The sequence below is a fragment of the Hyla sarda genome, chromosome 6, assembly GCF_029499605.1.
Source record: "Hyla sarda isolate aHylSar1 chromosome 6, aHylSar1.hap1, whole genome shotgun sequence".
NCBI classification, from domain to species: Eukaryota; Metazoa; Chordata; class Amphibia; order Anura; family Hylidae; genus Hyla; species Hyla sarda.
In genome coordinates, this window is record NC_079194.1 from 15,987,381 (window position 1) to 16,059,469 (window position 72,089).

At 44.8% G+C, this 72,089-nt stretch overlaps 1 long non-coding RNA gene across 1 annotated transcript; it reads left to right on the forward strand.

Moving 5' to 3' along the window:
- Positions 1–14,622: 14,622 nt before the first annotated feature.
- On the forward strand, positions 14,623–47,643 carry LOC130275356 (uncharacterized). The gene is made up of 4 exons (XR_008844741.1): positions 14,623–14,753; positions 17,262–17,363; positions 22,457–22,594; positions 47,525–47,643. It is a non-coding gene; the product is annotated as an uncharacterized LOC130275356 (long non-coding RNA).
- Positions 47,644–72,089: the final 24,446 nt, after the last annotated feature.

Genomic DNA, 72,089 nt, shown 5'->3' on the forward strand with positions numbered 1-72,089 from the left:
ATTACACCACAAAGCGACTAGTAACTGGATAATTCCACTATACTGTTATTAAATAAAATCCACTATATACAAACCAAGATTCCCCAACTCCCCCCCGCCCAATACAGTGACCATATAGAGGTATATACCAGCTGTATAAAGGGTCTGTATACCATGTAAGTGATTATATACAGGGCCATATATTAGATGCACATACCAGCTGTATACAGATATGTATACCACATAAGTGATTACCGTATAATTTTTAGCCTAAAGTCTGTGTGCGTGTTATACGCCGATACACCCCCAGGAAAGGCAGGGGGAGAGAGGCCGTCGCTGCCCGCTTCTCTCCCCCTGCCTTTCCTGGGGTCTAGAGCGCTGCTGTCGGCCCTTTTCACCCCCTGGTTATCGGCGCCGCTGCCCGTTCTGTCCCCCTGACTATCGGTGCCGGCGCCGATAGCCAGGGGGAGAGAAGCAGCGCCGACAGCCAGGGGGAGAGAAGGGGCAGCGGCACCCATTGCCGGCGCCGCTGCCCCGTTGCCTCCCCCCATCCCCGGTGGCATAATTACCTGAGTCCGGTCCGCGCTGCTCCAGGCCTCCGTCGTGCGTCCCCGGCGTCATTGCTATGCGCTGAACGGCGCGGCGCATGACGTCAGAGCGCCGCGCCGTGCATAGCAACGATGCTGGGGATGCACGACGGAGGCCTGGAGCAGCGCGGACCGGACTCAGGTAATTATGCCACCGGGGATGGGGGGAGGCAACGGGGCAGCGGCGCCGATAACCAGGGGGTGAAAAGGGCCGACAGCAGCGCTCTAGACCCCAGGAAAGGCAGGGGGAGAGAAGCGGGCAGCGACGGCCTCGCTCCCCCTGCCTTTCCTGGGGGTATATCGGGGTATACACGCGCACACACGCACCCTCATTTTATCATGGATATTTGGGTAAAAAACTTTTTTTACCCAAATATCCTTGGTAAAATGAGGGTGCGTGTTATAGGCCGGTGCGTGATATACCCCGATAAATACGGTATATACAGGACTATATATAGGTAGATACCAGCTGTATACAGATCTGTATACCATATAAGTGATTATATACCAGAAGAAGCCTTATTGGTGAAACGTTGGGTGAGGGTGGTCTGGTGCACGTGTGTCACTCTGTTATTGGTAACTATTTGATTGTATTATTTGTGCATAATACTGTTCTGCTACGACTTATCTAGTCATTATGCATACACCTACCTGTGATGTTTACTTGACCACTAGGTCTATTGGGGGTTAGTTATATCTACCCCTGTATATTTCTTCTGTCTTTACTAATGTCTCTCCTTGGGCTTTTGTGTAGGTGTCCGTAATCTACTTGTTTAGTCTTACCCACGCTAGCAACACAGTACCTCCAGACCACCCTTCATTTCCTGTGCCTTTGTGGCTTGGAGATGCAGTTACATCTGCAATTTATATTTGCTTTTTACTTGATTTTAAATGTATGTAATTGAAATGATATTTATATGTCAATAAAATTTTGCTATTTTCACTATGGATCTGTATACGCTTTTTTCTATGTATTTTTTTCTATGTATTTTGATATAATTTTGGCGTAGGATCTACACACTTTCTCAGGGTTTATAGTGTTTATCTATATGTATGTGTGTAATATGTATGTGTACTGTATGTGTGGAATATACCTAAATGTATGTGCACCGTATGTGTGGAATATACCTAAATGTATGTGTGTATTATGTATGTGTGGAATATACCTATATGTATGTGTACTGTATGTGTGTAATATATATGTGTACTGTATGTGTGGAATATACCTATATGCTTGTGTGTAATATGTATGTGTACTGTATGTATGGAATATACCTATATGTATGTGTACTGTATGTGTGTATTATGTATGTGTACTGTATGTGTGGAATATACCTATATGTATGTGTGTAATATGTATGTGTACTGTATGTATGGAATATACCTATATGTATGTGTACTGTATGTGTGTATTATGTATGTGTACTGTATGTGTGGAATATACCTATATGTATGTGTACTGTATGTGTGTTATATGTATGTGTACTGTATGAGTGTAATATACCTATATGTATGTGTGTAATATGTATGTGTACTGTATGTGTGTAATAGACCTATATGTATGTGTGTTATATGTATGTGTACTGTATGTATGGAATATACCTATATGTATGTGTGTTATATGTATGTTTACTGTATGTATGGAATATACCTATATGTATGTGTGTTATATGTATGTGTACTGTATGTGTGTATTATGTATGTGTACTGTATGTGTGGAATATACCTAAATGTATGTGTACTGTATGTGTGTAATATGTATGTGTACTGTATGAGTGTAATATACCTATATGTATGTGTGTTATATGTATGTGTACTGTATGTGTGGAATATACCTATATGTATGTGTGTATTATGTATGTGTGGAATATACCTATATGTATGTGTACTGTATGTGTGTAATATATATGTGTACTGTATGTGTGGAATATACCTATATGCTTGTGTGTAATATGTATGTGTACTGTATGTATGGAATATACCTATATGTATGTGTACTGTATGTGTGTATTATGTATGTGTACTGTATGTGTGGAATATACCTATATGTATGTGTGTAATATGTATGTGTACTGTATGTATGGAATATACCTATATGTATGTGTACTGTATGTGTGTATTATGTATGTGTACTGTATGTGTGGAATATACCTATATGTATGTGTACTGTATGTGTGTTATATGTATGTGTACTGTATGAGTGTAATATACCTATATGTATGTGTGTAATATGTATGTGTACTGTATGTGTGTAATATACCTATATGTATGTGTGTTATATGTATGTGTACTGTATGTATGGAATATACCTATATGTATGTGTGTTATATGTATGTTTACTGTATGTATGGAATATACCTATATGTATGTGTGTTATATGTATGTGTACTGTATGTGTGTATTATGTATGTGTACTGTATGTGTGGAATATACCTATATGTATGTGTACTGTATGTGTGTTATATGTATGTGTACTGTATGAGTGTAATATACCTATATGTATGTGTGTAATATGTATGTGTACTGTATGAGTGTAATATACCTATATGTATGTGTGTTATATGTATGTGTACTGTATGTGTGGAATATACCTATATGTATGTGTACGGTATGTGTGGAATATACCTATATGTATGTGTACTGTATGTATGGAATATACCTATATGTATGTGTGTTATATGTATGTGTACTGTATGAGTGTAATATACCTATATGTATGTGTGTTATATGTATGTGTACTGTATGTGTGGAATATACCTATATGTATGTGTACTGTATGTGTGGAATATACCTGTATGTATGTGTACTGTATATGTGTATTATGTATGTGTACTGTATTTGTGTATTATGTATATATTAGGGCTGCATGATATGGGGAAAATGTGTGATATCGATTATGGGCCTAAATATTGCGATGTCGATATGCGATGCAATATAATAAATGGTGAAATCTCCCTATTTAATGAGCAATCTCCTCCATTTTACAAATATCCCCCCATTTTATGCCAACCGCCCATTTAACATCTCCTCCATTTAATTTCTATCTCCCCCTGTCACATTCCCCCCATCACGTCCCCACTTGTCACATTCCTCCCCCTGTGTCAATCTTCCTTCCATGTCACATTCCTTCGTCACATTCCTCCTCCTGCCACATTCCCCCGTCACATTCCTCCCTGTCACATTCCTCCCCGTCACATTCCACCCCCTGTCACAATCTTCCCCCTGTCACAATCTTCCCCTGCCACATTCCTCCCTGTCACATTCCTCCCCCTGACACATTCCTCCCCCTGACACATTCCTCCCCCTGTCACATTACTCCCCGTCACATTCCTCCCCCTGTCACATTACTCCCCGTCACATTCCTCCCCCTGTCACATTCCTCCCCCTGTCACAATCTTCCCCTGTCACATTCCTCCCCATCACATTCCTCCCTCTGTCACATTCCTCCCCCTGCCACAATCTTCCCCTGCCACATTCCTCCCCGTCACATTCCTCCCCCTGACACATTCCTCCCCCTGACACATTCCTCCCCCTGTCACATTCCTCCCCCTGTCACAATCTTCCCCTGTCACATTCCTCCCCGTCACATTCCTCCCCCTGACACATTCCTCCCCCTGACACATTCCTCCCCCTGTCACATTCCTCCTCCTGTCACAATCTTTCCCTGCCACATTCCTCCCCAACACATTCCTCCCCCTGACAAATTCCTCCCCCTGAATCATTCCCCCCCCCCCCCCGTCACATTCCTCCCCGTTACATTTCCCCCGTCACATTCCTCCCCCTGTCACATTCCCCCCTCACATTCCTCCCCCTGTTACATTCCCCCATCACATTCCTCCCCCTGTCACATTCCTCCCCGTCACATTCCTCCCCCGTCACATTCCGCCCCCTGTCACATTCCTCCCCCTGTCACATTCCTCCCCCGTCACATTCCTCCCCCTGTCACATTCCTCCCCCGTCACATTCCTCCCTCGTCACATTCCTCCCCACGTCACATTCCTCCCCCTGTCACATTCCTCCCTCTGTCACATTCCTCCCCCGTCACATTCCTCCCTCGTCACATTCCTCCCCCCGTCACATTCCTCCCCCTGTCATAATCTTCCCCTGCCACATTCCTCCCCGTCACATTCCTCCCCCTGACACATTCCTCCCCGTCACATTCCTCCCCCTGACACATTCCTCCCCCTGTCACATTCCTCCCCCTGTTACATTCCCCCGTCACATTCCTCCCCCTGTTAAATTCCTCCCCCTGTTACATTACCCCATCAAATTCCTCCCCGTTACATTCCCCCCGTCAAATTCCTCCCCCTTTCACATTCCTCCCCATCACATTCTTCCCCCTGTCACATTCCTCCCCCTGTCACATTCCTCCCCCGTCACATTCCTCCCTCGTCACATTCCTCCCCCCGTCACATTCCCCCTGTCACATTCCTCCCGTCACATTCCTCCCCCTGTCACATTCCTCCCCCTGTCACATTTCTCCCCCTGTCACATTCCTCCCGTCACATTCCTCCCCCTGTCACATTCCTCCCCCTGTCACATTCCTCCCCCTGTTACATTCCCCCCATTACATTCCTCCCCCTGTTACATTAACCCATCACATTCCTCCCCCTGTCACATTCCTCCCCCGTCACATTCCTCCCCCTGTCACATTCCTCCCCCTGTCACACTCCCCCGTCACATTCCTCCCCCGTCACATTCCTCCCCCTGTCACAATCTTCCCCTGCCACATTCCTCCCCATGTCACATTCCTCCCCCTGTCACATTCCTCCCCGTCACATTTCTCCTCCTGTCACAGTCCTCCTCCTGCCACATTCCCCCTGTGATAATCTTCCCCTGTCACATTCCTCGCCCTGTCACATTCCTCCCCGTCACATTCCCCCTGTCACAATCTTCCCCTGTCACATTCCTCCCCCTGCCACATTCCCCCTGTCACAATCTTCCCCTGTCACATTCCTCCCCTGTCACATTCCTCCCCCTGTCACAATCTTCCCCCTGTCACATTCTTCCCCGTCACATTCCTCCCTGTCACATTCCTCCCAATGTCATAATCTTCCCCCTGTCACATTCCTCCCCCTGTCACATTCCTCCCCCTGTCACATTCCTCCCCCTGTCACAATCTTCCCCCTGTCACATTCCTCCCCGTCACATTCCTCCCTGTCACATTCCTCCCCCTGTCACAATCTTTCCCTGCCACATTCCTCCCCAACACATTCCTCCCCCTGACACATTCCTCCCCCTGAATCATTCCTCCCCCCCGTCACATTCCTCCCCGTTACATTTCCCCCGTCACATTCCTCCCCCTGTCACATTCCCCCCTCACATTCCTCCCCCCGTTACATTCCCCCATCACATTCCTCCCCCTGTCACATTCCTCCCCGTCACATTCCTCCCCCGTCTCATTCCGCTCCCTGTCACATTCCTCCCCCTGTCACATTCCTCCCCCGTCACATTCCTCCCCCTGTCACATTCCTCCCCCGTCACATTCCTCCCTCGTCACATTCCTCCCCACGTCACATTCCTCCCCCTGTCACATTCCTCCCTCTGTCACATTCCTCCCCCGTCACATTCCTCCCTCGTCACATTCCTCCCCCCGTCACATTCCTCCCCCTGTCATAATCTTCCCCTGCCACATTCCTCCCCGTCACATTCCTCCCCCTGACACATTCCTCCCCGTCACATTCCTCCCCCTGACACATTCCTCCCCCTGAATCATTCCCCCCCCCCCCCCGTCACATTCCTCCCCGTTACATTTCCCCCGTCACATTCCTCCCCCTGTCACATTCCCCCCTCACATTCCTCCCCCTGTTACATTCCCCCATCACATTCCTCCCCCTGTCACATTCCTCCCCGTCACATTCCTCCCCCGTCACATTCCGCCCCCTGTCACATTCCTCCCCCTGTCACATTCCTCCCCCGTCACATTCCTCCCCCTGTCACATTCCTCCCCCGTCACATTCCTCCCTCGTCACATTCCTCCCCACGTCACATTCCTCCCCCTGTCACATTCCTCCCTCTGTCACATTCCTCCCCCGTCACATTCCTCCCTCGTCACATTCCTCCCCCCGTCACATTCCTCCCCCTGTCATAATCTTCCCCTGCCACATTCCTCCCCGTCACATTCCTCCCCCTGACACATTCCTCCCCGTCACATTCCTCCCCCTGACACATTCCTCCCCCTGTCACATTCCTCCCCCTGTTACATTCCCCCGTCACATTCCTCCCCCTGTTAAATTCCTCCCCCTGTTACATTACCCCATCAAATTCCTCCCCGTTACATTCCCCCCGTCAAATTCCTCCCCCTTTCACATTCCTCCCCATCACATTCTTCCCCCTGTCACATTCCTCCCCCTGTCACATTCCTCCCCCGTCACATTCCTCCCTCGTCACATTCCTCCCCCCGTCACATTCCCCCTGTCACATTCCTCCCGTCACATTCCTCCCCCTGTCACATTCCTCCCCCTGTCACATTTCTCCCCCTGTCACATTCCTCCCGTCACATTCCTCCCCCTGTCACATTCCTCCCCCTGTCACATTCCTCCCCCTGTTACATTCCCCCCATTACATTCCTCCCCCTGTTACATTAACCCATCACATTCCTCCCCCGTCACATTCCTCCCCCTGTCACATTCCTCCCCCTGTCACACTCCCCCGTCACATTCCTCCCCCGTCACATTCCTCCCCCTGTCACAATCTTCCCCTGCCACATTCCTCCCCATGTCACATTCCTCCCCCTGTCACATTCCTCCCCGTCACATTTCTCCTCCTGTCACAGTCCTCCTCCTGCCACATTCCCCCTGTGATAATCTTCCCCTGTCACATTCCTCGCCCTGTCACATTCCTCCCCGTCACATTCCCCCTGTCACAATCTTCCCCTGTCACATTCCTCCCCCTGCCACATTCCTCCCCTGTCACAATCTTCCCCTGTCACATTCCTCCCCTGTCACATTCCTCCCCCTGTCACAATCTTCCCCCTGTCACATTCTTCCCCGTCACATTCCTCCCTGTCACATTCCTCCCAATGTCATAATCTTCCCCCTGTCACATTCCTCCCCCTGTCACATTCCTCCGCCTGTCACATTCCTCCCCCTGTCACAATCTTCCCCCTGTCACATTCCTCCCCGTCACATTCCTCCCTGTCACATTCCTCCCCCTGTCACAATCTTTCCCTGCCACATTCCTCCCCAACACATTCCTCCCCCTGACACATTCCTCCCCCTGAATCATTCCTCCCCCCCGTCACATTCCTCCCCGTTACATTTCCCCCGTCACATTCCTCCCCCTGTCACATTCCCCCCTCACATTCCTCCCCCTGTTACATTCCCCCATCACATTCCTCCCCCTGTCACATTCCTCCCCGTCACATTCCTCCCCCGTCTCATTCCGCTCCCTGTCACATTCCTCCCCCTGTCACATTCCTCCCCCGTCACATTCCTCCCCCTGTCACATTCCTCCCCCGTCACATTCCTCCCTCGTCACATTCCTCCCCACGTCACATTCCTCCCCGTCACATTCCTCCCCCTGACACATTACTCCCCGTCACATTCCTCCCCCTGACACATTCCTCCCCCTGTCACATTCCTCCCCCTGTTACATTCCCCCGTCACATTCCTCCCCCTGTTACATTCCTCCCCCTGTTACATTACCCCATCACATTCCTCCCCGTTACATTCCCCCCGTCACATTCCTCCCCCTATCACATTCCTCCCCATCACATTCTTCCCCCTGTCACATTCCTCCCCCTGTCACATTCCTCCCCCGTCACATTCCTCCCTCGTCACATTCCTCCCCCCGTCACATTCCCCCTGTCACATTCCTCCCGTCACATTCCTCCCCCTGTCACATTCCTCCCCCTGTCACATTCCTCCCCCTGTCACATTCCTCCCCCTGTCACATTCCTCCCGTCACATTCCTCCCCCTGTCACATTCCTCCCCCTGTCGCATTCCTCCCCCTGTTACATTCCCCCCATCACATTCCTCCCCCTGTTACATTAACCCATCACATTCCTCCCCCTGTCACATTCCTCCCCCGTCACATTCCTCCCCCTGTCACATTCCTCCCCCTGTCACACTCCCCCGTCACATTCCTCCCCCGTCACATTCCTCCCCCTGTCACAATCTTCCCCTGCCACATTCCTCCCCATGTCACATTCCTCCCCCTGTCACATTCATCCCCGTCACATTTCTCCTCCTGTCACAGTCCTCCTCCTGCCACATTCCCCCTGTGATAATCTTCCCCTGTCACATTCCTCGCCCTGTCACATTCCTCCCCGTCACATTCCCCCTGTCACAATCTTCCCCTGTCACATTCCTCCCCCTGCCACATTCCCCCTGTCACAATCTTCCCCTGTCACATTCCTCCCCTGTCACATTCCTCCCCCTGTCACAATCTTCCCCCTGTCACATTCTTCCCCGTCACATTCCTCCCTGTCACATTCCTCCCAATGTCATAATCTTCCCCCTGTCACATTCCTCCCCCTGTCACATTCCTCCCCCTGTCACATTCCTCCCCCTGTCACAATCTTCCCCCTGTCACATTCCTCCCCGTCACATTCCTCCCTGTCACATTCCTCCCCCTGTCACATTCCTCCCCCTGTCACATTCCTCCCCCTGTCACATTCCTCCCCCTGTCACAATCTTCCCCTGCCACATTCCTCCCCTTCACATTCCTCCCCCTGACACATTCCTCCCCGTCACATTCCTCCCCCTGACACATTACTCCCCCTGTTACATTCGTCCCCCTGTTACATTCCTCCCTCGTCACATTCCTCCCCCTGTCACATTCCTCCCCCGTCACATTTCTCCCCCTGTCACACTCCTCCCCCTGTCACATTCCTCCCCCTGTCACACTCCTCCCCCTGTCACATTCCTCCCCCTTGCACACTCCTCCCCGGTCACATTCCTCCCCCTGTCACACTCCTCCCCCTGTCACATTCCTCCCCCTGTCACATTCCTCCCCCTGTCACATTCCTCCCCCTGTCACATTCCTCCCCCTGTCACATTCCCCCGTCATATTCCTCTCCCGTCACATTCCTCCCCCTGTCACATTCCCCCGTCACATTCCTCCCCGTCACATTCCTCCCCCTGTCACAATCTTCCCCTGCCACATTCCTCCCCGTCACATTCCTCCCCCTGACACATTCCTCCCCCTGACACATTCCTCCCCGTCACATTCCTTCCCCTGTCACAATGTTCCCCTGCCACATTCCTCGCCGTCACATTCCTCCCCCGTCACATTCCTTCACGTTACATTTCCCCCGTCACATTCCTCCCCCTGTCACATTCCCCCCGTCACATTCCTCCCCCTGTTACATTCCCCCGTCACATTTCTCCCCCTGTCACATTCCTCCCCCGTCACATTCCTCCCCCGTCACATTCCTCCCTCGTCACATTCCTCCCCCGTCACATTCCTCCCCCTGTCACATTCCTCCCCCGTCACATTCCTCCCTCGTCACATTCCTCCCCCCGTCACATTCCTCCCCCTGTCACATTCCTCCCCCCGTCACATTCCTCCCCCTGTCACATTCCTCCCCCGTCACATTCCTCCCCCTGTCACATTCCTCCCCCGTCACATTCCTCCCCCTGTCACATTCCTCCCCCGTCACATTCCTCCCTCGTCACATTCCTCCCCCTGTCACATTCCTCCCCCGTCACATTCCTCCCCCTGTCACATTCCTCCCCCGTCACATTCCTCCCTCGTCACATTCCTCCCCCCGCCACATTCCTCCCCCTGTCACATTCCTCCCTCTGTCACAGTCCTCCTCCTGCCACATTCCCCCTGTCACATTCCTCCCCCTGTCACAATCTTCCCCTGCCACATTCCTCCCCTTCACATTCCTCCCCATGACACATACCTCCCCCTGACACATTCCTCCCCTTCACATTCCTCCCCATGACACATACCCCCCCTGACACATTCCTACCCGTCACATTCCTCCACCTGTCACATTCCTCCCCGTCACATTCCTCCTCCTGTCACATTCCTCCCTCTGTCACAGTCCTCCTCCTGCCACATTTCCCCTGTCATATTCCTCCCCCTGCCACATTCCCCCTGTGACAATCTTCCCGTCACATTCCTCGCCCTGCCACATTCCTCCCCGTCACATTCCCCCTGTCACAATCTTCCCCTGTCACATTCCTCCCCCTGCCACATTCCCCCCGTCACAATCTTCCCCCTGTCACATTCCTCCCCGTCACATTCCTCCCTGTCACATTCCTCCCCCTGTCACAATCTTCCCCCTGTCACATTCCTCCCCCTGTCACATTCCTCCCCCTGTCACAATCTTCCCCTGCCACATTCCTCCCCCTGTCACAATCTTCCCCCTGTCACATTCCTCCCCCTGTCACATTCCTCCCCCTGTCACAATCTTCCCCTGCCACATTCCTCCCCCTGTCACAATCTTCCCCCTGTCACATTCCTCCCCCTGTCACATTCCTCCCCCTGTCACAATCTTCCCCTGCCACATTCCTCCCCCTGTCACAATCTTCCCCCTGTCACATTCCTCCCCCTGTCACATTCCTCCCCCTGTCACAATCTTCCCCTGACACATTCCTCCCCGTCACATTCCTCCCCCTGACACATTCCTCCCCTTCACATTCCTCCCCATGACACATACCTCCCCCTGACACATTCCTCCCCGTCACATTCCTCCCCTTCACATTCCTCCCCATGACACATACCCCCCCCTGACACATTCCTCCCCGTCACATTCCTCCCCCTGTCACAATCTTCCCCTGTCACATTCCTCCCCATGACACATACCTCCCCCTGACACATTCCTCCCCGTCACATTCCTCCCCTTCACATTCCTCCCATGACACATACCTCCCCCTGACACATTCCTCCCCTTCACATTCCTCCCCATGAAACATACCCCCCTGAAACATTCCTCCCCGTCACATTCCTCCCCCTGTCACATTCCTCCCCCTGTCACAATCTCCCCCTGTCACATTCCTCCCCATGACACATACCCCCCTGACATATTCCTCCCCGTCACATTCCTCCCCCTGACACATTTCTCCCCCTGTTACATTCCTCCCCCTGTTACATTCCTCCCTCGTCACATTCCTCCCCCTGTCACATTCCTCCCCGGTCACATTCCCCCCGTCACACTCCTCCCCCTGTCACATTCCTCCCCCTGTCACACTCCTCCCCTGTCACATTCCTCCCCCTGTCACACTCCTCCCCCTGTCACATTCCTCCCCCTTCACATTCCTCTCCCTTGCACATTCCTCCCCATCACATTCCTCTCCCTGTCACATTCCCTCCCCTGTCACACTTCTCCCCCTGTCACACTCCTCCCCCTTCACATTCCTCCCCCTTGCACATTCCTCCCCCTGACACATTGCTCTCCCTGTCACATTCCCTCCCCTGTCACATTCCTCCCCGTCCCATTCCTCCCCTGTCACATTCCCCCCCCCCCCCGGTCACATTCCTCCCCGTCACATTCCTCCCCCCGTCACATTCCTCCCCCGTCACATTCCTCCCCCTGTCACATCCCTGCCCATCACATTCCTCCCCGTCACATTCCCCCCCCTGTCACAAACTTCCCCCTGTCCCAATCTTCCCCCTCTGTCACATTCCCCCCCCCCTCCGTCACATCCTCCCCCCCTGTCACATCCTCCCCCCCTGTCACAAACTTCCCCCATCACATTTGTACTGCAGTAATACACTGGGTTTCCCGGGCAGTGTTCAAATCACCAACCTAGTGTATTTACTGATGAAGAAGACCTTTCCCCATCAGCCAATCATTGGCTTGACATGTGACACCGTTGTGGACAGTGATTGGCTGAAAATGGAAAGGTCCTACAAGCTTGTATGGAGAAGAGATGAGACGTCGGACCGCACGGAGACGAACATAATCTGCAGGGACCGGGAGGAGGTGAGGTTTTTTTTTTTTTTTCTCCCTGCGCCCTTTTACTTAGCTCAGTGTTATTTTTACCAGGGTGTGTCCAACTGTTGTGAAACTACTACTCCTAGCATTACCGGACAGCCATTGCTGGTGTGGGCATGCTGGGAGTTTTAGTTTTGCAACAACTGGAGGCACCCTGGTTGGGAAACACTGACTTTTATAATTTAACCCTGGGTTTTTCCGTTTTTGCATTTCGTTTTTTCCTCCTAACATTTAAGGGTGCGTTCCCACAGGGCATATACGCAGCGTATTTCACGCTGAGCAAAATTTATGGCAGCAGCGGGAAATACGCTGCGTATTCCTTGCTCACTGTACACACAGGGGCCGTGTGCCGGCGTGACTGTGACGCGCGGCTCCACCTCCAAAACTCACTGCACACATAGGGCTGCTGCCGGAAAGGCCTGTGTGTATAGTGAGCAAGGAATACGCAGCGTATTTCCCACTGCTGCCGTAAATTTTGCGCAGCGTGAAATACGCTGCGTATACGCCCTGTAGGAATGCACCCTAAAAAATCATAACTCTTAAAATTTTGCACCTAAAATTCCATATGATGGCTGATTTTTTGCACCACCAATTTTACTTTGTAATGACATCAGTCATTTTATCCAAAAATCTATGGCAAAATGGAAAAAAAATCATTGTGAGACAAAATTGAAAAAAAAACACAATTTTGTAACTTTTGGGGGCTTCCGTTTCTACACAGTACATTTTTCGGTAAAAATGACACCTTATCTTTATTCTGTAGGTCCATACGATTAAACTGATACCCTACTTATATAGGTTTGATTTTGTCGGATGTTTCCGCATATGGGGCGGTATGAGGGCTCAATTTTTGCGCCATGATCTGAAGTTTTAAGTGGTACCATTTTTGCATTGATTGGACTTATTGGACTTTGGATTTTTTTGCGCGCACGCCATTGACCGTACGGTTTAATTAATAATATATTTTTATAATTCGGACATTTCTGCACACGGCAATACCACATGTATTAAGCCCGCTGGGCTGTATTTGTGCAAGGGGCGGAAGTAATTAATCGCTCCCTGCACTTCCAGGTGGGGCTTATTGGGAACAGGTGGGGGCGTGTGTATATAACTTCCCCCTCTCCTACAGGGGCGGAGCACATGACGTTTGTGGAATCTCTACGTACTGTGGCAGGCTGGGTTTGAATCTGCCACAAAATCTTCAGAGCTTCTGCTCACGGTGCGGAGGCCTCGCTGATCATGAGTCTGGGGGGTGCAGGCGCGGCATCCCTGGCAGCTCCGCTGGCTGTCTTATCTGGGGATGCTGTGTCTCACTCTGATTATAAGGTAATATAGGGCAGGTATGGTTCTGGCTCTGCCCGCAGCGGTAGTGGAGTCCAGGAGCGGCGGGCTGGTGAGTTAAAGCTGTGCTGGGGGTAGTGTGGCCTCAGCATCTCGCGCAGCCCGCTAGCTGCCTCATGGCGACATGTCGACCGCCCGCCACCCGCACAGCAACAATTGTCTATACCCTTGGGACAGGTTACGGCAGCTGCCCAGTTCTCTGCATGGCCGCTCGGTAGGCGGTCCTGTCAGCTTGTCTGCTATCGTTAATCTAAAGTATAGTGCAATGCTCTGCGGAGGGTTGTTTCAATATAATGTTTGCTGTATACAGTGTGGTGCAATGCTCTGCAAAGAATTGTTTCAAATATAACTTTTGCTGTGTGCTGCGGTGCTCTGCGGGGTATACGGTGCCCTTGCAGTATACGGTAAAGTGTAATGCTCTGCAAAGGATCTCGTTACAATGTAACAGTATAGTGCAGTGCTCTGCAGATGGTCTCGTTACAATATAGTATACATGATATATAGTTATGGTGCTATGCTCTGCAGATGGTCTCGTTACAATATAATAACGGGGTATGGGGGGCTTTGACAGAAGGAATGGGGTAGCGCCGCATGGCACTAACTTATAGTTTATCTACACAGGGTGCCTCCAGCTGTTTCACTATTACAACTCCCATACTGTTTCACTATTACAATTCATACTGGTTACGGCAGTATACTGCCTATTGCGTTCATACACTCATGGCAGTTATAGTGGTCACACGCTCACGGTTCTTAAGTTGTTCACATGTTCACCGCATTCATACACGCAGGGTTCATATGCTCATGGCAGTTATATTGGTCACACGGTCATGGTTTTGTTGTTCACACGTTCACCGGTTTCATACGGTTCTCACAGTGTCATGTTTCGTGCGGTTGTGGCCATGCGCTCATAGCATGTTTACAGCATTATACTGCTCATAGCTTTTGTCAGGTAAGAGCCTCTCGGCCCTGCTATGTTGTCTACATGTCACTGGCTGCCGTGCCAGCCGCTGTCCCCAAGGTGTCCCTGCTCTGCTCTCATCCCTCTCATTTCACTCCTAATTGTGCCAGTTCTGTTGTGATCAGTGTCTTCCCCCCCCATTGCGGGCTTTACTCGCTTGCAGCAGCGGGGGGTCACGCTACGCGTCACATCAGGGCGGGTACTCACGGGGCCTTGTGCTTGTTTTCTGGCTCCTGGCGTGCACTTACTTCTCACAGGGCCCCTGGGTGCTCCAAGCGTATTGGGTGGCTGTGGCGTTCCCCGACTCCCTGCCTGTGGCGCTGGTGGCATGGTGGGGGAGCGGAGATGCCACTCAGCTCGTGTACACACCCAGCAGTCGCGCTCCTGGCTGGGGAGGCTGGACGGCGTCCGGCTTTCTTTGCGGGGGGGCGTGGCTTCAGGGGAGGAGTTAGATACCTCACGCCGTGGCTCGTGCGAGCCGGGCAAGGCTCAAGCAGCGACGTGCTTCGTTACCGACTGTGGTACCAGGCAGCCACGGTGAGTGACATACTGTTCTGCTGTGTACATGCAATGGTGGCGACTTATGCAGGACCCTATAGCAACAGTGTACAGCACCATGGTCATACACATAATCAGTACATACCACTCATTTCACCCGGTTAACTCCTTCTTGCCCAGGTACTTCACGCTGCAGTCACACAAGCGGTACTGACGTTATGTCCCAGAACACCGCCACGGGTAAACAGTTGGTCACATGTCTCGAGTCTGTTAAACCCTTAGGGCCCAGGCACCCCCAGGAAGGAAGTTCGGGGGCAGTTCTCGGGTAACCCCACTGAAGCTTTGCTGAGCAACCAGGTTCAGGGGTCTAAGGGGTCATAGCAGGCATTAGCCTGTTGCTTGGTCACATTGTAAATGTTACTGTCATGCTTGTTATGTTAGTTTCCCGCATGTCCACACCTCCGCACTGCAAATTGGTAGCACTTGCAGAAAAAAAATAAAAAAAAATAAATTATATATATATATATATTTATATATATTAACAAAAATTTTAAAAAAAATTAAAATAAGGGGTGGGCTTACTGGCCGGACATGTTGTTACTGACACGTCCTCAGCGCAACGTGTCACCAGTTTAGACTGTCTACTGACTCATCTTCAGAGCGGTCTGGGGTTCAGGGCATCATCACTTGTTACTGACTCGTCTTCAAGGTGCCACAACGGCTTACTACTGACTCCTCTTCAGAGCAGTCTATTTTACTGATAGAATACAAGCTTGTTACTGACACATCTTCAGAGCAATGCATGTTATCTGACTGTCTACTGACTCGTCTTTAGAGCAGTCTAGTACCGATTCATAGGACCATGTTTTTACTGACACGTCTTCAGAGCAACTCGCTGGTCAGTTCCGAACTTCTCCCCTGAGCGTTTTTTCATTAAAGTTAGTCATTATTACTGACACATCCTCAGAGCAAACACACAACTCCCAGCTGTCTACTGACTCGTCTTCAGAGCAGTCTAGTACCGATTAATAGGACCATGTTGTTACTGACACGTCTTCGGAGCAACTCACTGGTCAGTTCCGAACTTCTCTCCTGAGCGGTTTTTCATTAAACTTAGTCATTATTACTGACACATCCTCAGAGCAAACACACAACTCCCAGCTGTCTACTGACTCGTCTTCAGAGCAGTCTAGTACCGATTAATAGGACCATGTTGTTACTGACACGTCTTCGGAGCAACTCACTGGTCAGTTCCGAACTCCTCTCCCAAGCAGTTTTACATTGAAATTTATAAAGTCATATTGTTACTGACCCGTCCTCAGAGCAAACGCACGACTCACGGCTGGCTACTGACTCATCTTCAGAGCAGTCGAGTTACTGTTAGTTGCGTTACTGACACGTTCTCAGAGCGCAAAAAAAAACCAACTATGTTTTGGTATAGTTGGTTCAAAGGTCAGAAGGCAGTGGTGCAGGCCGCGGCCAGTTGTCAGCACTGGGAGTGCAGGTGCGTTATTGCTCATGCTAATTTTTGGATGTCTCAGAGATTCTTAGCTCCTCACTGGTGACGACCTGTCTGGTGGCATGCACTGTGGCGCGATGGGTCGGCCACGGGGGTTGTGCCATTAGTACGCACACTACGGCACAGGTTTAGCCGGGTCACGCCCCGGGTACGGTTTTGGTGAAGTAGGATGCAGCACAGCGAGTTATAGTTGAGATCTGTGGGTCAAGAAAATAAAAAAATCAGGTAAGGTGCCTTTGTGAACCTTGTCAGGCGACATGACCCACACGGTCTATGAGGTAGATAGGTCATTATTGTCATTTACCTGTCAGTTTAGTTTTTGCCTCTTAAATAGCAGGGGATTGGTGCTTGTCAGACCTGCCATGAAGTTAGCCTTTTCATGTCCATTTGAAGTAATGTCACAAGTAGAGATGGTAATAGGTAGAGTTCATGTTAGTATATTTGGCAGGGCATGTTATCATTCTCAGGTCTTTACTTTACAGATGGACGTTACTACCACAGTTGCCAAGGTATGGTTATCACCTCTAGTATTCACTAGTTGGTCGGGGCTACTCTTTCAGCACACAAGGAATAGTCTACTTCGGGTATGTGAAGATTAATGTTGGGTGTAGGATGTGTTATTTCAGGAATTGTATTTATCTTAGCATGGTTGCTTTTTTCCCTCTATAGGCGTGCCCTAATTGCTCGGTTATGGCACAACTCAGACCGCTATGCTAGGGTAAGATCTTGTATAGGTATGTAGGCAAGCTTTCCTGTCACTAGTACATGTATGGAGCCTGAGCATAAATATTTTTATTTTTTTTTAAGGGAAAAGGGGGGTGATTTAAACTTTTATTAGGGGAGGGGTTAAATGATCTTTCTTCACTTTTTTTTTTTTTTACTTTTTTTTTGCAATGTTATAGCTCACATAGGGACCTATAACACTGCACACACCATTTATTTTATTTATTTATATAGCGCCTACAGATTCCACAGCGCATTGATCAGTGGTTTCTCATAGGAAACCATTGATGAATGATTCTGCAGCTTGACTGCTCATGCCTGGATCTCAGGCACGGAGCAGTCATTCGGCAATCGGAAACCAGGAGGCAAGGTAAGGGACTCTCCTGCTGTGTCACAGCTGTTCGGGATGCCACAATTTTGCCGTGGACATTCCGAACAGCCCCCTGAGCTAACCGGCAGTGATTTACTTTCACTTTAGACGTGGCGTTCAACTTTGATCGCCACGTCTAAAGGGTTATTAGTGCGCGGCACCGCGATCAATGCTGCGTGCTATTAGCCATGGGTCCCGGCCATTGTTAGAGGCCGGGCTCGACCCGCTATGAACGGGAGCAGACACATGACGTACCGGTAATTTATGGGTCCTTAAGGGGTTAAATTGTTTTTTACTGCTCTGGCCGGCCCCCCCTGCAGCAGCACACGTGAGCCTGAGCAGATAATTGCAAGTTTTTCCGGGGGGGCCGTAGCACTATATCGCAAAAATCACCGTTCAATTGCTTTTGCGATATATCGTGCAGCCCTAGTATATATGGGTACTGTATGTGTGGAATACACCTGTCTGTATGGAATATACCTATATGTATGTGTGTTATATACCTATATGTATGTGTGTTATATACCTATATTTATGTATGTGTACTGCATGTGTGGAATATACCTATATGTATGTGTACTGTATGTGTGGAATATACCTATATGTATGTGTGTTATATACCTATATTTATGTATGTGTACTGCATGTGTGGAATATACCTATATGTATGTGTACTGTATGGGGGAGATATATCAAAACCTGTCTAGAGGAAAAGTTGCTGAGTTGCCCATAGCAACCAATCGGATCGCTGCTTTAATTTCTGAAAAGTCCTGTGAAAAATGAAAGCAGCGATCTGATTGGTTGCTATGGGCAACTCGGCAACTTTGCCTCTGGACAGGTTTTGATAAATCTCCCCCATATATGTATTATGTAGGTGTATTGTATGTATGAAATATATGTATGTGTGGAATATACATATATGTATGGGTACTGTATGTGTGTGATGTACCGTGTGTAATATACCTATATGTATGTGTGGAATATACCTGTATGTGTGGAATATAACTATGTGTATGTGTGTTATATGTATGTGTGGAATATACCTATATGTATGTGTGGAATATGTATGTGTACTGTATGTGTGGAATATACCTATATGTATGTGTGGAATATACCTGTATGTATGGAATATACCTGTATGTGTGGAATATACCTATATGTATGTGTGGAATATGTATGTGTACTGTATGTGTGGAATATACCTATATGTATGTGTGTTATATGTATGTGTGGAATATACCTATATGTATGTGTACTGTATGTATAGAATATACCCATGTGTGGTATGTATGTGTACTGTATGTGTGGAATATACCTACATGTATGTGTGGAATATACCTATATGTATGTGTGTTATATGTATGTGTGGAATATACCTATATGTATGTGTACTGTATGTGTGTATTATGTATGTGTACTGCATGTGTGGAATATACCTATATGTATGTGTACTGTATGGGGGAGATTTATCAAAACCCATCCAGAGGAAAAGTTGCTGAGTTGCCCATAGCAACCAATCAGATCACTTCTTTCATTTTTAACAAGTCCTCTGCAAAATGAAAGAAGCGATCTGATTGGTTGCTCTGGGCAACTTATCCTCCGGACAGGCTTTGATAAATCTCCCTCAATGTGTATATTATGTATGTGTGTAATATACCTGTATGTATGGAATATACCTGTATGTATGGAATATACCTGTATGTGTACTGTATGTATGGAATATACCTATATGTATGTGTACTGTATGTGTGTATTATGTATGTGTACTGTATGTATGGAATATACCTATATGTATGTGTGTAATATGTATGTGTACTGTATGTATGGAATATACCTATATGTATGTGTATAATATGTACGTGTACTGTATGTGTGGACTATACCTATATGTATGTGTATAATATGTACGTGTACTGTATGTGTGGAATATACCTATATGTATGTGTACTGTATGTGTGGAATATACCTATATGTATGTTATATGTATGTGTACTGTATGTATGGAATATACCTATATGTATGTATGTTATATGTATGTATGGAATATACCTATATGTATGTGTGGAATATACCTATATGTATGTGTACTGTATGTGTGGAATATACCTATATGTATGTATGTTATATGTATGTGTGGAATATACCTATATGTATGTGTACTGTATGTATGGAATATACCTGTATGTGTGGAATATACCTGTATGTATGGAATATACCTATATGTATGTGTGGAATATACCTATATGTATGTGTGTTATATGTATGTGTGGAATATACCTATATGTATGTGTACTGTATGTGTGGAATATACCTGTATGTATGGAATATACCTATATGTATGTGTGGAATATACCTATATGTATTTGTACTGTATGCAGGGCCGCCATCAGGGGGGTACAGCCAGTACTCCAGTAAGGGGCCCCATCTCCCAGGGGGGCCCGGGCCCCTGCTGCACCCCCCTGCAGCAGCCCCAGCACAGAATACTGCTGTTTAAGCTGCAGTCTCCTGCTTTCACTGACAGCTGCAAAATACTTCCTGCCATCTGTCCTCTCCTCCCTGGATAAGGCTCTTACAGAGGACAGCAGCACAATGGAGCGATAACTGCCGAACATCGGGCTGTGTATGGGAGGCAGAGGACCTTTGGTGATGTCATTACCATGTGATCAGTCACATGGGTGGGAGGAGCCTGACTACTATGCAATGGAGGCCCAGGAAGAATTACCTGTATAGGGGAATGTGTATCCTGTGAAGGTAACCTATACTACATACTCGCACACAAATTACTAGGTCTGTGTTTTCCAAACAGTGTGCCTCCAGCTGTTACAAAACTACAACTCCCAGAATGCCCAGAAAGCCAACAGCTGGAGATACATTGTTTGGAAAACACTGCACTATATAATTCCCACACACTGCGTTTAACACCAAATTTATTGATTTAAGAATCAATAAATAAATGTCCAAACTATTCCAATATAATGTTAATTATCCCACACGGTCAATGGCATAATTGTTAAAAAATACCAAACTCCACAATTGCTAATTTTTAGTAATTTCATATACCATAAAAAGAAATTTAAAAAAAGCGATCGAAAAGTCGCATCAAAACAAAAATGGTACCAGTAAAAACTACAGATCAAAGCGCAAAAGATGAGCCCAGTATATGGAAAAATGCTAAAGTTATAGGGGTCAGAAGAGGAGGATTTTAAGTATACTACTTTTTGTATAAACGGAAGCCCCCAAAAGTTGCAAAATGGCTTTTTTTTGTTTTTACTGTGTATTTCATGGTAGCGTGATTGATGCCATTACAAAGTAAAATTGGTGGCACAAAAAGCAACAAGCCTCATATAGGTCTGAAAGGTGAAAATGAAAAGTATTCTGGCTGTAATACACAAGTGGTATAAATATCATGGTCTCAGCTGTCACAATCATGACGGCGCCCCTTGTGACCGCCCACCACTGCTGCCACAATATCTGACTGTAACTGTAAGGGTAAAACTCCCAAACAAAGTACCTACACAAAACGAAAAAAAGGTCCACATATGGCTAAAAGTTTATTTTGTTAACACCAACCAAATTATAAACATGTATTTGAGGCATCAGAAGAAAACCTCAAGTAATCACAGAGGCCATAACACACATGAAATTCACAGATAATGGGGGAGATTTATCAAATCCTGTGCAGAGGGAAAGTGGAGCAGTTGTCCATAGCAACCAGATTTTTTTTTTTTTTTTTTTTTTAAAAGGCATCTGAAAAAATAAAGAAGTGATCTACAACTGCTCCACTTTCCCTCTGCACAGGATCTGATCATTCTTCCCCATTATCTCTGAATAAAGTGGCAGGGGGGATCAGTGGGGGATCGGGGGGAATAAAGTGGCAGGGGGTGGGATCAGAGGGGGGGAATAAAGTGGCAGGGGGTGGGATCAGAGGGGGGGAATAAAGTGGCAGGGGGTGGGATCAGAGTGGGGGGGGGAATAAAGTGGCAGGGGGTGGGATCAGAGTGGGGGAATAAAGTGGCAGGGGGTGGGATCGGGGGGGGAATAAAGTGGCATGGGGAGGATCAGGGGGTGGCAAATGATATAGCACATTGGGGAGTGGTTGAAATGGCACAGGAGGTTGATCAAGGGGGAGAATTCATGGGGATAGCAGCCCAATTTGTAATGCTGATACTGGTATCATGTTATACGTCGTAGGACGCGCAATGCGATATGTGCAATTGGCGGTACTGTGAGGGGTGTCCAGGGGGCCCAGGCCTGAGCTGTGTAGGGGGCCCCAAAAGTTCTGATGGCAGCCCTGACTGTATGTGTGATATACCTATATGTATGTGTGGATTATACCTATGTGTATATTGCACTAATCTGTGTGTAGCACAGTAAATATTATTCTCCTGGTATGTCAATAATTATTATAAACATGAGAAATATTGTCTCAGTCCCTTCACAATGCTTGTAAACCGCCCAAAGGAGAAATTATATTTCAATTGTATCAATTTCTTGAAATTCTTTCGATTCAATGCGTTTCTCATGGTAAAGATCATCAGGAATCTTGTTGGTACAGCTTGTTTTATTCCTTGTATTTCTCATTAGGTCGGCTCCATTGTAGCGTGACGCCGGTGCAGCACTGATGGCGACCGATGACGCAGGATCTGAACTGACACGCATCCAGCGAACAGTGATACCGCCATGGCTTGATTAAAGAACGTGGAAGCCAGCTCAGGATACCAGGTGTGTGGCAATTTTATAGGACACTAACCTGCACTACATATACTGGATACAGGACTTTTTTCTGCCGATCATAATTTAAATGTGCACTAGATCTAAAAATCAGCAAACAGATTTTATCAGTGTGGCATTTTTCGAGATACTAAATTGCTACAGGACTGTTCCTTGCTGGTTATAATATAAATGTGCACTAAATCTAATAATTTTAAAACGCAGTGCAGATGAATGGTCTATTGCCCATGTGATTCAAATGACCCGTGAATGTACAAGATATATGTGTCTATTGGTATATGGAGATCTTTGAGAAGGACTATATATGTTCTGAAGGCCAGGATTGTTTGGAACTACAGTAGTGATCCCTCAACTTACAATGGCCTAAACATACAATGGTCTTTTCTGGACCATTGTAAGTTGAATCCAGACTCAACATACAATGCTACGGACAGTGCAGATCTGTGATACCTGTCAATGGCTGAAAGAACCGACCAATCAGAATGGGCATTCACTGGTAAAACCCCTGTATTACTGAAGTGTATGCACTGACTGGTGTCTGGTAGCACCCCATACAGTATAGGGAGGTATCACATGTTCTGTACTCTTTACCTGTATTACTGAAGTGTATGCACTGACTGGTGTCTGGTAGCGCCTCCTACAGTACAGGGAGGTATTACATGTTCTGTTCTCTTTACCTGTACCAGGGTTAGCTGCTCCTTTGGACACCAGGTGAGGGCGGCTCCATGTTACTTTTTTAGGACATTGCGTGTACTGTTCAGGACCAAGAAGAAGCTCCTGTCCTCTACATAGACCAGTGTTTCCCGAGCAGGGTGCCCCAGCTGTTGCAAAACTTCAACACCCAGCATGCCCGGACAGCCTTTTGCTTTCCGGGCATGCTGGGAGTTTTAGTTTTGCAACAGCTGGAGGCTCCCTGCTTGGGAAACACTGACATAGACAGTGATTTACAGCTCCCAGCAGATCTTTATTACTTTTATATATAAGGATTTGCTTTTATCTATATTAGTTATAGTCTTATTTTTCTTTAATCTTCACTTTTTCCTATTTTTTTTTATGACATTTTGGTGCCTTTAGAACCAATTACCAGGTTTCCATAGAGTTCTGGTCTCAACATACAATGGTTTCAACATACAATGGTCATCCCAGAACCAATTAATATTGTAACTAGAGGGACCACTGTATATCTCCGTACATGTGCTGCACTGATTAATATGCTGTAACTGCCTATGTGCCATATTTTACAGAGGTACCAGATGTATCCTATGGACTGCAATAGGCACAGCCCCTAAAAAAATGAAGGGTTATCCAGGTTGTTCTTTTCTGTCTAAGTAATCTCTGATGACATGTGTCTCAGCAAACCTCTTCTAAACTGGGAGGTTCCCATGGGGATTTGCTTCTAAACTGGGCGGTTCCCGAGACACGTAGAAAAGAACAACCTTAACTTCAGAAGCTCATAAGTACTGAAAGGATTATGTTTTTTAATAGAAGTAATTTACAAATCTGTTTAACTTTCTGAAACCAGTTGATATTTAAAAAAACATTTTTTTCATGGATAACCCCTTTTAACTGTGATTTCCCCCCTCCCATGTACTTGATAACAATTTATAACACATAGGATGGCGGTCAAGTATGGAATTTTTTTGTATTTTTAAGTGAATATGAATGTACTGTACTATGAGTGTGATATACATACTGTATATGTGTGTGTGACATGTAATGTATATGTAATGAGTAACGCGAACCTCTAATGACGTAGTAAATTTTCAGAAAAATTACTACTATGCAACACTTTTAAAATTGACATGTATTTAAAAAAAAATCGGCGCCTAAACCCTAGATTGTTCCGCCTTCATTATAGGAAAAGGGAAATAAGCGCTCCATAGAACAGTATTGTTTGGCCCCAACGTGTGAGTTTAGTATATGAATTGGTTGCTCACTAGTGTTGCTCGCGAATATTCGCAATGTGAATTTTATTCGCGAATATCGCATATTCGCGAATATAGCACGTTATATTCGTAATTACGAATATTCGTGTTTTTTTTTTTTTTTTTTCCAGTGATCATCCCTCTCTGCTTCCAGCTTGTGTGGTGTAAAGAAGGCTCTAATACTACTGTGTGAGACTGGCGTGCGAATTTTCGCATATGCGAATTTTCGCTTATACTAGTTTTTGTATATGCTAATTTAGCATATGGAAATTTTTGCATACGCACATTTTCGCATATGCGAATATAAAACACGAATATTACGAATATGCAAATATATGACAATGGATTCGTCCATATATTCGCGAAATATCGTGAATTTGAATATGGCCTATGCCGCTCAACGCTATTGCTCACCCTGGGTGGTTGTGTAAGCACTTCCACAACAATGGAAAAGGTATACAAGGTAGGTCGTCTGCTGCCCTCCGGAGCAAATGCGGCAATAGGATCTTTGGCTTCAAGGGAACCCGGCTCACGGCGCTGATCGACCAGACAAGTAGGTAGACTAAAAAAAGGTTTATTGACCAGAATTCAACGTGTTTCGCTGCGCATGCGCAGCGAAACGCGTTGCATTCTGGTCAATAAACCTTTTTTTTAGTCTATCTACTTGTCTGGTCGATCAGCGCCGTGAACCGGGTTCCCTTGAAGCCAAAGATCCTATTGCCGCCTTCATTATGGGATGGAGCTTCCCACCTAGTCTCTCTAGCAGCCATCTCACCCAAGAATCAGCGCCTTAGAATAGCATTACGCTGGGTATGGCACCGCAGACTACTGCAATGGGGACGTATCGGGAGGTTCAGTCCCATATAAATAGTGATATGTGGCGCAGAGAATGGCGCCTTGGTGCACAGTTTAGGCAACGTATTTGAAATACACATCAACTTGAAAAACGACACAGTGCTGCGTGCACAGTGCTGCGTCATTTGTCACATTTTCATTAGAGGGACGGTTTAAAAGGTACCTAAAGTTTTAATAAGTTGAGGTCCCCACGATCACTAAAAGAAAGGGAGTGCTATTCGTATCTGCCCCTCTCTGCTCATGGAGCTGTATAGATTCCATATAGGGTTGCCATCTGGTCGGCATTTTACCGACACAGCCGGAATTTTGGCCAACCTGCTGGCATTGCCGGTATTTTTATATTAAAAAACACCTGCAATGCAATGGGCGGTATTAATCGAACCAATCCTCCAACTCCCGGGATGTTGCACCATATACTATACCAGTGTTCCCCGACCAGAGATCCTTCAGCTGTTGCTTAGCTACAATTACCAACATGCCCAGACAGCCTTTGTCCAGGCATGCTGGGAGTTGTAGTTTTGCAACAGCTGGAGGCAACCCTGGTTGGGAAACATTGACCTATACAATATACTACTATATAGTGCAACATGCTGGGAGTTGTAGTTTTCATTGGGGCAGCTGCTGAGCCACAGGCTGTATCAGGACATGGGAGTTGTAGTTAGTAACTAACTGCAACTCCCAAATGTTGTTTTTTTTAAAAAAAGCGATTAAAAAGCCACATTGTTCAAAACTACAGATCTGGGCGCAAAAAATGATAGGAAAAGTTATAGGAAATATATAATTAATTATGCAAATTACCATGGCCGGTATTTTTTTGCAACCCTAATTCCCTATAGATATAGACGCCCTCATTTTTACCAAAACATGAAGTGTTGTATTCTCTACAGGTTTTTGTTTTCAACAGGTATTTTTCCATGGTATTTACTATTGTATCATGTATTTTAGTGATTTTTTTTCCCCAATATTTTGCTCTTTTTACGCCTGCTCTGAGCTGTTGGGTTTTCCAGAGCTCAAATCCACCACATTTTATGTGGAAACATTAGTACATTTGTAGGTTTCTGTACAAAATGTATTTTATGTTTTTTTGGGGGGGACACACACACCCCTGTTCCCAGATGACCACACCCCTTTTGTAAAGTGGAGAGTTAGTAGCTTTTTTTGAGTATTTTTGTCATAAATTCTGGCGCAGGACACATGCGACACAACAAACCCAACAAAATCTACTCAGAAAAGCTTTAGTAACATCCATACTTATTGTGGATCCAAACACGGCTCACGCTGCTTTCCAACAGAGTTCAGCGGTGATCAGCAGATATGAATGGACTCAGCGGGGGAGGTATATCAAATCCTGTGTAGAGGAAGAGCGGTGCAGTTGGTCATAGCAACCAATCAGAACACTTCTTTCATTTTTAAAGAGTCCTGTGAAAAATGAAAGTAGAGATCAGATTGGTTGCTATGGGCAACTGCACCGCTCTTCCTCTACACAGGTTTTGATACATCTCCCGCAGGGTGATTTAAAAATCCCAGTTGTAGATGCTGCGGCAGATCCACAACCCTGCTGATTTATTGCACATTTTGGGGGCGATTTATCAAAACCTGTACAGAGGAAAAGTTGCTGAGTTGCCCGTAGCAACCAATCAGATCGCTTCTTTCATTTTTAAAGAGGCCTGTGAAAAATGAAAGAAGCGATCTGATTGGTTGCTATGGGCAACTCAGCAACTTCCCCTGGACAGGTTTTGATCGCCCCATTTGACTTTCCAATTGAAATCAGTAGGAAAAATCTGCAATAAATCTGCAGTGTGCAAAATTTGCACAACCGGTGAATTTCCACATGATTTCATTTATTTTATTACCACAGTGTGTATCTGGGATTTTATTAAATCTCATGCACTTTGCTGCTCAGGGTTTGGTCTGTTCACACATGTTGGATATGCACATCTGCAATGTTTCCACACCAAAATCCACAACAGAATTCTCATGTATTTTTATTGACATGTGAATAAAGCGATTGCCTTGTAAAATCTGCAGAGGATCTCGTGTGTGTGTGTGAATGCAGCCCAAGGGTAGGTTCACACGAGCGGATCCCCAGCACGTATTACGCTGCGGATCCGCCGCTGAAGGACCGCTGTATGCTGCCTTTACAGGTGCCTGCTCGGAGCGGAAATACACCACTACAAACAGACACACTGCGACGTGTGATATACTCGCACATCGTGGTAGCTCTTGGCCTAACTCATAGAGCAGGGGGAGCGGCCGCCATGTGTGCGTGTACACCGCGCATTTGCAGCGACTTGCACATTGTTTCAGTGTGTCTGTTTGTAGTGGCGTATTGCCGCTCCGAGCAGGCACCTGTAAAGGCAGCATACAGGGGTCCTTCAGTGGCGGATCCACAACGTATTATGCGATAGGGATCGGCTTGTGTGAACGTACCCTTACTACAGATAAGCATGTGGGCATAATACATTGGAATACGTTAAAGGGGTATTCCAGGCAAAAACTTTTTTTTATATATCAACTGACTCCGGAAAGTTAAACAGATTTGTAAATTACTTCTATTAAAAAATCTTAATCTTTCCAATAGTTATAAGCTTCTGAAGTTTTCTGTCTAACTGATCAATGATGATGTCACGTCAGCTGTGCATGATGGGAGAATATCCACATAGGAGCTGGACAGCTCCCGGGACGTGAGTCATCAGAAAGCAGTTAGACAGAAAACAGCAACTCAACTTCAGAAGCTAATAACTATTGGAAGGATTAAGATTTTTTAATAGAAGTAATTTACAAATCTGTTTAACTTTCCGAAGCCAGTTGATATATAAAAAAAAATTTTTTTTGCCTTGAATACCCCTTTAACCCCTTAAGGACACATGTGTTTTACCGGCCCCCCGCAACCATCTGGAGCGGAGCCGGTCCCCGATGCCTGCTGAAATCGTTCAGCAGGCATCGGGGCATATCGCCCAGGGGGGTCATTATGACCCCCCATGTCGGCGATGGCCGCAGATCGCTGGACAATTCAGTCCAGCGATCTGCGGCGGATTCCGGGTCAATCGGGTCTCCAGTGACCCGGAATTATTGGCTGATCGGGGCCGTCAGAGACGGCCCCGAACAGCCAGAGGCAGCAGGGGTGAGGTGGCACTGGTGCCACCTCACGATCGCCCTGATTCCTCGGCCGGATTACCGGCCGACCAATCAGGGCGCCTGCTGCGGGTGTCACTCCCGCAACCCGCTCCGCCCCTCTTCCGGAGGACGTGAGCGGGTGCGGGACGTGCACCCCGGGTGCTGGGGACCCCGATCCCCGGTGCCCCTGTTGGGATCGGGGCCCCAGGAGCAGCGGCGGCGGCGGAGACGACGAGGGACTGACCTGTAGCGAGGATCGTTGGAGGTGAGTGACAGCCTCCTGCTGTTGCTTAGCAACAGCTCCCAGCATGCAAAAAGGGCATGCTGGGAGCTGTAGTTATGCAACAGCAGGAGGCAGACCACCACAACTCCCAGCATGCCCTTATGGGCATGCTGGGACTTGTAGTTTTGCAACAGCTGGAGGCACATTCTTTCTATGGAAAAGTGTACCTTCAGCTGTTGTGTAACTACAACTCCCAGCTTGCACAATCAGCTAAAGTGCATGCTGGGAGTTGTAGTGGTGCATCTGGTGGTTGCATAACTACAACTCCCAGCATGCCCGTTGGCTGTCGGTGACTGCTGAGAGTTGTAGTTTTGCAACAGCTGAAGGCACGCTGAGTTAAGTAGCAAACCAGTGTGTCTCCAGCTGTTGCATAACTACAATCCCCAGCATGCCCTTCCGCTGTCCGTACATGCTGGGGGTTGTAGCTTTTGCAACAGCTGAAGGCACACTGGTTGCAAAACACTGAGTTTGTTACCAAACTCGGTGTTTCACAACCAGTGTGCCTCCAGCTGTTGCAAAACTACAACTCCCAGCATGCACTGATAGACCGTACATGCTGGGAGTTGTAGTTTTGCAACAGCTGGATGTTCCCCCCACCCCCCCCCCCCAATGTGAACGTACAGGGTACACTCACATGGGCGGAGGATTACAGTAAGTATCCGGCTGCAAGTTTGAGGTGCGGCAAAATTTCTGCCGCAGCTCAAACTGCCAGCGAGAAACTACTGTGAACCCCCCGCCCATGTGACTGTACCCTAAAAACACTACACTAACACAATAAAATAAAAAGTAAAAAACACTACATATACACATACCCCTACACAGCCCCCCTCCCCTCCCCAATAAAAATGAAAAACGTCTGGTACGACACTGTTTCCAAAACGGAGCCTCCAGCGGTTGCAAAACTACAACTCCCAGCATGCACTGATAGACCGTACATGCTGGGAGTTGTAGTTTTGCCCGTGCGACTGTACCCTAAAAACGCTACACTACACTAACACAAAATAAAATAAAAAGTAAAAAACACTACATATACACATACCCCTATACAACCCCCCTCTCCAATAAAAATGAAAAACGTCTGGTACGCCACTGTTTCCAAAACGGAGCCTCCAGCTGTTGCAAAACAACTACTCCCAGTATTGCCAGATAGCCGTTGACTGTCCAAGCATGCTGGGAGTTTTAAAACAGCTGGAGGCACCCTGTTTGGGAATCACTGGCGTAGAATACCCCTATGTCCACCCCTATGCAAGTCCCTAATTTAGGCCTCAAATGCGCATGGTGCTCTCACTTTGGAGCCCTGTCGTATTTCAAGGCAACAGTTTAGGGCCACATATGGGGTATCGCCGTACTCAGCAGAAAATACCCCCCAAAATTTGAAGCCAAATTTCTCCCATTACCCTTTTAAAAAATGTAAAAATTTTGGGAAACCAAGCATTTTAGGTAAAAAAAATATATATTTTTTTACATATGCAAAAGTCGTGAAACACCTGTAGGGTATTAAGGTTCACATTACCCCTTATGTTCCCCGAGGGGTCTAGTTTCCAAAATGGTATGCCATGTGTTTTTTTTTTTTTTTTGCTGTTCTGGCACCATAGGGGCTTCCTAAATGCGGCATGCCCCCAGAGCAAAATTTGCTTTCAAAAAGCCAAATGTTACTCCTTCTCTTCTGAGACCTGTAGTGCGCCAGCAGAGCACTTTTCACCCCCATATGGGGTGTTTTCTGAATCGGGAGAAATTGGGCTTCAAATTTTGGGGGGTATTTTCTGCTATTACCCTTTTTAAAAATGTAAAATTTTTGGGAAACCAAGCATTTTAGGTAAAAAAAATATATATTTTTTTACATATGTAAAAGTCGTGAATCACCTGTAGGGTATTAAGGTTCACTTTACCCCTTGTTACGTTCCCTGAGGGGTCTAGTTTACAAAATGGTATGCCATGTGTTTTTTTTTTGCTGTCCTGGCACCATAGGGGCTTCCTAAATGCGGCATGCCCCCCAAAAACGATTTGTCGCTCCTTCCCTTCTGAGCCCTCTACTGCGCCCGCTGAACAATTAACATAGACATATGAGGTATGTCCTTACTCAAGAGAAATTGGGTTTCAAATACAAGTAAAAATTTTCTCCTTTTTATCCCTTGCAAAAATTCAAAAATTGGGTCTACAAGAACATGCGAGTGTAAAAAATGAAGATTTTGAATTTTCTCCTTCACTTTGCTGCTATTCCTGTGAAACACCTAAAGGGTTAATACACTTATTGAATGTTTTTTTGAATACTTTAGGGGGTGTAGTTTTTATAATGGGGTCTTTTATGGGGTATTTCTAATATGAAGACCCTTCAAATCCACTTCAAAACTGAACTGGTCCCTGAAAAATAGTGAGTTTGAAAATTTTGTGAAAAATTTCAAAATTGCTGCTGAACTTTGAAGCCCTCTGGTGTCTTCCAAAAGTAAAAACTCATAAATTTTATGATGTAAACATAAAGTAGACATATTGTATATGTGAACCCCAAAAAAATATATTTTGAATATCCATTTTCCTTACAAGCAGAGAGCTTCAAAGTTAGAAAAATGCAAAATTTTCATTTTTTTCATCAAATTTTGGGATTTTTCACCAAGAAAGGATGCAAGTTACCATAAAATGTTACCACTAAGTTAAAGTAGAATATGTCACGAAAAAACAATCTCTGAATCAGAATGATAACTAAAAGCATTCCAGAGTTATTAATGTTTAGTGACAGTGGTCAGAATTGCAAAAAACGCTCCGGTCCTTAAGGTATAAAATGGCCTGGTCCTTAAGGGGTTAAATCAGTTTCAACTTATATTGTCTTCAGTGGTAATGATAGTGGTGTGTGAGGGTATTACTTATGTATTCTAGGTTTATATATGGGGGGCTGCACCTAACTATCTAATGGGGGATATAGATGAAGTGGCTAGGATTTGTGAAGATTTTTCTCTAAGCTATACATGGCTGAAAACAAATCTACAGATTATGAAATATAGAATTTTTTGGTGGAGATTTACCTAGGGTCACGACACATGATGTAACCCTCTTGAACTCTCCCATTCTGTTAAAGGAAGTTAAAGGGGTACTCTGCTGCTCAGCGGTTGGAACAATATGCTCCGAATGCTTAGAACCGGCGCCGGGAGCATGTGACATCATAGCCCCGCTCCTCATGACATCACGCCTGCCCCCTCAATGCAAGTCTATGGGAGGAGGCGTGACAGCTGCCATGCCCCATCTACAAATACAGTGGTCCCTCAACATACAATGGTAATTCGTTCCAAACGACCCATCGTTTGTCGAAACCATCGTATGTTGAGGGATTCGTGCAATGTAAAGTATAGGAAGTTATACTCACCTGTCCCCACCGCTCCGGACCGCGTCCTCACCGCTCTCAGGGATAGGTAAGTGAACCTGTCCGGGATGCTTAAACTGCTATCCGACAGCAGCTTTAGCATTTTGCGCTGTCGGATAGCAGTTAATGCGATGGCCCCGACATATAAAAGCATGCGATGGACTCTGAGAGGCCTTCATATGTCAATTTGATCATATGTCGGGGCCATCGCATGTCGGGGGGTTACTGTAGTGACCTAGGTTTGGGTCACGATCAGGTCTGGAAATTAATTGGCAGAAATCTTTTATAATGCCCATCGGTTTTTGCTTAGCGGATGGGAGGGTTCCACTGAAAATTATTTAAGATAATGAGGCCATGTAATATATTGGAGTAAAAATCCCAACTGACCCTAATAGTATAGGGGGGAATTCATCATTAGTGGTAGAAGCTTTTTCTCTTCTATATGTAGCGCAAATATTTGCGTCTCTTTTTGTGCGTCTTTTTTGATAGAGCAAAAAGCAAGTACTCTATTTTTTGTGTATTGTGGAAAGCATTTTGCAGTGGATACTAATTTATCATGTGTGTGTTTTTTGCTAAGACACTTCTTTTGGGCAAATGCGTTTTATTTTTTTTTTTTTTTTTTAAACCCAAAAATACACCATCAAAAAGGACATGTAGGGAAATGTTCTACTGAGACAGCTGGGGATGCAGGAGCCGTCCCTCAATACTGCTAAACTACAACTACTCCATCATGGGATAGTCTGCCCCATGATGGGAGTAATTGTAGTACCGCAGCGCTGAGGGACAGCATTTGCACATCCCCGGCTGCAGGATTATTTGGGATAGTTAGGACTACTACTCCCATCATGGACAGACTGCCCATGATGGGAGTTATAGTTCAGGGGCTGAGGTGCAGATTGCACCTGGTCATTCTCAGAGACCCGCTGAGATCTGCGTTTATTAACTGTACAAGCCGGCGGCACATGCGGCTCCACTGCACTCTCTGCCGGCCCCTGTATACAGCACATTTCATAATCCCCACCGCCGGGAGACAGGAGCTCTGATTGGTGAATAGCTATTAACCAATCAGACCTCCTGTCGGTGGGGATTATGAATTATGACAGCTCTATACAGGAGTTGGCACTGACCGCAGTGGAGCCGCATGTGCAGCTGGCTTGTACAGTTAATAAATGCAGCTATTAATTAACTACAGCCCCCATGATGGGAGTTGTAGTTTAGCAACAATTGGAGGCTCCCTGTTTAGGAACACGCTGCATTATGTGCACTCTGCCCAGGGGGGGGGGGGGGGCGCATAAAGTACTATCCCATATTACTTGTTTTTCTTTTCTTTTCATTTCAGATACGGGAATGCGGCGGACTACGTCAGATTCAGTTGACTGCGATGATGATTTTTTTTATTTTTTTTATTTCAATAAAATGGTTAATGAGGGCTGTGGGGGGGTGTTTTTTTTTTTTTAAATACATTTTTGTTTTTTCAATGTGTCATGTTTTATATTATTGAATTTTCAGGTTTAGTAGTGGAAGCCATCTTGTAGACAGAATCCATTACTAAGCTGGGGTTTAGCATTAGCCCCAAAAACAGCTATGGCTAACCCCCAATTATTACCCCGGTACCCACTGCCACAGAGGTGATGGGAAGAGCTGGTACCAACAGGCCCAGAGCGTTAGAAATGGCGCTCCTTGGCCTAGGCGGTAACAGGCTGGCGTTATTTCGGCTCGGAAGGGCCAGTAACAATGGTTCTCACTCACCCTGGTAACGTCAGGCTGTTGCGGCTTGGTTTGTATCTGGCTGATACTGGAAATAGGGGGAACCCTATGCATTTTTTTTTATGAATGAATGAATGAATAAATAAATTAAAGTGTGTGGTTCCCCCTATTTTCAGTATCAGCCAAATACCAACCAAGCAACAACAGCCTGACATTACCAGGGTGGGCGAGGACCATTCTTACTGACCCTCCCCAGCCTAAATATCACCAGTCTGCTACTGCCTAGGCCCAGGAGCTCCATTTTTGATGCTCCGGGCCTGTTGGTACCGGCTCTTCTCGGCATCCCTGTGGCGGTGGGTACTGGGATAATAATTGGGGGTTAGCGCTAACTTATTTTGGGGCTAACGCTAAGCCCCAGCTTAGTAATGGATTCTGTCTAAAAGACGGCTTCCACTACTAAGCCTGAAAATTCTATTATAAAAAAACGACACATTGAAGAAAAAAAATTAAATAAAAAAAACACTCCCCCACAGCCTCATTAACCCTTTTTATTTCCATTTAAAAAAAACGCCCGTCATCGTCGCAGCCCACCGAATCTGACATAGTCCTCTGCATTCATGTATATGAAATGAGAAGAAAAGAAGAAAAAAAAGGTTAGTACATTTTTGGTGCTCTTCCCTGGGGTGTTACTAAATAGGGAGCCTCCAATTGTTGAAGTCTGCCTACTGTATCCTGTATATACAGGCATCTATAGACAGCTGTATATACAGGATAACACACAACGACTTAACCCAGAACTGCTCAGCAGCAGCGTGGGTTAATTCTTTCCTTGCTGGGCTCCTGTATAGTATACATGGGTACACTCTGCACCCCTGTATACTATACAGTTGGAGGAGGTAAGTAGTGATGCTCTGCACCTGTTTATGTATATGCTATACATCACTCCTTACCTCCTTACACTCTGTTTACCGGGCGCTCTGCATCCTACCCATGGAGTGGTACCCTGAAAGCAGTGAAAAACTTGCCACAGGATACAAAATGACTGTTTCCACACACAGGCAAAAACACGAGAAAAAAATGCAAGACAAACTGACAAAACGCAGGAAAAGCTGGGACAGTTTTTCTGGTGTTTTTGCTGGTGGACAAAAAACTCAATGGAATCCGAGCCTCAAAGCAATAGAACAAAATCCCTGTGTCCACTTCTATTGTGAGATGCAGCTCAGGTGTACAAATAGAACTGTGTGGAGATTTAGTACTTTGCACAAAATTTATCATGTGCCTTGCACAAGTATGGTAAATTTGGTGCAATTGCACCAAATTTAGACCAACCTAAATGATCTACAAAAAACGTCTTCCTACACCAACATTGATACATTTCCCCCATAGAGACCAATTTAAAGCCATTGGTGAATAAATTGCAAAAGAAAATGGCAGTCTGGGCAAAATTACCAGTCTCTGTCAGACAGGTTAGCTCTTATAAAGATGATACTACCACTACTAACTACCACCTATTTCTCTTGAATGCAGTAGGGAAAACATTTAAAGTAATGATATATTGGCTTATGATCCGGGAGCAAATGGCTGGGTTCAGCTCTAAATATAAAACCCAATAGTGAAATAAACTTGGAGATTTCTGAACATCAATGGCAGAGTATCTTGAAAAATGTTTGCAATACTTCAATAAATAATAATTTTTGTTTTGTTCAAACTAGGATCCTTTAGAATACTTATATAGCCCCCTAAACATCTAGCATTATTTGGGCATGAAAATGGAACCTTCTGTCCAAGATGCTTATTGGAAGGGGCAGATTTTCTGCACATAATTTGGGGGTGTCCTATAATAGCCTGTTTTTGGGAAGGAGTTAGCACTACTGTAAACTCAAAACTAGTGGTAAGGTACTAGATCTCATGTGGACAAGCCATTCTCTGAGAAACAGGACCGTATGGTAAACAAAGAAATTGGTTAATATAGTATTGTTTGGTTATCTGTAAACTGCCCCTGTATTAAAGAATGAATACATTTGGTCAACAAAATTAAAAAAATGTAAATTCCTGAGGGCTAAGTCGTCAAGCTACGTCTTCCCCAACCCACTTATCTGCCCACTATACTGTGTAGGACACCCATGGGGTTATTATTACTGTAGAGAGCGCTATAAATGCTGGAAAAGTGCGGAGTCTAATATGTTTGTCTGGCAGGTTCTGTGGAGACGAGTTGTGGTTGGAAGAAATCAGCATGACGGTCTGGGCCAGATGAAGAAGAAAAACTAAACTTAACAACCCCAATTAGAGAAGACGTCACCTGATGTAACTGTAAGTAGTTACCAATATGACATGCAGAGCCTGTGTAGAGCCGAGGTCACTAATGTCTGTGTACAGTGGTTTATTCAGTATCTGTATGGTAGTATTATCCCGTTACTATGTGGGGTTAAGGTGTAGTCATGGTGTGGTACAATTATTTTTCCCTTGTATAGAGGTGTTATTGATGATACTGGTCTGTGTATATGGTGTTGTTCAGTATCAGTATGGTAGTATTATTCCGCCAATATATGGAGGTATTTGTAGTTGTCATGGTGTGGTGGAATTATTCATCCCATGTACAGTGGTGATACTGGTCTGTGTATAGTGGTATTATCCCATCACTATATGAAGGAAATAGTATTAGTTATGGTGTGAGTTATTATTTTCCCTGGTATAGTGGTGATATTGGTCTGTGTATAGTGGTTTTTATATAATGAAGGTATTAGTAGGAGTAATATGTCGACCTGGTGTGGAGTATTATTTTGGGGGAGATTTATCAAAACCTGTCCAGTGTAAAAGTTGCCCAGTTGCCCATAGCAACCAATCAGATCTCTTTTTATTTTTGAAAAGGCCTCTGAAAAATGAAAGAAGCGATCTGATTGGTTGCCATGGGCAACTCAGCAACTTTTACACTGGATAGGTTTTGATAAATCTCCCCAACCTGTGAGAAAATCCTGCATGTGCCCCTGGTGACTGGCGAAGAAATACACTGTATGCACGGCCATTCTCTAAGTTTTCAAAATTGAGTTTTGCCTAAGGCCTCAAAAAGTCTAGAGCCGCCTCTGACAATAATACTTACCTAATCCAGGTTCCAGCTTTTCTCTCCCATTATACTGTACTGCATCTTCACTCCAGAGGAGGAAGATGCAGTGACTGGTGGATGGGGTGACACCCTTGCGAGATGATTATTTCCCGCTTGGGGGTATCACCCCATGCATCCTGCACGCCCCTAGCAACACCACTGGCCCTGGAAGCTGCTATCATTGGAGTGCATAGGTTAACACTACCCTGGCAACACAGATGCTACATTAGTCACAACACCCACCAGTAATTCATTCACACCATTAACCTCTTAAGGACCCAGGGTGTACCTGTACGCCCAGAGTCCACTCCCTTTCTATAACATGGGGCCACGCCATGGCCCCTCATCATAGCGGGTCGTGCCTGGCCTCTAACAATGGCTGGGACCTGTGGCTAATAGGTGCCAGGCGCGATCAGTGCTGCACGCTATTAACCCTTTAGATGCGGAGTTCAAAGTTGATCGCTGCGTATAAAGTGAAAGTAAACTACCCCCGGCTAGCTCAGCTGCAGGACACAAGGAGGGTCCCTACCTTCCTTTTGTGTGTCCGATCGCCGAATGACTGCTCCGTGCCTGAGATCCAGGCATGAGCAGTCAAGCGGCAAAATCATTGATCAATGTTATCCTATAGGATAATAGAAATGTCACAAATTGTTCGGCTGCGAATTGCGCATATTCGCCTCGCCGGGCGAACATATGTGAAGTTCGATTCGCCCCCTATACTTTAACATTGCAGTAAACTTTGACCCTGTGAGTCAGTCAGCAGACACATTACAGCCAATCAGCAGCAGTCCCTCCCTTCCAGACCCTCCTACCTCTTGCATGGACGCCATTTTACCCTCAATCAGCATGCTGCAGGCTTAGGAAGTGGAGGGTCAGAGAAGCTGCTTCTGCTGTATAGGGAAAGCGATAGCTAGGTTGCTGCTAGGTGGTGTATTCAGGGTCCAGTTTACTCCTAAAGCACTAGTGTAACATCTTCTTTAAGGACAGCACCCAAAATAGCCCTTTTTAGGGCTCAAATATCAGTCCATGTGTCTTGCAACAGCTGGAGGCACCCTGGTTGGGAGGGAACCGCTGGTTAAAGGGGTACTTCAGTATAAAACTTAAGTTCCTTCAAGCAACTAACTACTACAGTATTCAAAGGGCTGAAATATATCAGTCCGTGTGTTTTGCAACAGCTGGAGGCACCCTGGTTGGGGACTACTGCTTAAAAGGGGAACTCCGCTGGCAAGCTTTTTTGCTCATTGTCACACTAGTGCAAATCACGTTTGGTGTGACAGTTGTGCACATTAAAAAAAAAAAAAAAAAAAAACTTTTTGGGCTGTTAAATAAAACCAGTCACTGTCAGTTCACGTCAGCACTGGGGCCTTGGGTTCAAATCCAACTATGTGCTGCCTCAAGGGGGGGATCTAACTGTGATTCCTAAAGGGGGCTAAAGCACGTAATTCCAAACCATTTAGAAATGTTATGTGATTTATGCCCTTTATGGATTAAAACCAGACTCTGCATCAACTATGTAATTTTCCATGGGAGTTTTGCCATGGATCCCCCTCCAGCACGCCACAGTCCAGGTGTTTGTCCCCTTGAAACAACCTTTAAATCACTATTGTGCCCAGAAAGAGTCCCTGTAGGTTTTAAAATTTACCTGCCCATTAAAGTCAATGGCGGTTCACCCGGTTCGCAAACTTTTGTGGAAGTTCGCAAATTTTAAGTTCACGACATCACTATAGGATAACTGATCAATGTAAAATATCAGTGTGTGCAGTGTTATAGTGTTTCAAAAAAAAAAGTAAAAAAAGTTAATAAGGATCATTTAACCCCTCCCCTAATAAAAGTTTGAATCACCCCCCCTTTCCCATTTAAAAAAAATATGTGTAAATAAACATATGGTATCACCGCGTGCAGAAATGTCTGAATTATAAAAATCTATCATTAATTAAATGGTCAAGGGTGTACGCAAAAAATAAATTCCAAATTCCAAAATAGCTTTTTATTTTTTCATTATATAAAAAGTGACCAAAAATACGCTATCAAAAAGTCCAATCAATACAGAAATGGTATCGCTAAAAACTTCAGATCAAGGCACAAAAAAATGAGCCCTCATTCCACCACGTATATGGAAAAATAAAAAAGTTATGGGGGTCAGAAGATGACAATTTTAAACATTTTTTTCCAGAAGTACGACAAAATCAAACCTATATACGTAGGGGATCATTTTAACCGTATGGACCTACAAAATAAAGAGAAGGTGTCATTTTTAACGAAAAATTTACTGCGTATTAAAGGAAGCCCCCAAAAGTTACAAAACGGGTGTTTTTTCTTCAATTTTGTCGCACACTGATTTTTTTTTTTATATATTTTTTTCGTTTGGCCTTAGATTTGGTGGTGCAAAAAATAAGCAATCATATGGATTTTTAGGTGGAAAATTGTGTTTGTTTTTTCCTCCTCACCTTAAAAAAAATCATAAGGTGCAAAAACGGAAAAACCTCGGGTCCTTAACCACATACGGACCCAGGGCGTACAGGTATGCCTTCGGTCCCTGGTACTTACCGTGGGAATTTCGGTCCCCGCCGGGCAGGGACCGGACTGGGGTGACTGCTGATATCTATCAGCAGGCACCTTGCGCAAATGCCCAGGGGGGTCCATGTCAGCGATTGGCGCAAATCGCAAGTGAATTCACACTTGCGATTTGCACCTATTCCGGGTCATACGGGTGACCCAGAATATAAGGGAGATCGCAGTTGTCCAAGACACCTACAATCCCCCTGACCCCTCCTATCCCTGCTATTGGTTGTCAAAAGCGATCACCAGTAGCAGATCGGGGGCGGGGGGTTAACTCTCGATTTCCCCGTTCTGCCCACCCACAATTACCGGGGCAGGACGGGGAAACGACAGAGGACCGGGCGCCGAAGTCCACTTGCCCATCGGCGATGGCTGCGATTGGCACGGGGATCAGCGGAAGAAGAGGACGGTGATGCGAATCCCTGGATCCTACGGAAGCCGGTGAGTTGCCTAGCAACATCTGGAGGGCTACAGTCTGAGACCACTATACAGTGGTCTCTATACTTTAGCCCTCCAGATGTTGTAAAACTACAACTCCCAGTATGCTCAGACAGCTGTTTGGGCATGCTGGGATTTGTAGTTTTGCAACAGCTGGAGGGTCACAGTTTGGAGATCACTGTGCAGCGATCCAACTGTGGCCCTCTAGATCTTGCAAAACTACAACTCCTAGCATGCCCACACAGCAGTTTGCTGTGTGGGCATGCTTGGATTTGTAGTTTTGCAACATCTGGAGGTCCACAGTTTAGAGATCACTGTTCAGTGGTCTCTAACTCTAGCCCTCCAGATGTTACAAAACTGCAAATCCCAGCATGCCCAAACAGAAAACAGCTGTCTCGGCATGCTGGGAGTTGTAGTTGAGTACCTCTAGCTGTTGCATAACTACATCTCCCAGCATGCCCTTCGGCGATCAGTACATGCTGGGAGTTGAAGTTTTGCAACAGATAGAGGCACACTGGTAGGAAAATACTGAGTTAGATAACTGAAGGTTTTCCAACCAGTGTGCCTCCAACTGTTGCAAAAGTACAACTCCCAGCATGCATGGTCTGTCAGTAATGCTGGGAGTTGTAGTTTTGAAACAGCTGGAGGTGTGCCCCCTCCCCCCATGTGAATGTACAGGGTACATTCACACTGGCAGGTCTATAGTAAGTTTCCTGCTTCAAGTTTGGGATGCGGCAAAATGGTATGCCATGTGTTTTTTTTTTTTTTTTTTTTTGCTGTTCTGGCACCATAGGGGCTTCCTAAATGTGATATGCCCCCCCAAAAACCATTTCAGCCAAATTCACTCTCCAAAATCCCCTTGTTGCTCCCTTCTGAGCCCTCTACTGCGCCCGCCGAACACTTGACATCCACATATGAGATATTTCCTTACTCGAGAGAAATTGGGTTACAAATTTTGGGGGGCTTTTTCTTCTATTACCCCTTGCAAAAATTCAAAAACTGGGTCTACAAGAACATGCGGGTGTAAAAAATGAAAGATTTTTAATTTTCTCCTTCACTTTGCTGCTATTCCTGTGAAACACCTAAAGGGTTAACACACTTACTGAATGTCATTTTGGATACTTTGAGGGGTGCAGTTTGTATAATGGGGTATTTATAATAAGAAGGTCCCTCAAATCCACTTCAAAACTGAACTGGTCCCTGGAAAAATTCCGATTTTGAAAATTTTGTGAAAAATTGGAAAATTGCTGCTGAACTTTGAAGCCCTCTGATATTGTCCAAAAGTAAAAACATCTTAACTTTATGATGAAAATATAAAGTAGACACATTGTATATGTGAATCAAGATTTCATTTATTTGGAATGTCTGTTTTCCTTACAAGCAGAGAGCTTCAAAGTTAGAAAAATGCAAAATTTTCAATTTTTTCATCAAATTTTGGAATTAGTATCATAAGAATCATAAGTAATGATTCAAGTATCGGTGAAAATGTACCACTAACCTAAAGTAGAATATGTCACGAAAAAACGATCTCAGAATCAGAATGAAAGGTAAAAGCATCCCAGAGTTATTAATGCTTAAAGTGACAGTGGTCAGATGTTCAAAAAAATGGCCTGGTCCTTAAGGTATAAATGGGCTGGGTCCTTAAGGGGTTAAGGAGTTAACCCCCAGCTCTCCACAAATGCATTTATTACATTGCAAATTGAGCATTTGTTTGGTGGCTGCTTCATCTGTATCAGGCATGTTTTACATAGTAAAGAGTAGAGTTCAGCGAGCTTTCCGGAGGTTCGGCACACCAGGGTCACTAACTTTTTTGGATTTCACAAAGTTTGCTGCTTCAGTAACCATACAAACATCTGACTAAAAGATTTAAAAACACTGAAGTAGAATTATAACCACTTTATAAGTTTTTAAACTTTTCTAGAAAAAACATCAAGTTTATGCAAAGACTCAAGGGACTTTCTTCTAGGTGAAGTCCTTTTCTCTGATGAAGCCTTTAGACTGTTTAGGACATTTGGAAAATGACTGTTTGACGAAGATAAGGTGACGCTACCATGAGTCCTGTGTCCTGCCACCTGTAAAGCCTCCTGAGACCTGCCATGTGTGGGATGGCTTTTCATCCAAGAGAGTGGGCTCACTCACTATATTGCCTAAGATTACACTGCCATAAATAAAAAATGGTTTCTAAACATCCTCTAAGAGTCACTTCTCCCAACCATCCAGGAATAAACTGATGATGAACAAGGCTTTTTTGAGCATGATGGAGAAAATGTGATCACTGGCTTAGTAAACAACATATTGAAATTTTGGGTCCGTGGCCAGGAAACTACAAAGATGTCAATCCTGAAAAAGTGGGTGGACAAACAAAAACACACAAATTGTGATAAACTCCAAGCAATGATTGGGCAAGTATGGGAGGTCACTAGTTAAGATTTAAAATACAAATAAACACAAGTGCTCGTAGGATCGTAGCCATACAATGCTCCAGGCAATAGGGTGTAACTCACCAGAGGGTGTTGTGCGATCCAGAGGCACAGCGCTTATAGAGTGTTAGGAATATCACATTTACCTCAGATCATGATGGTTGTAGTAGTAATGTCCCATATGGCTGCTGCTCTCCCCGTGCTCACTTAGACACAGGCAATTTAAATATAACAAATTATTTTACACAGAATATTTTACACAGAAGTGCAAGGGGGTACAGGGTAAACACAAGTGCTACCTCAGAACAGGTGTTACATTTTATAAATATGAAGGTCTTTATTTTACATATGTAACACGTTTCTGGGTCGATCTGACCCCTTCCTTTAGACATGATTAAAATTGTTAAAACGGGACCAATAAATAGGGGAGTGATACTTAATTGACACAATATAGTAAACACTTATTGGTTCAGTACATAATAATTATTCAAAGACTCATTAATCGGGAATCCTTTAGGAATATTAAATTGAAATTCCCTTTTGTCCCGAAGAATTAAATGAAGCAATAGAAAATACATTTTGATAGGATTTTTTGCAGCTTACCTGTATAAAAAAAAAATATATATGTATATAGTGTGTGTGTGTATATATAATTTATTTTCATAATGTTTATACATACAGATATATATAATTTCCTCATGTTCGTTCACGCTATTTATTGGTCTCAATTTTACCGTTTTAATCATGTCTGAGGAAGGGGTTGTATCGACCCAGAAATGTGTTACATATATAAAATCAACACCTTCTTATTTATATAATTCAATCCCTGGTCCATGGCAGCACTTGTATTTACCCTGTACCCCTATGCACCTCTGTGAAAAGTAATTTGTATTATTTAAATTGCCTGTGCCTATGTGAGCACGGGGAGAGCAGCACTGTTTGACTACTACCACCATCATGATTTAGGGTAAGTGTGATATTCCAAAAACTCTGAGCATTGTGCCTCTGGATCGCACAACACCCTCTGGTGAATTACACCCATGAAAAATCCTTTACTAGGCAGAATTTGGCCCAGAAGCTGATATCCAGGATACCAAGAAAAAAGTCTTGAAAAAGGGTCAATACTGTAAATATTAGGTATAGGATGTATTTGTCAATGAAAGTTAAAAACATTTATAAAATGCTTAAAGGGGTACTCCGGTGGAAAACTTTTTTTTATTTTAAATCAACTGGTGCCATAAAGGTAAACAGATCTGTAAATTACTTCTATTAAAAAAATATTAATCCTTCCAGTACTTATTAGCGGCTGTATACTGAAAGGCTAGAGGAGAATTCTACAACTCCAACTATTGTACCAACCATTTACTTGCGTCAACTCCCCAAATTGGTAGATATGCCCTTTCCTTTTATATACTGATGCTTGATAATAAACAGTGTTTTCCTCATACCTACTTGTCTGTCATCTTTTACCATGAAGGAGACACTCTCCTGGCACCAGGGAGGCTCACACAAACCAAGGTGGAACCAGGGCACTTATGCCAGGGGCATATAGTGAGGAGTAGCAGATCCTTTCATATACTACAAAGGAAATACTTTTGTTTTTGGATTTCTCTTCTGTCACGACCACAGTGCTCTCTGCTGACCTCTGCTCCCCATAGCAAACACATGCTGCTCTGGACAGTTCCTAAAATGGTCAGCAGAGAGCACTTTGGTCGTGACAGAAGAGAAATCCAAAAAGAAAAGCATTTCCTCTGTAGTATACAGCCCCTAAAAAGTCAATACAGATCACGGCATCTGCAGGAGTGTGGTCAGAAAATGCATGATCTGATTGCCCGCAGCGCTGCCGTGGCGATCCGATCATCTGTAATGGCGGACAGAGGTCCCCTTACCTGCCTCCATCAATCTTCCGGCGTCTCTGCTCTGGTCTGAAATCGAGCAGATGAGAGCAGAAGATCGCCGATAACACTGATCAGTGCTATGCCCTATGCATAGCACTGAACAGTATTAGCAATCAAGTGATTGCTATAAATGGTCTCCTATGGGACTATTAAAGTGTAAAAGTAAGAAAAAAATCCCCTCTCCCAATAAAAATGTAAATTGTCCTTTTTTCCCCATTTTACCCCAACCCCCCCCCCCCCCCACAAAAAAATAAAAAAATTAAGAAACATATTTGGTACAGCTGCGTGCGTAAATATCTAAACTATTAAAGTATAATGTTAATTATCCTATATGGTAAACGGAGTGAACGTAAAAAAATAAATAGTCCAAAATTGCAGCTTTTTTATAACCTTTTCTAAAAAAAATGTATTAAAAGTTTTATAATATGCCAATGTGGTAGCAAAAAAATTGACAGATCACGGCACAAAAAATGAGCTCTCATACTGCTGCTTATACGGAAAAATGAAAAAGTTATTGGTCAGCAAAATAGAGGGATTTTAAACACACTAAATTGGTTAAAAAGTTTGGGATTTTACAATAATAGAAAACTATATAATCATGGGTATCATTTTAATTGTATTGACCCACATAATAAAGAGAACTTGTCCATTTTACCGTAAGGAGTACAGCATGAAAACAAAACTTTCCAAAATTAGCAAAATTGCAGTTTTCTTATCAATTTCCCTACACAAATAGTATTTTTTGGTTGCGCCATACATTTTATGGTAAAATGAGTGATCTCATCACAAAGGACAACTGGTTGTACAAAAAAACAAGCCCTCATACTAGTTTGTGGATGAAAATATAAGAGTTATGATTTTTAGAAGGTGAGGAGGAAAAAACAAAAACATAAAAATGAAATTGTCTGAGTCCTTAAGGGGTTAATATTGTATTTCAGTAACCACATAAACATCTGACTACCAAAGTAAAAGTTGTTAGTCTGAAAACCTTTGCCCACTTCTATGTAAAGAGTAATAAGTTTCCACAAGAAATATTTCTTAATGTATTTGGCATGCTACGGAGCAAGCCATATTATTTGGGGCAGATTTTGGTGAATGCAGAGGTATATGGAGGTATAGTGACAGCCCAGTGAACGCTTGTGCTCTATTACAGCTTAATAGAAAACAGAACTATAACACATACATGTACACGGCAAATAAAAAGGTGAGTGACTGTAATTTATAGTCCAGGGCCCGGCTTTATGTTTGTGTTTAAAGTAAATCCATAAACGTTCTGGGCCCAGTAACCAGAGCCGGGTGCATTGTTTGAGTTCAGATAAAGTTACATAGAATAAGACGTTATGTCCCATATGTCACCATTATGGAGCTAAACTGCTGCTGGGACAAAAGACATCCAACAATAGTGAAAACATTTGCAAACGGACATGTCTATGAATATAAAACAACTCAGGAAAGCAAAGTAACCTACATATATACATTTGGAGTTACACTAATATGTTTGCTCCAGTGGTCTTTTTTTTCTGTGAATTTTAATTGAAGAAATTTAATTCACTTAATAATAATTTTCTTTTCTGCAAAATTATAAGACCTTTTTGCAGGATTGACCGATTATCGGTTTGGGCGATATTCACGATTTTCTAAGTTATCGGCACTTACCTTGCCGATAATGCGGGTGCTTAAAATCAATGAAGTGCAGTGGCTTTTGCGGGGCCAGAGACCACCGCCGCCGCCCGCTTCTCTCCCCCAGCCTGTCCTGGTGTCCTGAGTCTAGCCACTGCCCGATTGCCTCCCCCTGCCTATCCACTGGCCAGAGACAGCCGCCGCCGCTGCCCCATTGCCTCCCCCATGCCCGGTTTTATAATTACCTGTTCCCAGGGTCCGCTCTACTTCTGGCTCCTGCGCTGTTGCTGTGCGCTGCGCAATGACGAGTGACGTCCTCAACATGAAGTCACCGTTAGTGGCCCGGCGTGACAGCTCAGGACACTGCCGAAGCCAGAAGTAGCGCGGACCCCGGGAACAGGTAATTATAAAACCAGGGATGGGGGAGGCAATGGGGCAGCGGCGGTCTCTGGCCAGTGGGTAGGCAGGGGGAGGCAATCGGGCAGCGTCGGTTGTTGGGCTCAGGACCCCAGGATAGGCAGGGGGGAGAGAAGCGGGTGGCGGCGGTTTAAATCATTGATCTGCAGCAGCCTCTGCGGGGCCAGAAACCGTTTATCAGTGGATACCCGCACACACACCCCCTCATTTTACCAAGGATATTTGGGGGAGGAAAATTTAAATGCTCGGAATATCGATATAAGTTATCAGCTACTGGCCTGAAAGTTCACAGGTTATCGGTGTCGGCTCTAAAAAAATGTATATCAGTCGATCCCTACCTTTTTGCAGTTTGAATGATACAGAAAATGTACCAAAAAAAAAACAAAAAAAAAAAAATACAAACCCAGTGTATAAATGTGTGAAGAACAGTAATTCAAAACAAACATACGGTAAGTCCTTGGGTCACATCCGGGCCGCATACCCTCTATGCAATAAATTAATACCAGCTCAGCACCATCACTATACATTATACAGTATATACAGTTAGTGTTACAAGTACTTACATGGCAAAGAGCATTGTCTGTATAAAACTCATGATCAATCTTGAGCAGGTGTAAAACATATAGAATTTGTCAATAACAGATGATGAAGAATGTTGATGTGAAGTAGAAATCCAGACTCTCTCACCATAGGGGTAAACCCTCAGTCAGGCCTAGGTCTGTCCCACCATCATACAGTACATGCAGCATGCTGGGGAAGGAAACCTCAGTGCAGATAGAAGAGTCTCTTATATACACAACTTGGTGCATTAGATCCTATAGAAAGAAAAGCTTTGGGGATTCTTCTTCCACAGGTGTTTCTCGATATTCTGAGCAAAGTTTATTTTTTATCCCCTTGTAATTATGTCGCAGGTGGAATCTTCATCAAAACATTTATATTTATATAAGAAGAAATAGCTACAACATTATTTTTTCTCTATTGCATCTTTGGGCCATATGCTGCCCTCCCTAATACAGCACTAAAGCTGCAGAAAATGCCTTAAAGGGGTACTCCGGTGGAAAACACTTTTTTTTTTTTTTTTTTTTTTTAAATCAACTGGTGCCAGAAAGTTAAACAGATTTGTAAATTACTTCTATTAAACAAATCTTTACCCTTCCAGTACTTTTTAGCAGCTGTATGGTACAGAGAAAATTATTTTCTTTTTGAGTTTCTTTTTTGTCTTGTCCACAGTGCTTTCTACTGACACATGATGCCCGTATCAGGAACTTACCAGAACAGGAGAAAATCCCCAAAGCAAACCTATGCTGCTCTGTCAGAAGAGAGCACTGTGGACAAGACAAAAAAATAAAAAAAATAAATGAATCTCCTCTGTAGCATACAGCTACTAATAAGTATTTTTTAATATAAGTAATTTGCAAATCTGTTCAACTTTCTGGCATCAGTTCATTTAAAAAAAAAAAAAAAGTTTTCCACCAGAGTGTCCCTTTAAGCTAACCATTGTGTAAGATTAGTTCCATAGAATCAGTCTAATAGTGATTAAATAACAGTCAGAGCCTGAGACATGGTAGTAAAATTTACTCAGGGCTCCTCCTGACTGATGCGGGGAAGGGATTGGACAGATTTCCGGAAAAGACTTCATCAAGTTCATTCTAGATAAACCCTGATGTAGGGGGAGGGTAGGCAGTAGAGTGTAGAAAAAAAATTCAAAAACTGTTATAACTTCAGAAAAGTTCCACTCCCTGGTTTCGATGAACTTTTTCAAAATTGTCGGTAGGATTCTGCACGGTTCGATGTGAACCGGCAATTAAATAAACCCAAAACAAGTTTCTAACACTGCCTAACAGCTCTACAGGCCTGTATAACACTGCTTGGAATATATTCCAAGTGGTTTTATGGTTCAGTTATGATGTAATGCGGTAACCCACTGTAACTTTTTTTTACTCTTGCAAGGGTGCAATGTGTGCAGGGAGGAAAGTGCAGCGGAGGGTTAATGGGTGTTGTTTGAGGTGGGGGTTGGTGGGCAGAGAATAGTGGAGAAGGTAGGGATTGGGTTGTCTGCAGTGGTGGATGGATCTGCCACTATATACAGATGGGGGGGGGCTACTTTATACAGGGTGAGCTTCTGGATACAGAGGGGCCTACTATATATGGGGGGGCTACTTACTACCTACAGGGTGGCCTGTCATGAACAGGTGGGCAGGGAGAAGTGAGCCCTAAAGCTGTTGCTATCAACACTCTCCCTACCTACTTGCCCATCTGCCCTAAATGACGGATCAACAACTTGGAGCTGGTCCCTTCCTTGCGCTAAAGTATGAGTCAATCAAAACAAACAGAACTGTTCAAAGTCAGGGAACAAGTCAGAAACATGACGGGAATATAATAACCAACTGATATATAAATACAAGCAAGGCATGAAAAAGCATACTAACATATAACAGATCAGGAAATCAAGAGCACTGTTCACAATGGACACAGAACAAGGAACACACTAGACACCCCACTCCAATTAACACTAAACACTCCAAAATATAAAAGACTGTATGCCTTCTCATACTTTTATACCCCATAGTGTAGTAATTAGGACCTATTAATGATCGGGTGACTTCAACCTAACATTGTATACAAAATACGAAATCATCTCCCACACAATATACTCAATAAAATGTAAATGCTTTATTGTTCACTTTATAGTAAAAAAAAATGTATATAAAACCATCAGTATTGGTATTCATTGACAGAGAGCTTAAATGGGCAGATGGTGTCTCAAATACTAAAAAAGTTAATGCATAATAGCAATTAGTATTAAACAGTACATGGGAGTTGTGACTTATAAATAATCACAAAGCAGAGTTACAAAGTAATCATATAGACAAACAGATACACAGTGCCCTATACATACACTTGTCCTATGTGGAGATAGCAACCGCAACTTGTGTGTCCGTACTTGAAGCTTACTGAGTGATTTTAGCCTGGGATTGTAAACAGATCCTCAATAACCCAAAAGGTCACACTTACCCATGGCTGTATAGAAGAGACACCAGCTGCTAAGGCCCCGGACACACGCTTTTGTGTCTTCCTCAGAGGGTAAACTTCCCTCCAAGCATGGAGGGACTTCAAAACCAAAGCCAAAGAGGCTCCTAGCCAGCTGGCACTCTCCACCGAGTGATCAGGGTACTGGCCTAGGAGGAAACAAATCCAAAATACCAGAAAACACAGGTACAGTCACAAGACTCACTCCTAGATAGGCGGATTAGCACAAGGCTCAGAACAGGATTCTATCTTCGAAGTAGCAGGATCAAAAGGTCAAAACAGGAATAACAAAACGCACAGTGTGAATACAGACAGGCATCACAAAGCGAATGCAGAACAAACATACACAAATACTAAAACCGGACAAATGTACTTAAACAAAGCAGGATAAAATCTATATATCAAACAGGACAGATAACCATGGTTAAAACTCAGTAGAGATGAGCGAATTTACAGTGATTCGATTCGTAACGAACATCTCTGCTCGGTAGTTGCTGACTTTAGCCTGCATAAATTAGTTCAGCTTTCAGGTGCTCTGGTGGGCTGGAAAAGGTGGATGCAGTCCTAGGAGACTCTCCTAGGACTGTATCCACCTTTTCCAGCCCACCGGAGCACCTGAAAGCTGAACTAATTTATGCAGGCTAAAGGCATCAACTGCCGAGTCGAGAAGTTTGTGACTAATCGGATCACTGTAAATTCGCTCATCTCTAAAACTCAGCATATGTGTTCAGACAAACATAGCTAAGGTGCATCATAAACAAGACGTGGTCAGGGTACAGATCTAATTACCAGCACAGAGTTCCAGCAGAGCTAGGGTCTAAATAATCCCACCCAGGATCCCATAGGCTGGAAGCATTGACTCTTTCCAAACCAGGGAGAATTAACAGAAACTGTTCGGACAGAGAGGCAGCGGGAGATCAGGGAGGTAAACAAGTGGCTTAGAAGCTGGTGTAGGAAGGAGGGGTTTGGGTTCATGGAGAACTGGGCTGACTTCGCTGTCGGTTACCGGCTCTACCGTAGGGACGGGCTGCACCTCAATGGGGAGGGTGCAGCTGTGCTCGGGGAGAAGATGGCTAGAAGGGTGAAGGAGTGTTTAAACTAGGGACTGGGGTGAGGGAATCTACAACATAGAGGGGGAAGATAGTGTAGATAGAGAGGGGGGACTTAGTAATGTACCTGGGGTGGAGCAGAGGGGGGGGGGGGGTTAGAATAGTTAATACGGATAGGCTTCATAGGAAGAAAAAACATACACCATTGAATTGCATGATGACTAATGCCAGAAGTCTGTCCAATAAAATTGATGAACTGGAGTGGTTGATGTCTGAGGAAAATTATGACATAGTGGGTATAACAGAGACTTAGTTGGATGATACCTGTGACTGGGCGGTAACATACAGGGTTATAGTCTATTCAGGAAGGATCGGACAAAACGGAAAGGGGGAGGAGTTTGTCTGTATGTGAAATCAAGTCTGAAGGCCGCACTGCGGGAGTATATATGGGAGGGAGACGATAATGTGGAGGCATTATGGGTAGAAATATATGGAGATAAAAATTAAAAAAATAATCTGATAGGGCTTTGCTGTAAGCCACCAAACATAATGGAAGAGGCAGAAGATCAATTACTGAGGCAAATAAACAGCAAATCAGAATGAGGTGATAATAATGGGGGGACTTTAACTATCCTGATATAAACTGGGAGACTGAGACCTGGGAATCTCATAAAGGAAACAGGTTACTATAACTAAAGACAATTATCTGTCCCAAATGGTGCAGAGCCCGACCAGAGGGGGCGCCCTACTAGACTTAATATTAACCAACAGACCTCACAGAGTAACTAATGTGCAGGTAAAAGGACACCTGGGAAATAGTGATCATTATATTATACATTATAACTTATTTTTCAATAAGGGAATCTCTCGAGGGGCCACAAAAACAATGAACTTTAGGAAGGCAAAGTTTGATCAACTCAGATAAGCCCTTAACAATATAAAATGGGATATTGTCCTCAAAAACAAGAATACTGACACTAAATGGGAGACTTTTAAAGATATCTTAAATTATCACTGTAATAAATATATACCTTATGGGAATAAAAGGGTCAGAAATAAAAAAAAACAATATGGATGAATAAAAACATTAAAGGGGCAATAAGGGACAAAAATAAAGCATTTAAAATACTAAAACAGGACAGCAGTGAAGAAGCATTAAAAAGCAATACAGAAAAATGTAAAATATGTAAAAAAAAACAGATAAAAGCCGCAAAAAATAGAGACAGAAAGACTCATTGCCAAAGAGAGTAAAACTAACCCCAAAAAGTTCTTTAACTATATATAAATAGCAAAAAGGTCAAAAATGAAAGTGTGGGCCCCTTAAAAAATGATGAGAAAGAAATTCTAAACGGGGATCAGGAAAAGCTAATATATTAAACATAATCTTCTCCACTGTGTTCACCGAGGAAAATGAAATGCCAGGTGAAATACAGCGAGATAAGGTATACTCCTCTTTACAGGTCACCTGCCTAACCCAGTGTCACGATTCGGCTTACGGGTTGTGGATCCGCTGTGTCAGCGAGGGATTGGCGTGGACCGTGCTAGTGGACCGGTTCTAAGAGGCTACTGGTTTTCACCAGAGCCCGCCGCAAAGCGGGATGGTCTTGCTGCGGCAGTAGCAACCAGGTCGTATCCACTAGCAACGGCTCAACCTCGCTGACTGCTGAGAAGGCGTGGGACAGAAGGACTAGGCAGAGGCAAGGTCAGACGTAGCAGAAGGTCGGGGGCAGGCGGCAAGGTTCGTAGTCAGGATGGATAGCAGAAGTTCAGGTAACACAGGCTTTGGACACACTAAACGCTTTCACTGGCACAAGGCAACAAGATCCGGCAAGGGAGTGCAAGGGAGGAGATCAGATATAGCCAGGGAGCAGGTGGAAGCCAATTAAGCTAATTGGGCCAGGCACCAATCATTGGTGCACTGGCCCTTTAAGTCTCAGAGAGCTGGCGCGCGCGCGCCCTAGAGAGCGGAGCCGCGCGCGCCAGCACATGACAGCAGGGGACCGGGACGGGTAAGTGACCTGGGATGCGATTCGCGAGCGGGCGCGTCCCGCTGTGCGAATCGCATCCCCGACGGCCATGACAGTGCAGCGCTCCCGGTCAGCGGGACTGACCGGGGCGCTGCAGGGAGAAAGACGCCGTGAGCGCTCCGGGGAGGAGCGGGGACCCGGAGCGCTAGGCGTAACACCCAGGAAGAAGTACAGTGCCGCCTACAAAAAATCAAAACAGACAAATCACCAGGTCCAGATGGCATTCACCCCCGTGTTATAAAGGAATTAAGTAATGTTATAGACAGACCCCTATTTTTAATATTCCGGGACTCTATAACAACAGGGACTGTTCCCCATGACTGGCGCATAGCAAATCTGGTACCAATATTTAAAAAGGGAACAAAAGGTGACCCCGGGAATTATAGACCTGTTAGTTTAACGTTTAAGAGATACTATTTTGGAGTATCTTAATAAAAATAAACGTATGACCCCATATCAGCATGGCTTTATGAGTGATCGGTCCTGTCAAACTAACCTTATCAGCTTCTATGAGGAGGTGAGCTCCAGACTGGACCAGGGGGAATCGCTGGATGTCGTATATCTGGATTTTTCCAAAGCATTTGATACAGTGCCTCATAAAAGGTTGGTGCATAAAATGAGAAGGATTGGGCTGGGGGAAAATGTGTACAAGTGGGTAAGTAACTGGCTCAGTGATAGGACACAGAGGGTGGTTATTAATGGTGCTTATTCTGATTGGGTGACTGTTACTAGTGGGGTACCACAGGGGTCCGTCTTGGGTCCTTTTCTGTTTTATATATATTAATGACCTTGTAGAGGGGTTGAATAGTAAAGTAATAATCTTTGCAGATGATACTAAACTCTGTAAAGCGGTAAACACTATAGAGGACAGTGCACTGTTACAAATGGATCTGGATAGGTTGGAGGTTTGGGATGGGAAGTGGCAGATGAGGTTCAACACTGATAAATGTAAGGTAATGCACATGGGGAAGAAAAATCCGGACTGGGGTTATGTATTAAATGGGAGAACACTTGGGACGACTGACATGGAAAAGGACTTAGGAGTCTTAGTTAACAGTAAATTTAGCTGTAGTGACCAGTGTCAGACAGCTGCTGCCAAGGCTAATAAAATCATGGGGTGCATTAATAGGGGCATAGAAGCCCATGACAAGGAAATAATTCTACCGCTGTACAAATCACTAGTCAGACCACACATAGAATACTGTGTACAGTACTGGGCACCAGTGTACAGGAAAGATGTAGTGGAGCTGGAGAGGGTTCAAAGATGGCCAACCAGAGTAATATGGGGAATGGAAGGACTACAGTACCCAGAAAGATTAGAATTAGGGTTATTTAGTTTAGAAAAAGGAAGGCTTAGGGGAGACCAAATAACTATGTATAAATATATCAGGGGACAGTACAGAGATCTCTCCCATGATCTATTTATACCCAGGACTGTATATATAACAAGGAGGCATCCTCTACGTCTAGAGGAAAGAAGGTTTCTACACCAGCACAGACGGGGGTTCTTTACTGTAAGAGCAGTGAGACTGTGGAATTCTCTGCCTGAGGAGGTGGTCATGGTGAACTCGGTAAAAGAGTTCAAAACAGGTCTGGATGCATTTTTGGAGAGTAATAACATCGCTGTTTATATATATTAGAATTATAGGGACAGAACGTTGATCCAGGGATTTATTCTGATGCCATATTTGGAGTCGGGAAGGAATTTTTTTTACCTCTAGTATGAGGTGTTTTTTTCCTTCCTCTGAATCAACTCAGTAGGAACTCATTAGGGATATAGGTTGAACTTGATGGAGTCTGTTCTTTTTTCAACCTCATGAACTGCTACTATGTAAAACAATGTCTGAACAGGACCCAAAGCAGAAAATACAAAATACAGATATATGGACATTACAGGGCCTACTATATATGGGGGGGGATACTGTATACAAGGGGAGCTGCTGTATACAGGAGGGCCTACTATATACAGGGTGCTACATACAACCTTCATGGGGGGCTACTGTATACTGGGGAGCTACTTACTACTTTTGGGGGCTGCTCTAAACAGCAGGCCTAATATATACATGGGGGCTACTTACTACATATGGGAAGCTACTGTATACAGGGGGCCAACTATTTATACGTGGCTGCAGTATACAGGTGTGAGACTACAGTTCTGAGCTTGCTCTGGTCTGAGAGTTTGCTGATTCAAAGAGAGCCTGTTCTAGGAGAGTTTTAAAAACAGGAGTTTGAAAGCAGGAGATTAAGATCGCTGTGAGTGTTACTTTCCTTACACTGTAGGGACTTTAGACCCACAAGGTCTACAGAGATTTTAATTCTAATAGTTACTGTCAGTTTTTGGCTGTTAATCTGTGAAATCCCTATAACTAGATGGCCTCCATGTTGGAAAATGCAGTCCAGTGTACATCCTGCTCAATGTATACACTCCTTGAACAACAGTTCGAGGGTGCATACTGCCGTGCAAGATGTGTGCGAGTTGTTCATTTTGAAGCCCAGATCCTGGATCTAGAGGAGCAACTGGCAATACTGAGATGCATTGACAACTTGGAGAGGAGTCTCCTGCTCACTGAGCAAGCACTCTCTGGGGTAGAGGTGGGGGTGGATAGTGGGACAGAGGTGCAGGACAGTCAGGAAGCAAGCTGGGTTACAGTTAGAAAATGGGGTTGAGGGAAAAGTGTCAGGGAGGTTAGTCCTGAACTGGCACACCCCAACAAGTTTGCCCGGTTGGCAGATGAGGGGGATGCCATTTCAGAGCTAGCAGTACTGCAGCAGGACTCTGCCTCTGACTGCCAGGGGGGTGTCTGCTCCAGTAAGGAGGAAAGGAGGAGTGAAGGGCAGGGAGGGTGCAGCTGTGCTTGGGGAGAAGATGACTAGAAGGGTGGAGGAATGTTTAAACTAGGGACTGGGGGGAGGGAACCTACAACATAGAGGGGGAATATAGTGTAGATAAAGAGGTGGGACTTATTCATGTACTTGGGGAGGAGCGGAGGGAGGGGTTATAATAGTTAATATGGATAGGAGTGGAGGGAGGGGTTAGAATAGTTTAATAGGGATAGGCTTCATAGGAAAAAAAAAACATGCACCTTTGAATTGCATGTTGACTAATGCCAGAAATCTGACCAATAAAACTGACGAACTGGAGTAGTTGATGTCTGAGGAGAATTATGATATAGTGGGTATAACAGAGACTTGGTTGGACGATAGCTGTGACTGGGCGGTCAACTTACAGGGTTAAAATCTATTCAGGAAGGATCAGACAAAACGGGAAGGGGGAGGAGTTTGTCTTTATGTTAAGTCCAGTCTGAAGGCCGCACTGCGGGAGGATATATGGGAGGGAAACGATAATGTGGAATCATTATGGGTAGAAATTTATGGAGATAAAAATAAAAAAATAATCTGATAGGGGTTTGCTGTAAGCCACCAAACATAATGGAAGAGGCAGAAGATCAATTACTGAGGCAAATAAACAAGGCAGCAAATCAGAATGAGGTGATAATAATGGGGGACTTTAACTATCCTGATATAAACTGGGAGACTGAGACCTGGGAATCTCATAAAGGAAACAGGTTTCTGACTATAGCTAAAGACAATTATCTATCCCAAATGGTGCAGGGCCCGACCAGAGGGGGCTCCCTACTGGACTTAAAGGGGCTATCCACCATAAGGTGATTTTAGTACGTACCTGGCAGACAGTAATGGACATGCTTAGGAAGGATCTGCGCTTGTCTTGGGGCTAAATGGCTGAGATTACGATGTTGTGAGATTACGATTAAGATGTTGTGAGATTACCATAACACTGTGGCTAGCTTTTTGTGAAATTGTACTTCCTGTTTGATTTTTCTTTTTTTGACTGCAAATCCCATAATTCCATCTTCCTCCCTCCCACACATCAGCCACCCCACCCATTGAAACATAAATGAGCTGCATCCATTCAAAAGACCTGTGATTTTGAATCAGGGTACCTACAGCTGTTGCATTAGTTGCAGATTGATCTCTCTCCCACCAAGCGATCGCTCCACCCATTGAAGCAGACAGGCTCCCTGTCATCAGCTGACTAGTGAGTCAGGTCTTGGCCGCAATGCAACGTGGGAAAAATCCGAGACAACAGTCATTTTGTATGCTGTTAAAAATAAATATTGGGGAGAAAATCACAGAAGAATCGTGAGAAAACCGTCACAGACAGGTACAGACACTATATTATGAACTACACTAACTTTACAGCCCCTGTAGCATAGTCAAATAAAAAACATTAATGGAATACCCCTTTAATATTAACCAACAGAACTGACAGAGTACTAATGTGCAAGTATAAGGACACCTAGGAAATAGTGATCATAATATAATAAATTATAAGTTGTTCTTCAATAAAAGAATTCACGAGGGGCAACAAAAACAATGAACTTTAGGAAGGCAAAGTTTGAAAAACTCAGAGAAGCCTTTAACAATATAAAATGGGAAAATGCTCTCTAAAACAAGAATACTGACACTAAATGGGAGACATTTAAAAATATCTGAAATTCTCAATGAAAGGCTAAGTCTCTACTTGTTTGCTTATTTATTTTGTGGCTCAAAAAAATGCCACAGCATTTCCCTGTGTTTGGCGGGTTTTTTTTTCCTGCGTTTTTTCTGGCGCTTTTTGCCTTTGAGTGGAAATTGCATTTTTGGCCCCTTTGATGTTTTTTCTAAATATGTTGGGCACCAAACTCCTGACACCCGCTGTTATCCTCCTGTATAATGTATAGATGCGGCCGGCCGCTCTTCTATGGTCCCCTGCTCTGATGTATATATACACATATTCATATTTTCCACAGAGAGCTGTGATTGGCTGGAACCATCTGGCCAATCACAGCTCTCTGTGGGAAATATGACTAAGTGTATATATACACCTAGGTGTATATATGGCAGTGCAGGGGACCATAGAGGAGCGGCCGGATCTATAAATTATACAGAAGGATCGCAACTGACCCGAGGCGATACATCAATTAGTACAGGTACTACTACTCCCATCATGGAAAAATGTTTTTAAAAAAGTGAAAAATACACACACACTACATTTTTATTATTGTCGGCTACATTTTTAGTGCCCTGCAAGCACACATAAATTGATCCCTGTTTAAAAAATTTATAAAAATGTTGTTATAAAAAAGATACATTTCGTTAGATAAAATTTTTTCCATCACAACTGAATCTTTATTTTATTTTTGTAATGGTAGCCTATGAAATTTTATTAAAAAAGGTATCTCCATTACTTTTTTGGATTGCTTAAAGCCCAAAAAAGAATAAAAACCGCCTGCAAAAATGCCAAAGTCAAAACCCACATGTCATTTTTCTTGGCGTTTTTTTTTTTCCCAATAGACTTCTATGGTAGAAAAACGCCACGATTTCAGGGAAAAAAAACGCCATAGGCTCAACATGCTGCGACTTTGCAAAACTGCCAAGGAGCTAAAAAAAAAGAGTGGAAAAACGGCAAAATGATAAAAAAAAAAACGCCAATCTGAAAAAAGTGGAAAAAGAATTTTGTGATTTCTCATTGATTTACAACTAACATCTGGCCGCAACATTTTTTCAATGAAAAAACACCATGGGAGCCTTTTGGCATTTTTTGGGGGAAACACACACACACAAAAAAAAACAAGTAGAAACTTAGCCTAAGAGGTATATACTCTGCTCAAAAAAAAAATAAAAGGAACACTTATACAACCCAATGTAACTCCAAGTCACTGACACTTCTGTGAAATCACACTGTCCACTCAGGAAGCAACACTGATTGACAATCAATTTCACATGCTGTTGTGCAAATGGAACAGGCAACAGGTGAAAATTATAGGCAACTAGCAAGACACCCCCAATAAAGGAGTGGTTTTGCAGGTGGTGACCACAGACCACTTCTCAGCTCCTATGCTTCCTGGCTGTTGTTTTGGTCACTTTTGAATGTTGGCGGTGCTTTCACTCTAGTGGTAGCATGAGACGGAGTATACAATCCACACAAGTGGCTCAGGTAGTGCAGCTCATATAGGATGGCACATCAATGGCACACTTCTGTTTGCTGTGTCTGTCAGCGTAGTGTCCAGAGCATGGAGGTGCTACCAGGAGACAGGCCAGTACATCAGGAGTAATACATAAATTTAGGTGCACTACTGTGGTAGATGTAAACAGTAACATATGAATAACCCTCAAAATGATGTTAAATTTTAGACATTAACCAGTATATCCTTATTAGTGTTGCTCGCGAATATTCACAATGCGAATTTTATTCGCGAATATCGCATATTCACAAATTTGCGAATATTCGCGAATGTAGCACTATATATTCGCAATTACGAATATTTGTTTTTTTTTTCCCCACAGTACACATCACAGTGATCATCCCTCTCTGCTTCCAGCTTGTGTGGCGTAAAGAATGCTCCAATACTACTGTGTGAGTCCGCCGGGCGAATTTTCGTATATATGCGAAAATCTGCATATGCGAATTTACGCATATGCGAAAATTTGCATATGCTAATTATGTCTATGCAAATTTTGGCATATGCAAATTTTCGCATATGCAAATTTTTCCCGTATGCGGAAATAAATCGCAAATATTATGAATATGCGAATTTAGCGAATATATGACGAATATTCGTCCATATATTCGCGAAATATTGTGAATTCGAATATGGCCTATGCCGCTCAACACTAATACTTCTATGAAGGACATACCTGAGCCCGCACACCAATGCCAAGGTTTCTCAAGTGGCACAGGACCTAACACTAAACTTACCTTTGCTGTATGGGCAATACCAGGGGCCAGTGGGCAATTACAGTGGCATTAGGTCCGACTCACAGCTTGCTCCCTGTTCACTCCAGTGTGGCTAAGCACACATACAGTGGGAGGAGGGAGGAAGGCTATGAGCCAAGTAGGCTGATATGTTGCTGGCCTCACAGGTGCACCAAAATGCTGCCTATAATAGTGATTAAGGTGCATTAGATTTGGAGTGTATACACCCCCAGCATAAATGCACAACTGCATTTGGGGTTAAGCATTTCCTGCCATTTGAAACCATATTTTTTTTTACAGACATGGAGGAGGCCGTAGGAGGGCAACAACGCAGCAGCCGGACCGCTACCTTCGCCTTTGTGCAAGGAGGAGCAGGAGGAGCACTGCCAGAGTCCTGCAAAATGACCTGCAGCAGGTCACAAATGTGCATGTATGCACTCAAACGGTAAGAAAAAGACTCCATGAGGGTGGTATGAGGGCCCGACATCCACTGGTAGGGGTTGTGCTTACAGCCCAACACCATGCAGGATGTTTGGCATTTGCCAGAGAACATCAGGATTGGCAAATTCGCCAATGGCGCCCTGTGCTCTTCACAGATCAAAGCAGGTTCACACTGAGCTCATGTGACAGACAAGATAGAGTCTGGAGACGCCGTGGAGAACTTTCTGCTGCCTTAAACATCCTCCAGCATGACCGGTTTGGCGGTGGGTCAGTAATGGTGTGGGGTGGTATTTATTTGGGAGGCTGCACAGCCCTCCATGTGCCTGCCAGAAGTAGCCTGACTGCCATTAGGTACCGAAATGAGATCCTCAGACTCCTTGTGAGACCATATGCCGGTGCGGTTGGCCCTGGGTTCCTCCTAATGCAAGACAATGCTAGACCTCATGTGGCTGGAGTTTGTCAGCAGTTCCTGCAAGAGGAAGGCATTGATGCTATGGACGGGCCCGCCCGTTCCCCAGACCTGAATCCGATTGAGTACATCTGGGCCATCATGTCTCGCTCCATCCACCAATGCCACGTTGCACCACAGACTGTACAGGAGTTGGCGGATGCTTTAGTCTAGGTCTGGGAGAACATCCCTCAGGAGACCATCCTCCACCTTATCAGGAGAATGCCCAGGCATTGTAGGGAGGTCATACTGGCACGTGGAGGCCACACACACTACTGAGCCTCATTTTGACTTGTTTTAAGGACATTACATAAAGTTGGATCAGCCTATAGTGAGGTTTTCCACTTTGATTTTGAGTGTGACTCCATATCCATCCCCCCATGGGTTGATAAATTAGATTTCCATTAATATTTTTTGTGTGATTTTGTTGTCACCACATTAAACTATGTAAAGATGAAAGTATTTCATACAATTAGTTAATTCATTCAGATCTAGGATGTGTGATCTTAGTGTTCCCTTTATTTGTTTGAGTCGAGTACCTTATGGGAATAAAAGGGTCAGGAATAGGAGAAAACCAATGTCTATATATAAAAATGTGAAGGGGGCAATAAATGATAAAATATAGCATAGAAAATACTAAAACAGGACGGCAGTGAGGAAGCCTTAAAAATATATAAAGAAAAATATGTAAAAAACTGATAAAAGCTGCAAAAGTAGAGACAGAAAGACTCATTGCCAAAGAGAGTAAAACAAACCACAAAATGTTCTTTAACTATATAAATAGCAAAAAGATTAAAAATGAAAGTGTTGGCCCTATAAAAAATGATGAGGAAGAAAAAGCTAATATATTAAACAAATTCTTCTGTATTCACTGAGGAAAATGAAATGCCAGGTGAAATACATCGCGATAAGGCAAACTTCCCAGTACAGGTCACCTGTCTAACCCAGGAAGAAGTACAGTGTCGCCTACAAAAAATCTAAATAGACAAATCACCAGGTCCAGATGGCATTCCCCCCCCCCCCCGGTGTTCTAAAGGAATTAAGTAATGTAATAGACAGATTCCTATTTTTAATATTCAGGGACCATAGTAACAGGGACTGTTCCCCATGACTGGCGCATGGCAAATGTGTGCAAATATTTAAAAAGGGGTCAAATTGTGACCCCGGGAATTATAGACATGTTAGTTTAATCTCATTTGTATGTAAATTGTTTGAGGGTTTTTTAAGGGATGCTATTTTGGAGTATCTTGATAAAAATAAATGTATTACCCCATATCAGCATGGCTTTATGAGGGATTGTATATTTGGATGTCGTATATCTGGATTTTTCCAAAGCATTTGATACGGTGCCACATAAAAGATTGGTGCATAAAATGAGAAGGATTGGGCTGGGGGAGAATGTGTACAAGTGGGTAAGTAACTCTCTCAGTGATAGGAAACAGAGAGTGGTTATTAAAGGTACTTATTCTGATTTGGTGACTGCTACTATTCGGGACCACAGGGGTCAGTCTTGGGTCCTATTCTATTTAATATATTCCTTAATGAACTTGTAGAGGGATTGAATAGTAAAGTAGCAATCTTTGCAGATGATACTAAACTCTGTAAAGTGGTAAACACTATAAAGGACAGTTCACTCTGTGAGGTAGATAACACTGTAGAGGACAGTGCACTAATGTATGTATAGTAGATAACACAATAGAGGATGGTGAACTGTTACAAATGGATCTGGATAGGTTGGAGGTTTGGGCTGGGAAGTGGAAGATGAGGTTTAACACTAATAAATGTAAGGTTATGCACATGGGGAGAAAAATCCGGGCTGGGATTATGTATTAAATGGGAGAACACTTGGGACAACTGACATGGAAAAGGACTTAGGAGTTGGGCTGCTGCTGCCAAGGCAAATAAAATCATGGGGTGCATCAATAGGGGCATAGATTCCCACGACAAGGAAATAATTCTAACGCTGTACAAATCACTAGTCAGACCACACATGGAATACTTTGTACAGTACTGGGCACCAGTGTACAAGAAAGATATTATGGAGCTGGAGAGGTGGTCATGGTGAACTCGGTAAAAGAGTTTAAAAGGGGCCTGGATGCATTTTTGGAGAGTAATCACTTTACAAGTTATGGATACTAAATTTATAGGGACAGAAGGTTGAGCCAGGGATTTATTCTGATGCCATATTTGGTCGGGAAGGAATTTATACCTCTAAGATAAGTGTCTTTTGCCTTCCAATGGATCAACTCAGTAGGCACTCATTAGGGTTATAGGTTGAACTTGATGGACTCTGGTCTTTTTTCAACCTTATGAATTATGTAACTATGTTACTATTAGGGAGGAACGAATCGAATCTGCCGAATCCGAATTTGTTACGAATTTAAGGAAAAACTTTGCTTCGCAATGAATGTGAATATCGCCGCAATTCGATCGCACAAATCACTTCATTAAACTCCATTTAGTGCGGTACAGGCTCCAGGGCATCTAAGATGGTGGCTCCACATGTCAGAACATGGGGCAAGGATGCTGGGAAGGGGGAAACAAGGTTAGGCTCGATGACCCTGAATCACATACAGCATGCATCCTATCAGCAGCCAGACACCCCTGTGATGTCACAGCCTTATATAATCGGCAGCCATCTTGCGGCCACTCACATCAGGGTTCTGTTGCAGAGAGAGAGGGACAGAGAGCAGTGTGTGTTTCACAGAAAATCTTTTTTACAACAGCGATTCACCTCAAGCCCAAATCCATCTCGGAAGCACTGATAGGGAAGGGAGAGAGTTTGAGAAAGAGAGTGCAATTTTGGGTGTAGTACACAGCGACTGTGTGCTGCAGCACTGGTGTGTACAACAACTGAAAAGATAATAGTAGCCAGCCAGTTAGGGTGAGCAGAGCACTAAAAGCCACAATCACCTGCTATTAGTGCCTAATTCTGGTTGAGTAGCAGAGCATATTGTCCTCTATTAAGTTTAACCTGTGCGTACATAGGTGGTGTACCATTTTGTTCCTGTTAAAGTCCTAAGGGCTTAGTTACTGTGAAAGACCAGCCAAAAGTACACACTTGCTTGTGTTGTAGACAAATACTGTTTTACGCGTACTGGAGCGCATTGTACTCCCTCATAAGGGCATACCACGTACATACATCTAAGTGGTATACCATTTTGTTCCTGTTAAAGTCCTAAGGGCCTAGTTACTGTGAAAGGCCAGCCAAAAGTACACACCTGCTGGTGTTGTAGACAAATACTGTTTTAAGCATACTGGAGCTCATTGTACTCCCCTTATAAGTGCATACCACGTACATACATCTAAGTGGTGTACCATTTAGTCTTAAAAAGGGCAGCCCCATACAGGAACCTCTCCCTATTTCCACCTAAAAACTCTGGGAAATGACAGTGTTTGTAGGTGGAAATAGGGAGAGGTTCCTGTGTGGGGCCGCCCCTTTTAGAGCGTGTAACACTTGCCAAGAAAGGAATAAATAATGCGAGAGTAGGGCCTTACAGGGGAAGTTTTACCCCCACCGGTTACAATTAGAGATGAGCGAACTTTTCAAAAATTCGATTCGGCCGATTCGCCGAATTTTCCGAAAAAGTTTGTTTCGATCAAAATTTTTTCGCAGTGAATCTATATTAAAAAGGCTATTTCTAGCCTACATACAGACTCTATAGGGGTATAGAACACTTTGCTGTGTTCTAAAACACATATGGAGTGTGCTGGGGTAGTGAAATAATACCGTTATTCAGAATAACATGCAGATTACCGGCAACACTTTTAGAATCACTGCCGCACAGAAGCACAATAACAGAGCCTGGTGGTGGCATCAGTGTCAGGAGACCATATAGTGACTGAATAACATAGTGTGGAGGTGTTGGCAGCATGAGGACACCATATAGTGGATGAATGACACAGCATGGACATGTTGGCAGCATGAGGAGACCATAAAGTGGCTGAATGACAAAGCGTGGAGGTGTTGGCAGCATGAGGACTCGTAATAGTGGCTGAATGACACAGCTTGGATGAGGCTGAAGCATGAGGATACCATATAGTGGCTGACACAGAATGGAGGTGTTGGCAGCATGAGGACACCATATAGTGGCTTAATGGCACAGTGTGGAGGTGTTGGTTGCATGAGGACACCATATAGTGGCTGAATGACACAGCATGGACATGTTGTCAGCATGAGGAAACCATATAGTGGCTGAATGGCACAGTGTGGAGGTGTTGGCAGCATGAGGACACCATGTAGTGGCTGAATGACACAGCTTGGATGAGGCTGAAGCATGAGGACACCATATAGTGGCTGAATGACACAGAATGGAGGTGTTGGCAGCATGAGGACACCATATAGTGGCTGAATGGCACAGTGTGGAGGTGTTGGCAGCATGAGGACACCATATAGTGGCTGAATGACACAGCATGGACATGTCAGCATGAGGAGATCATATAGTGGCTGAATGACACAGCGTGGAGGTGTTGGCAGCATTAGAACACTATATAGTGGCTGAATGACACAGCATGGACATGTTGTCAGCATGAGGAGACCATATAGTGGCTGAATGTCACAGCTTGGAGGTGTTGGCAGCATGAGGAGACCATATAGTGGATGAATGGCACAGCCCGGAGTTGCCAGCAGCATGAGTAGGCACTAGGCATTCACAATCCCTAAGATTAAAAGATTAATTAAGAAATTTAAAGCGAAGATTTTATATAGCGGGTGCTACCTATGAGAAAATTTGAAATTACCAGACCCAGGCCCCACAGCGGCATCAGTAACCCATATATTGCCATGACACAGCCTGGAGTTGGCTGATGCACGAGTTCACACCAGGGCTTCACAATCCACGCAAAAAAACACCACAATTTTAGAAATTTTTGAAAAAGTTTTTAGATAGTGGGTGCTACCCATGAGACAATTTGAAATTCCCAGACCCAGGCCCAGCAGCGCCATCATTTTTTGATTTGAAATTTAAAACAACCTTTGCGTGTCCCAAGCCCCAGCGTGTGGGTACGAAGGACCAAATCCAACAAGCCCCCACAGGGCTCATGTGGCCGTGAGATTTAGGCGAAATGTCTTCTTTGCCCTGACCGGACATTGTTTCCAAGAATTCTCGCCAAGGCAAACCATGTGAAAAACAGCGTGACACCGCCGTGACCTGCACACATGGTATGCTGAAGGGCCACTGAGAATTGTCAGGGCAGGGGAGGCTTAAGACACAGTGGAGGATGTGGAGGTGGAGTAGCCACTGTCACAGGACCAACGGGCTGACAGAGTGTAGTAGGAAGCAGCATTGAGTACACACCAGAGCTTCAGAATCCCAGCGGGTGCTACCTATATGTTGCATGAATGACACACCCTGGAGTTGGCTGATGCATGAGTACACACTAGGGCTTCACAATCCCTCCAAAAAAAACACAACAATTGTAGAAACGTATGGAGAAGACTTATGGATAGCGGGTTCTACCTATGAGAAAATTTGAAATTCCCAGACCCAGGCCCAGCAGCGCCATCAGTAAACCATATATTGCCTGAATGGCACAGGCTGGAGTTGGCTGATGCATGAGTACGCATCAAAGCTTCACAATCCCTAATAAAAAAGACTAACATTTTTTACGGAAAATTTTTACGAAAATTTAGGACAGCGAGTGCTCTCTATATATTGCCAGAATGACGCAGCCTGGAGTTGGCTGCAGCATGGGGAGTCCATTGAAATGTGTTATTTTTTTATTTGAAATTTAAATCAAAATTTGTGTCCCGGACCCCGCCATGTGGGTACAAAGGACCTAATCTCACAAGTACCCACAGGGCTCATGTGGCCGTAAGATGTAGGCGCAACGTCTCCATAGCCCTAACCGGCCATTTTTGGTTTTTGTACCTTTGTTTAAGAACAAGCGCATATCCAAGAGTCCAGAAGACTCCATAATGCAGGACGGTGGACTACCAAAAGACATTCTTCCCATAAATAATAAACAACACAATTTGTGAATAAAAAAAAAAAAATTTAAATTCCAAGACCCAGGCCCCACCTCTGCTGCATCAGTAACCCATATATTGCCAGACAGGACACAGACTGGAGTTGACTGATGCACGAGTACACACTACACACCCGTCGACCGGGCTTCACAATCCACCCCCCCCCCCCCCAAATCAACAAAATTGTATACATTTTTTAAAGAAATGTATACCTTTATTTAAAAACAAGCGCATATCCAACAGTTCAGAAGACTCTATAATGCAGGACGGTGGACCACCCAAAGACTTTGTTCTCAAAAATAATAAACCACACAATGTTTGAAATAAAAAAAAAAAAAAAAATTATGACATATGTATAAGCGCATCTGTCTCAAAAAGATCAGATCACCAAAGGAGTTTTTTCGCCAAAAATTATTAAGCAGAGTTAATCCCTCTCCGTATTTATTATTATTTTTTTTATTTTCATAAAAAAATCACACCCAACAAGCGTTCTGTTGTGTAACGGTTAGCATTCTGCAAAATTCAATTTTATTACTGATAAAATTATTAGTAAATTTAAAAATAACACTACCCAAGAGTGTTTAATTACCCCATACATTGCACCAGGAACAGTCAGGAGTAGACCTCAGCAGTACCCAAGAGGCTTTAATAACCCCTTATATTGCACAATCAATTGCGAGATCGAGCAATAACAGGTGTGTTATGGCCTCAGATGTCTGGGCCGCACTAGCGCTCCACTGAACGGATTAGCGTGTCTCTATCTTTCACTGACAGGTGCGGGTAACCCACTACCTCTCTGAAAGGTAAGCTGCCTCGAAGCAGGTGGTCTCCCCCGGACACGTTTGTCTCCTGAATTTCCACTACTGCCACCACGCTGACTGCCAACCGTGCTACCGCTTTGCTGACTCAAGGGCAACCTGCAACTCTCTTCTCCTAATTATGATTAAGCCCCTTCTACACCCAGCTCCCGTTGGCGATAGGGATCATTTTTGCCAGGAAAGAAGAATCAAAACTAAGTGCGGGTCATAAGCTAGGGTTCATTAAGTCCCTGCCCCTTGTACACACCACATGTCTCTACTAACAATTGGATGGTTTAGTGAGGTCCTCGGATCGGCCCCGGCGGAGTAGGAGAAGGCCCTGGCAGAGCGCCGAGAATTTAACGATCATTGTTGAAATTTGCATTAAGCATGTATTTAGCTACTGCTAAACTTCAAAAAATTATAGGCCCAAGGCCTGAGGCAACAGGGAGGCAAGTAGTTCCTGAAAGACACAGAATGATTCTGGAGCAGTCCTTCGCAGTACCCAAGAGGGTTTCATAACCCCTTACATTTAAAGATCAATGTTGACATTTGCATTAAGCATGTATTTAGCTACTGCTACACTTCCAAAAATTATAGGCCCAAGGCCTGAGGCACCAGGGAGGAAAGAAGTTCCTGAAAGACACAGAATGATTCTGGAGCAGTCATTCGCAGTACCCAAGAGGGTTTCATAACCCCTTACATTTAAAGATCAATGTTGACATTTGCATTAAGCATGTATTTAGCTACTGCTAAACTTCAAAAAATTATAGGCCCAAGGCCAGAAGCATCAGTTTCCCCCATATTAGGAGCATAGTTGTCCCCCAGATTAGGAGCATAGCTGTCCCCCAGATTAGGAGCATAGTTGTCCCCCAGATTAGGCAGCATAGTTGTCCCCCAGATTAGGAGCATACTTGTCCCCCAGATTAGGCAGCATAGTTGTCCCCCAGATTAGGAGCATAGCTGTCCCCCAGATTAGGAGCATAGTTGTCCCCCAGATTAGGAGCATAGTTGTCCCCCAGATTAGGCAGCATAGATGTCCTCCAGATTGGGAGCATACTTGTCCCCCAGATTAGGGAGCATAGATGTCCCACAGATTAGGCAGCACAGTTGTCCCCCAGATTAGGAGCATAGTTGTCCCCCAGATTAGGCAGCATAGATGTCCCCCAGATTAGGCAGCATAGATGTCCCCCAGATTAGGAGCATAGTTTTCCTCCAGATTAGGCAGCATAGATGTCCCCCAGATTAGGAGCATAATTGTCCCCCAGATTAGGCAGCATAGATGTCCCACAGATTAGGCAGCACAGTTGTCCCCCAGATTAGGAGCATAGTTGTCCCCCAGATTAGGCAGCATAGATGTCCCCCAGATTAGGCAGCATAGATGTCCCCCAGATTAGGCAGCATAGATGTCCCCGAGTCAGCGCGGGCCGGTCAGAGCCAATCAAAGGGCCATATATGGCAAGCGGGCCATACAATGCCCAGGTCTGCCCCAGAGGGTTTCATAACCAACCATAATTGAGAAATTTTTGTTGTAGGAGCATGGTCAATCTACTCTGAGCCATCTTGCATTGGTGGCTGGAAATCCTGGCTGATCCATCTCTGATTCATCTTGACAAACGTCAGTCTCTCCACATTTTTAGTGGACAGACGAGTGCGCCTTGGGGTGACTATGGTACCGGCCGCACTAAACACCCGCTCTGATGGCACACTACAGGCCGGGCAGGACAGCTTTTCCAGGGCAAACTCTGCTAGTTGTGGCCATAAATCAAGTTTGGCTGCCCAGAAGTCCAGCGGATCTTCAATGGTTGTTGGCATGGCCATGTCAAGGTATGCCATCACCTGCTTTTTCCGGTCCTGCTCCATGTCTACCTGCTGCTGGTGAGTTGCTTCACTATGCGGGTGAAGAAAGCTACTCATCAGCGACTGTAGTCTCAGGCTGCTGCTGATTGAGCTGGTACTGCTCCTCCCACCGCTCCCCTCCCCAGCAGCCAAGGCAGTGGAAGGTGAGCGCAGAGAGCCCCCCGAGTCAGACCTGCGAGTGGATGGACCATCAGCCAACTGACTACGTAGAATCTCTCTGTAGTAGGTCAGTTTGTCCTCCCTCTCAGTGGGTGTAAAAAAGGCCCCCATTTTGGGACGGTAGCAAGGGTCTGATAAGGTGGAGATCCAGAAGTCATCCCGCTGACGAATTTTGACAATTCGGGGGTCACTACGCAAGCAACTGAGCATGCATCGTGCCATTTGCGCAAGTGACTCGGAGGGACTTCCTGCCTCCATCTCCACTGCATACTGCCACGGTGTGTCTGGGTCCTCTGTCTCAACTTTCTCATAACCCTCCAGCTCCTCTGGCTGCTCCTGCTCCTCCTCTCCTGTCCGAAGACTAGAAACACCGGCCATCTCATCCAACCTAAACTGTGCTCCGCTTTGCCCCTCATCATCCTCCTCCTCCAGTTCAGCCCCAACAGGGCTCATGTAGGCTTGAGATGTAGGCGCAATGTCTCCATTGCCATGACTAGCCATGGTTTCAATCATTTGTTGTAGGAAATGTAGGAGTGGAATTAAGTCATTCATGGCGTAATCCAGGTGACTCGCAAATAATGTGGCTTCCTCAAAGTGCCTCAGCAAACGGCAGGTGTCACTTATGAGCTGCCACTGGTTTACATTGAAGTTACACAGGGGAGTACTCCTATCTGCTTCGATCATCAAGAAATCGGTGATGGCTTTTCTTTGTTCGTATAGTCTGTCCAAGATGGAGGGTGGAATTCCAACATGTGGCAACGTTACAAATAAGACTATGATGTAGGATACCGTTCTGACGCTGCAGCTCAAGGAAGGTGTGCGAGTGGCTGAAGTGCATGCACAGTTTCCTTTCCATTTTCAGGATGTTTTGCAAATGGGGTGAAGACTTGAGGAAGTGCTTAACAACCAGATTCAACACGTGTGCCATGCAGGGCGCATGTTTCACACTTCCTTGTCGCAGCGCGGACACAATGTTCTTCCCGTTGTCGGTCACCATGGTTCCCATTTCCAGATTTCGTGGAGTAAGCCATACTCTGATTTCTTTACGAATGAACTTTAGCAGTTCCTCCCCTGTGTGACTCCGTTCGCCAAGGCAAACCATGTGAAGAACAGCTTGACACTGCCGTGCCCTACATACATGGTACGATGAAGGGCCACCGAGATTTGGACGTGCAGTGGAGGCCGAGGACACGGTGGAGGATGAGGAGGCGGTGTCGCACACTGTAACAGGACTAACTACCTGTGAGCGAGAGCGTGGAGGAGGAAGCGGTGTGACCTGTCCAAGTTGCTGTTGTGGCTGTGCAGGAACCACATTTACCCAGTGAGCCGTAAAAGACAAGACACACAGCTCACTTCGGCTGAGGTGGTGGAGCCTTGGCTGGATGAAGGAGGGAGCGGATGGCCACTGGGTGATGCAGCAGGCTTGACCACTACATCGGAGCCACGGTTCTCTCAGGCCGCTTTATGGTGGTGAAGCATGTGTTGACGCAGGGCCGTGGTGCCCACATTGGGACCCTGGCCACGCTTCACCTTCTGCCGACAGATCATGCATGTGGCTACGTGAACCTCCTCCGGATGTCTTATGAAAAACTTCCACACCGCCGAGTAGCTGATTTTCCCACCCGCAGTCCGCACTAATGGACTGCTACTGGCGCCGTCTCCAGGAACCCCTTTTCCACTACCTCCTGGAAAGGTAGGCTGCCGCGAAACAGGTGGTCTCCCCCGGGCACGTTTGGCTCCTGAATTTCCACTACTGCCACCACACTGACTGCCAGCCGTGCTACCGCCTTGCTGCCTCAAGGGCAACCTGCAACTCTCTTCTCCTGATGATGATGAAGCCCCTTCTGCACCCGGCTCCCAATTGCGATCGGCTTCATCATCATCATCAACAACAGTTGTGTGCACGTCACTGATGTCCTCCTCAGGTTCCCCAACAGTGTCTGCTTGCACAGTATGTAGCCAGCCCCTTGACAGATCAACAGGTACAAAATGGTACAAATGCACTACAGTCCACTGAACAATCATATATTTCTGAACAGCAGCAGGACCCAACAGTGCAGCACCACAAAAAAAAAAAAAATCCAGGTATTAAACCCCAAATTGCACTCTGTCACACAATTTTGAGCAGCAGAAGATTTGTGGAGTAAATAAAATTAAACTCAATTGGGCTTAAAAATGAGGAGATAAGATGGTTGATAAAGTTCAGGCAGCTTGGAGATCTGTATGAGGCACCTGACAGCTATCTGCCCCTCTCTGCTGCAATGCTCAATAACGTGAATAGGAGGTTTAGCTATCAATGATCCTTCTCAGTGTAACAGCACAGCACTCTGCACTCCTGCTTTTCCCTAATGCTGATGTGACTAGCAGTTGCAGTGTAACGCTGTGGTATGAGCTATTCACACACACGCAGTCCCGTCCTCTCTATCTGAGTGCATAGATGAAATGAAGAGAGGCAAGATGGCCGCCAATTATATAGGGCCTGTGACATCACAGGGGTCAGTGAACACTGATAGGCTGTATCTCACATGTGATTCAGGGTTAGCCCGCCTATCTTCATTCCCGCCGCTGTTTCCCGCCCTCCCATAATCCCCTGCCCCATGTACTCACATGAAGATCCGCCATCTTAGCTCTCCAATAGCCTGGAACGCTGTAAAATGGAGTTTAATGAAGCGATTTGCGCGATCGAATCGCGGCGATATTCGCATACGTTACGAATCGAATTTTTCATGAAATTCGTAACGAATTCGGGTTCGTCATCTTTGATTCCCTCATCTCTAGTTACAATGAACCATAGTTGTTCCTTTCCACCTCTTAGAGGTCTTTGCATCACATCAATACTTGGTGGTGTAGGTGGCACATGGTGTTTTTTGCACACCTTTCCTTATGTTTGATTTCAGAAACATTTTTGGGTACATATATTTTATCCTAAGAATATCATTAAATGTTAAGTTTTATGTAATGCATATCCTCAATATTTACTTGTGCACACTAACACTTTTACAAAAAAGAGACCGTTTTCTTCTGCCTACCTGCCTCAGCTACTATTCTGATCCTGCCACCCGCCTTATGCCACACTTCTAATGCCAAGTTCTCCTTATTTCACCTACCTTCGTCACCGGGTACTGGTATTGCCACCCACTGCCCCACTAGGTCACCGGGTCACTTTCAGGACTCCTGATGCTGCTGATGCCAGCTCCAGGCAGTCTCATACTGCCACCATATGTTCTCCTCATGCTGATGCCAGCTCCAGGCCATCTCA